The sequence below is a fragment of the Sceloporus occidentalis genome, unplaced genomic scaffold, assembly GCF_023333645.1.
Source record: "Sceloporus occidentalis isolate IW3139 unplaced genomic scaffold, rSceOcc1.0.p SCAF_11, whole genome shotgun sequence".
Classification (NCBI taxonomy): domain Eukaryota; kingdom Metazoa; phylum Chordata; class Lepidosauria; order Squamata; family Phrynosomatidae; genus Sceloporus; species Sceloporus occidentalis.
The window spans coordinates 14,805,829-14,874,724 of NW_028316991.1; the positions used below are offsets into that span (position 1 = coordinate 14,805,829).

The window sequence follows — 68,896 nt, forward strand, 5'->3', positions numbered from 1 at the left end:
ACACACACCAACACATGCTCTGTCACACCAACACTCAGACACACACACACCAACACAGGCTCTGTCACACCAACACTCAGACACACACACCAGGACAGGCTCTGCGACACAGACACCCACACACATCAGGACAGGCTCTGCCACACCCACATCCAAACACACACACACCAGGACAGGCTCTGCCACACAGACACCCACACACATCAGGACAGGCTTTGCCACATCCAAACACACACACACACACACACACCAGGACAGGCTCTGCCACACAGACACCCACACACACCAGGACAGGCTCTGCCACACTGACAACTGAACACACACATCAGGACAGGCTCTTCCACACCCACATCCAAACACACACCCTAGGACAGGCTCTGCCACACTGACAACTGAACACACACACCAGGACAGGCTCTGCCACACCAACACCTATACACACACACCCGAGGACAGGCTCTGCTACACTGATAACCAAAAACACACAAACAGCAGGACACAATCTACGTCACAGACGTCTGCATCAGGATGGATTTTTCACACTGCATTGTCGTTTATACCCCCCTTAGTGTTTTTGCCCCTGCTGCCCATATATATTAATATTAGCCCCAGTTGCCGATAGCAGGTATAGATCAACACATTAACACACAAACCCAGCTTTGCATGGATAGATCAACTGAAATTCACTTGTGATCTCAGCACTGAAGGTATATATCAAATAAACAGAATCAGACATACAAATCCTGTATTTGCAGGTATACAATAGTATATGAAACGTAGCATTGCAGGTATAGATCAAATAAATACATGGAAACAGCATTGCAGGTATTAATCAACTGAATAAGACATACAAACACTGTATTTGCAGGTATACATAAATAATGTATGGAAATATATAGATATGGATCTACAGAATAACGCAAAAACCCAGCTTTGCAGGTAAAGATCAATTGGAATTCACATAAAAACACAGCATTAAAGGTATATTTAAAACCCCCTTAATTACAGGCATAGATCACAGGTTGCACACCCCAAAGCCAGCCCTGCCGTCCACACTGCCCACACAGCAATCACACTCCTATCATACCCAGGCAACCAGTAAATGCTGGTACCTAGGCATGATGGGACTGTGCTTGCTGTTAGCAATCACACTCCTATCATGCCAGGTCAGCCAGTACATGCTGGTACAGGGTGGCTGTAAGTGATGTGTAGACCCCATACTGCTGGCAGCATCAATACACAAGGGGGGCAGCTAGCTAGGTTTTAGCATGTACTGGCTGACTTGGCATGATAGGAGTGTGATTGCTAACAGCAATCACAGTCCCATCATGCCTAGGTTCCAGAACTTACACATCCAACCAGTAAATGCTGAAACCTAGGCATGTTGGGACTGTGATTGCTGTTAGCAATCACACTCCTATCATGCCAAGTCAGCCAGTACATGCTGGTACAGGATGGCTGTAAGTGATGTGCAGACCCCATACTGCTGGTAGCATCCATAGACAAGGGGGGCAGCTAGCTAGGTTTCAGCATGTACTGGCTGACTTGGCATGATAGGAGTTTGATTTCTAACAGCAATCAAAGTCCCATCATGCCTAGGTTCCAGCACTTACACATCCAACCAGTAAATGCTGAAACCTAGGCATGCTGGGACTGTGATTGCTGTTAGCAATCACACTCCTATCATGCCAAGTCAGCCAGTACATGCTGGTACAGGATGGCTGTAAGTGATGTGCAGACCCCATACTGCTGGTAGCATCCATAGACAAGGGGGGCAGCTAGCTAGGTTTCAGCATGTACTGGCTGACTTGGCATGATAGGAGTTTGATTTCTAACAGCAATCAAAGTCCCATCATGCCTAGGTTCCAGCACTTACACATCCAACCAGTAAATGCTGAAACCTAGGCATGTTGGGACTGTGATTGCTGTTAGCAATCACACTCCTATCATGCCAAGTCAGCCAGTACATGCTGGTACAGGATGGCTGTAAGTGATGTGCAGACCCCATACTGCTGGCAGCATCCATAGACAAGGGGGGCAGCTAGCTAGGTTTCAGCATGTACTGGCTGACTTGGCATGATAGGAGTTTGATTGCTAACAGCAATCAAAGTCCCATCATGCCTAGGTTCCAGCACTTACACATCCATGCTATCACACACACACTCATTCATTCATATACTCATTCATTCACAGATTCATTCCCTCAATCACACATTCTGATTCAAACTCCCTCCCCACCCCTTACCTGCAGTGCAGCTCCTCGATGCCGCTCACAGACTTCAGCAGAGGGCGCGGCCTCCCTCTGCCTTCTCTGGTAAAGCACAGAGGAAGCGGGACTGGAGCAGAGTCATGTGATGTCACGTGAACTCTGCTAGGTTCCGCTTCCTCTATGCATTACAGAAGACCCTCCCACAGGTAAGTAGCAGCCTTGGCTGCCGATCTTACTTGGGCCGCACCCTCTCTCTCCTCCACGTTAAATAAAAGAAATAAAAAAAAAAAAAAAAAAAGAAAGACGGGATCCAAATTCGGCAGGGGGGCAACAGGGGGGGCAAGGATTAACCTAGGGGGGGCAATTGCCCCCCCTTGCCCCCCTGTAGCGACGCCACTGCACTAAAGGGTTTGAACAACTGGCAGGCATAAAATTATACAATTCATGTAACATCTAGTGAAAGGCTAGCTGCTTTTGTTGGAATACAGGCAAAGTGGATACACAGTATGTATTCCTAATATACATCTATTGTATACATTAGTACATTTTAAAAGGGCATCAGGGACTGTGGTTTCCCTGGTCAGAATGGGCCTTGGGGCTTCTGGGTATTTCATCTCACCTGAACAAAAAGACTCATCCTACTTGTTTGAAGAAGCAATAAATGACCAGTATTCTGCTTGACTTAACCTCTATGGAATAGAAGTCATTTCATTATGAAAAGCATAGTCAAGTACTAAGGCCGTGAATAGGAAGCACTTAGTAGCATTGATTGGAAAGTACTCCGAGACATAATAGCTTTGAAAAAAAAAAACTCAGATACAGTAGCACAGAAACATAGAAATTGATGAATTAGTACCATTCAGCCCATCTGGTCTGACCATTTTCAATATTCAGAAATGTAAACATAAATTAAATTAGTGCTAGTTTGCTAGAGGGTAACAGTATCAACTCCATGACTTTGTAATGCATTTAGATGAAATCTTGCCATGCTTAATATGTATTATGCAGGAACAACATGCCTTGGCCCTTTATAATGCATGGTGAAGTTGAGGAGTATGTACTGCAAACCAAGCTTTATATATAAATCTCATAGCAATATTAAATGAAGAAAGTTGGTAAAGATGATCCCTTTATTGGCTAACTGACGTACAATGGATTGCAAGCCGTCAAGACTATCTGGGTCTTCTCTTCAGGCTTATTCTAGGTATAATATGCATGAAGAAGAGACCTAAATAGTCTCAAAAGCTTGCAATCCATTATACGTCGGTTAGCCAATAAAGGGATCGTCTTTACCAAGTTTGTGTTCTCGCTTTCTTTGGCTAACACTGTAGAAATCTATAGCTTTATCAATATTAAATAGAAGGTACTCATTTAAAATAGCATGGAATAAAGAATGGCCTGAGATACAGTGGAGAATGTAAATCACACAGATATAGTAGCGTTGAGATCTCTTCACTAAATTGAGAGTTGTGGTTTCAACTCCTCGACATAGCTACACATAATGAAGGGGCAACCCAAGTGACCTTCTGCTTCAGTGAGATTTTTTCAGTCCCCTCACTCATTGAACTATTCATTATGCGGGGCCGGCTCAGCCCTTCTTGCTTGAGAAACTTGCCTGTGTTGGCCCTTTTTAACGAACAGTGACGTGTGGGTTGCTGAAACCAAAACTCTCCTGACAAATCTCCCTTTGTGGCATTTTATAATAAGCTTCCATTGCAGCACTTAGTAGAGAAGCCTTTACCACATGGCATAATGTTGGTTAATAGGGCTGTGTACATCAGCATTTGATTAGCATGAGATGGAACTCCAATCGGCTTTAAACATGCCATTTCTATATGTTATAATGGGCTAGCATTTGTTTGATGAGTTCCTTTGTAAAGGTCATGTCTCGTTGTAAGCATTGCTGTCTGTCTGCACCTAGGATAAATTATACAATCAGGTGCTCTGAAGGATGTTTCCAAACAGGATATACTGGTTATACTTGGCACCTAAACATATAATTGAAGTCTTGGATATCAAATGAAAAATTCAACTGTCTTCCATTGTATGTCTAACGTTCATTACCCTCTTCATTTACCATATAAATTAGTGAAAATACTATCTGAGAGGGAAAATGTGCTACTTGAATTGCACATCAATTGTCTAAATGATAAGACTGCGCTAGATACAGTGCAGAAATTGGTACCATATGGTGGCTGTGGTGTACCATTCACATATTGCTCGGTCCACCCGAGTGGACTTCTTTACATTACATGTAAACCTCTGGCCCTTCCCATAATGCAAGTGGTCATCGTGTAAGTATTGCATTGTAAATAATGTGGCCGGATACTATTGTAACCCAAAGTGCTGAACAACAAGCAATGCTCAAACCACAAGAATGGGTAAAACAAGTATTGAAAAAAGCAAAATAAGTAACACCTTAAAGCTCAGTTCCACCATGCAGACTCCATCCAAGTGCTGAGCCGTGAGCCAGATCGCAGAAATCCTACTGTAATAACACTTCCAGAAGATTGTCACTTACATGGTTGTCCACCAGCAGGGGTGGCCTCCATGATCCACGGTCCCATGCCGCGCCAAAATATGTTCCCTATATAAGACCTCAAACAGCGCTAAACCTTGCCCTCTGATGGTCATACCTGTGCCTCCCATAGTGTATTTGATTTATTTTCCTGTATTTGAACTCGGCATTGATCCTGAATATGATGAACTCTGGCTACCTGACCTTGGCATTGATCTGGCTTATCCTGAACTCCAGCTACCTGACTACCTGGTAATGAGAGCTTCTGCCGTCTCAGGGGAGTGCACTCACCTAACCAAAGGATAAACCCCAGTATGTACCTATAAACGTCATTACTCCAGGGTGCTGGGGAAAGCATTTAATCATCATTCTGAGATATGTGTTAAGCTGCAACTCGGAGAACAATTATAAGCGTAACACTGTGTATTTGTCTTAACGTTATTGCATAGAAAGGATCTGTCTATTGTATCTGTCTAAATAGCGGTATTTTAAGGTAGAGTCTGTCTCATGCCAGGTATGGAAATATGCCTCTGATTCACCGTCCAGAGAATAAGGATTGCGATGTAGTCACACTATTTTCCAAGCCAAGCAGGTATAGAGGGGGCGGCAGCCCTTTTGCTGAACTGGGACATGATGTTGTATGCGGCACTTAGCAGTAAGGATGGGGGCAAGCAGGGGGCATCTAGTGGGTTAGGGCAGCACAGAAGATAAATACGTCACTGGTTGTAGGTGAAACGTCTATACAGAGTTCTATTAGCGTTCAGCACCTTAGAGATTCTTCAAATGGAATCAATCTAATGGTCATCAAAGCTCCTTAATGCTTCTGTGGCAAGCAGCAGATGTGTTCAGCTGAACACCTCTCATGCAAGCTAAGGACCTTGCAGCAGGGAGAGCGAGCAATTGCAACTTTTTTATATATTGGCCCAGTTATAAGTGTCATCTACATCGTAAGGCTAAAAATAATAAGTGCAGCCAAAGCAGTGTTTCTGAGACAAAGCTTGTACACTTCGCTGGCATTTTGAAAAATAACATAAACAAAATAATATACCATATATCAAATAATAGATCATAAATCAAAATTTCCTAATTAATTACTGCAAATTGGTTTATAAGATTGATGTCATGATGCCTGGGAAAGGATTCTAAATGGCCCATTATTATGCACATTTATTTAGAATATGCCATTTGAGGAACATTATGATAAACAAGGTCGTATGTAAGAAGACAAAATGCATTTTATAATGACTTAGAAAGAAATGTGTTTCTGTGATTTTATATGGCTTGTGGAATTGCGATTAAAGCCCATCCGTAAATCAGACAAGATCCTTAAACACAGGAGCTGACGCAAATAAAAATGTAAAACGTACTTGTGTCTCTGGTTCTGCTCTCTGTCCTTGTGCGATGTTAACCTTTGAGGGATGTGTATGGGATGCAGTCCTCATGGTAGAACTATGAGGAATTCTGTGCTTCTGCTTTTCTTCTTCTCCCTGGCAGTCTGTATGTTTTTATGGGCTCAGAAATGGCAATGTTGTATCTTACAAGTGGTAGGATTGTAATGCTTCTGAAAATACCTTTTATATCCATGTTATGATGTCATAACTTTATGTCCCTAGTAATGCAGTAAGCTGCAGAGAGCAAAATAAGTAAAACCTGTACCAACAGTCCCTGCTCTATATTGTACCATCTAACATATAGCTTAAAGAGGTTGCTGGTTACATTTGCACTCTGGTATTACAGGTCAAATAATAGTTATACCACCTCCATGCCTGGCCTGGCCATCTAGCACACTGGACAAATGCCCGGAGGGCCGCTGGGCATTAAGGCCCCATATTTACCTGCGCCTCCAGGGCCACATGGTGCATGAGTATAAAAATGTAACGTACTACTGTGTGTATGCCGGTGGTCGCTGGCCTTATAGTTCCAGAGCTACTTAGTCATCCCTAGTCCATCCATGACCAACTGTGACCCCATTGTTCTATCACTCTATGTATAAATGAATACTAGCTGGCGAATGAACTCAAATAACAATGTTATTACTAAGCTGTAGTAATTCCTCTCCTTGACCTTTAGAACATCATTAGTGTGCTTCACTTCCCAGCAGCTAAGAAGAATAGATTGTGTGCAAATATGGGCAAAATTTAACATTATTATTCAGGGAACTACAATTAAATTTAATTTTATTAGGCCTCTAGTCACTAAAGTAAAATTTTCACTTCCAAGCAAGTAATTGTTTCTGAAAATTCCAATTATAATCCAATTATAAAATCAGGTATTCATTAACCGAATAGTTGCAGATATTTTGTATTTTTTTTTTTTTTATTACATTTTCCTATAGGTCTTTACTCTGTGAAACTCATCGAGCCAATAGGAAAAAAATAAAAAAAAATATTGAACCCAATTCAATATGTGACCACAGGACACATATAGGATGTCACATATATATATATATATATATATATATATTCTCTTTTTCGGACCATTCTCTGTAAACCCTAGAGATGGTTGTACGTGAAAATCCCAGTAGATCAGCAGTTTCTGACCAGCCTGTCTGGCACCAACAACCATGCCCCGTTCAAAGTAACTTAAATCCCCTTTCTTCCCCATTCAGACACTCAGTTTGAACTTCAGCAAGTTGTCTTGACCACGTCGACATGCCTAAATGCATTGAGTTGCTGCCATTTGATTGTGATTGGCTAATTAGCTATTTGTGTTAACAAGCAATTGACCAGGTGTACCTAATAAAGTGGCCAGTGAGTGTATATTTACATATGAAACTAAATGTTAAGGTCTAATAACTTGACTGAAAGCAACTGAAATAAGAACAGGATAAGGCAGGGGCCTCGGACATGTTGAATCCTGCCTTTTCCTGACTGAATGGTTCCATGGGCATTGCCTGAGACTTCAGACCATTACAGCAAATCTGAGAAAATCAGAGCGGCATCCGTGTGGCTAACTAGTATGATAAAAAATAGGCCAGAAATAGTCCATAAAGACTTTAAACTATCTGAGACATCCAATGCCTGCTGCTGGAAGTTGTGATTCATCTGATGTTTGGTTTTGGCAACCAGTGGTCCATCCAGATAATGTTGCGGTTGTGTGGCTGAAGCCCAACAAAAACTGGATGTTGCAGGGTAAACCATTGCTAGAGCCTGTGGTACACTATATGACCAAAAGTATGTGGACACCAGACCATCACACCTATATAAGCTTTTTGGACATCCCATTCCAAACCCAGTTGGCATTAATATGGAGTTGCTTCCCTCCTTTGCAGCTATAACGGCTTCCACTATTCTGTGAAGGATTTCCACAAGATTTTGGAGAGTTTCTGTGGGAATTTGTGCCCATTCAGCCAAAAGTGTATTTGTGAGGTCAGGCACTGATGTTGGATGAGAAGACCTGGCTCACAATTAGAAGGTCAAGGCTCTGTTCAGTAGTTCCTCTGACTTTCTTCACACGAGGCTCCTCAAATGTGTTTATTAGTTCTTTCATATTTACTTTGAGTTTTCTTTTAATAACTGACCAAAAAGTGACATATTTTTTTAGATCCAACAGTTGCAAATCATTGCTGCAAACCTATAAACTTCCTGATGACTGCTGAACAATAACTGCTTTCAATGCCCATTGTTACAAAAGAACAGAATGTTTCTTCTGTTGATGGCATGAAAGAAGAAAAAAAAATATTGTGCCAAAGTGTTTAACATGCAAGTAAACTGGAAGATAAAGTTATTTTTCCACTGCCCCTAAATCTCAAGAACTTGAGTAGCAATGCCATTATGAGCAGTGGCAGTCGGCACCCCCTTACATCTGTTGAAGTATATCTCTGTTGATACACTTGCTTTTTTAGAAAATCCAGCAAATTTAAATAAATACGGCTTCTATGAGATCACTTTTACCATCTAGAATTTTGATGGGACTGCTTAATTTGTGCCTGCAGTCATATGATACAAAAAGAGGGCACTGATAGGTTGACATTATGTGTTGCCCTGGTAACAAAGAACAAGAAATCCAGCCTGATTAAGGCCTGCTAAATTAATTTGTAGTGAAGAGATGTGGGAAAAACACATTGTTAAAAGGGACAAAATGGGTAAATAGCATAGTTGACATTTAAATCTCTGTACTGTGTTTCCTACGTATCTGGTCAATATTGAACTAAAGGTTTATTTGATATGAATTAATTCTACCATGACGATTCCTTCTGTTTGCTGTTGCAGTAATCTTACGGCTACAGAAGCGGCACTTTGCTCCTTTCATCTCAGTGCTTAACCTGAAGTTATCAATTCCAATAACTAGTTTGTGCAACAGAAGCAGTATTACTCCCGATGGCACATGACAAGTGCTTACGAATCCAAACCAACCGAATAACGTAGAGATGAGTTATCTCAAAAAGTATTTTGTGACTTGATTACAAATTAGTGGATTTGCTAATCCGGGAATTTGCAGAAGAGTTTAATATTTCTAGGTTGAGTTCTGTTTCCTAACTTTTGGGGTGCACTCACTAAACTGGGGGTTTGGAGAAGAGATGCATATGATAGCTGAGGTCCCTAAATGTGTGGTGTCCCCGTGAAGGAGATTTTGGTCTCCTTGCACTTGATATATTTATCGCCGGTCAGCTCTAATGCAATGCTTTGTTGGCAGGGGCCTTTTAATGGGAGAACGTTCCTGCCATTGATGGGGTGGGAAGCTGCAGCTGCCCATTTTTTGGAACAATGCATATTGAAATATTTACAAAGTACTTTGATAGGCATTGTTCGTTTAGTGGGCTGCATGGGATGGCAGAGTGTCAACCCCCCCGATATCACAATGCTATATAAAGGGGTAAGTTCAGACCTAGATGCAGGAGAAGCTAGCTCGGGACTGTCTTTTATAAAACATAGTGATAATAGGTAAGCTGAAATGGTCAATTTTCCTGCACACTACCAGGTTAGAGAAGATGAGATCTCGGAGATCCCCATCGCTTTACATTTTTTTTCTAAGTTGGCCTAATAAAAAAGTATCAACATTGACTACAGACTCCATTTCTGTTGGAATAATATGACTTATATCCATTTTCTTATCCATATTAATGAACGCACCCTTATTCGCATTGGCGTGGATAGGCAGAAGTAAGTATTCAATAACTTGGTAACAACTGGAGTGTTGAACATTTTAACTCTAAGTTCCTTATGCATTATAAAGTATCATTATTATTACTTATTGATTTCTAAAGGGACCGTCATATTCCACAGTGCTGAAAGTCTTACAAATGGTCACACTTCACATATTTCATAGATCGGATGTAAATAACTATGAATTCGTATCGTTGTATGCATTAGTGTAGGTCTGACCAAAGTAATACAGCAATGCCAGTGTTTCAGTAGTCGCTGAAGCTATGAGTAATACATTGATTCTTTGTACGTTTGGAAACATTCGGACTGTCCGTGCAGAAGGCTTCGGGATGTATCATTGAAATGTTAGTCATATGCTTGACTGATTACCTTGTGATAGAGACGAGGGTGGGTGGTTTCCTACAAACCTAAAATAGATAATAACCTAATTCTTTACAGTGTTTCATGATGGAAGGTGGCGGACATCAAGGACAGTAAATGGTGTTGCTAAAAGGCGTTCTGTAAAAACTATAGAGAGTAAAATGTTTGCATGCTGTTCATCGTGATAAAAACACACCTTTCAACTTACCCCTAATCGCACCTTAAATAGCAGTTTTTTCAGTAACTGGGTACATTGCTACATACAACGCCTCAGCTTTGGAGGCCCCAGTAACATATTACATCCCTACACTTAGCACATGTAGCAAGTATATCCCATTGTACGAGGAATATAGTTTAGTTTGAATCAACAGAATAATATTTGGATGAAAGACTTTGCCGCCCCAAGCCCTTTTTTAAAGGGAGACTCGCCGCAGGACTGCTGAAAGGTAAGTACAAGGGGGGGGGGAGAGGAAGGGTAGATAAGGGGGGGGGGCGGCATTTTAAGATTCGCCCCAGGCGGCATTTTGCCTTGGGCCGGCCCTGATCTTGTTGGCTTATCCTGTGGCATGTCAGGGGTCCTCTTATGTGGCCACTGTCTTTCTGACCCATTATTAATTCACCCCATTGGCTTTCAGCCACTGAAGCCTTTCACTTCTATTCAAAGAATTATACAAAAAGAGCAAGATATCATCACAAAACTTATGAACACTATATGTTCTTGGCGCTCTACATCTCCATTCCCATCGTTCCCTCTTCAGGGCGGACATTTACTACACTGGGAACCCTAGGAGCTCTGCAGCATATGTCTCCCGAACCGGACTCACAGACCTCACTCTCCTGCTTTAGGAGCAGCTGGTTGTTGCACCTAAACGCATGACAGGCTTCCTCCCTTTACTTTTTTAGCTACCCTTTTGCTCTTGCTCTTAAAGTCCTGATTTGACTCTGAGATCTGTGGCGTGCCCACCTATTCAGGACTTATGGGTCTATTGACTTGAGCTATGGGTAACTCACACCTTGACACATCTTGTAACAAATCACCAAGCATCTTAAATATTCACAAACACTCGATCTGTACCCTTGTTTACTGGGGTAAGGGTCTTCACAAAGCAGCATTGGCTTGGGGGTCATCTGGCCATGACTGTTCTCACACTAAATAATGTTTAATCGCTATAATAGTAACGTTCATTGCTGTATTGTAATGAGAAAGATAACACATATTTGTGAAAAAGTTTAAGCAAAGTTGTGATCTGGCGGCTATACAAGTTTGAAGTTCTAGGGATTGATGAGTGGATGAGTGCGACCTGCTGGACAGGGGAATCAATCTGAACAACTGAAAATATCGAGAAGGATTTCTACTTAGGAACAAGGGAAATCATCCTCAGTGCCAAGACTGAATACAATTACAGAGCAAAGTAAAATGCCAGAGAAATCAATAGGAACACTATTTTTTCTAATTGCTAACATCTCACAAGGCACTGATATAAATGTAGGATTAATGAACGAATACTGCTGGTGCATTTCCAGACATCATTTGGTTGAAACATCTCAAGATGCATGCATAAAGTTAAATAAAATTAAAATGTTAAAGATACATGCTCCCGGGGAGTAAAAATACCTAAGGCAGAAGTCCTCTCTGTAGTCTGATGCTCAGGGCTACTGATTGGCTGCTTGAAGCAACCAATCATTGGCAGAAAAGAACTCCGATTGAAATCGGTGGAATACTTTCCGTGCATGTCTCGTCTGACCTCTGTTGGGGGTATTGAGTGTTACCTTAATACATGCATTTTGTATTAAATAGCCCACCGATATAATTTTGAACAGACATGCAAAAGGTATGAGACTTGCCTTTTCGAATTCAGCTGCTATTTTAGAGAAAGCAAGCAATTAGGGCGGTGGAGAGACACGGATAGCACATGTACATATAACATATACGTATAACCCTGTGCTATGTTTAACGCGATGTAGCAGTGATATGTAAATGAAGGAGGCCATGTAACAGTGTGACCTTGTGTCCCTAAGTAGAATTGATATTAAATCACAGAGCCCTGTAGAAGACCCATTTTTGTCTATGGGCCGCTGTGTATGTAAACTTGAATTTATAATATGTCTTGATTTTGTAGCATTCTGGACATTGTATTTCTTTTCTGGGCTACTGCAAGTCACTCTACTCGGCCGTGCACCTCCACCAACTATTTTGTAAAATTATTATTGCTTTACTATCATTACTTTATTATTAAGGGCTTCTTTCTTTGTTGCTGTCGTGAAAGGGCGATGCCACACGTACAGCCGCTGAAGTCTCAAGACTTTGTAACTCTGAGCAGCTGGACTTAGGGTTGGTGGTCCAGCTGTGAGATGGTGGTCTTGGCTTTATGGGGGGCGCATGGAGCAAAATCTGGGCTTCACAATACCCAGATGCCAGTTCGACGGATGATCAGGAACTGCATACTGGTGTCTTGGCATGTAAACCAGCTCTACAGAGCCGAGACATCTGCTCGGTGGGGTCACGAGACGTAATGCCATGTAACCGTGCGCTAGCGTCACAGCTCCTGGAATTCATGGCTCCTGTGTGTGTGTGGAGGGAATTTGTCATGCCCAAAGGTAATGGGGCCACATGCGCCCCCAATGTATTTGCCCTTTGGGACTAGGTTGTGTACATGATTGGAATACACGTGGGTTACAAATATATTTCAGTGCACAGCCGTTTTAACTTCATCTTTCATCTTATTGACGATACGAGATCCCAGCGTTTAACACACAATCAAAATGCCTTTAAGCCGCTGTATTGAAATCTTGGTTGACAAGCTTTAATATTAAATTGCGTGAAAGGGAATACAGTTCTAGTTCTTTCAAAGTACAGCTTCGGCAAACAAGAATATTTATTCAGTCAATATGGCAAAATTCCCATAGACTTTCAGGCTGTGTGCGAACTTAATCAGGAGTAACAGGGAAACATAGCGCTCGACAGCAGATAAAAGCTGGTAATCCCATGTAGTCTGCCTGCCGTGAAAGCTCAGACCTTGCCCTTGTGTACAGGAGAGGGCTAGGGCCTTCTGAAGCTTCAATCCCTTCGCTGTTATTAACCTTTACCACTCCTGCTGGAACGCCATTTCACTTATCCACCACCCACATTACATCTAAGCCTCTGATGTTCTGGGTTAAGGCTTAGACCTCTTCCCATCTCTTCTTCTCGGTCGGCCCTTCGTTTTAGAAGCAGTGTATCAGCGCAAAAAGCTCTGTATGTGTGCAGTTAAAAAATAAAAAGTGCGCCTCCAGGTCCATTTTAAGGAGTTGTTGCCGACGGCAAATCCTTTGAATAAAGAAGAGATAGTTGTGCCTGAGAACGTGATATCAAATGTATGACCTAACAGATGAGGAAACTCTATGAAGTCACATGCGTAACACAATGCATTGCTTAATGCCAACAGCTCATAATACATTTAGATTCAGTAAGCCTGTGATATCTTCTGGAGGACCGGTGCTCATACAGCAAGATATCACATGTGTGATAATTATGTATTACACCAATCAGTATGTAATAATAAAGTTAGAGGGCATGTAGACAAATAAACCTGTTTCTCTATGCATTCATTTAGTTATTTTGAAGGGCTCGTTACAGAATATTTTTTTATTAGCTGCAGAATTAAAAAGAAAAGTTTATAATCTGTATTTATGATTATTTCCGGAGTGCACAAGTCCATTAAAAACCTTACGCAATGGACTTTATTTACGAGGAGTAACCTAGATCCCAAAGTCTGGTGGGGGTGGGGCGGTGGTATCATCCTAAATTGTGCTAAAAAATCAGCTTTTTGTCGTCTCTGCTGAAAATATGCTAATTATACATCTGAGGTGGGACTACACCTGTCCCTCGATTGCTTCCAATCTGTCGCAGGGCGTCAGAGCCAGACACGGTGGCTTTTTTTTTGTCTTGCAACATCAGCAGATAAATTCCAAAAAGGCAGAACGTGGAAGACAGCAGATCCCACGGCTGTCACTCAGAGCCGATTCTCTGGTGGTCTGAGTACATCGCTAAATGTTTCCATTCTCCTTCGCGCGGTGCAAGCAGAACCAAATATATATATATCATACCGCAATGAAAACAAGACACAATGCGTACTGAACCCATTGCTTGCTTCTGAGCGACTCTCAAATCTGTATGTAGGACAGGAATCCAATATGTTTGCATCGTATAAAACAATGAACGCGGCCTCGGTGCTGCTGAAATTAAAAAGAAATAATCGATAAAATAACATATAGTTATTATAAGCGAAGTTCATTGCCGGCCCAGCATACACTACAAATGTCAGCGTTCGTTTGTATTTCATTTCCTCGTTGGCGTTAGGATGTGTCTTTACTTTTTTCTTTCCTCTTTCTCTGGGATCCTTAAAACTTGGAGCCAATGTTCTCGATAGAGGAAGGTGGGGAGATAGGGCAGCAGAGATGGAGAGGAAGGTGGGGGATAGGGCAGCAGAGATGGAGAGGAAGGTGGGGGATAGGGCAGTAGAGATGAAGAGGAAGGTGGGGGATAGGGCAGCAGAGATGGAGAGGAAGGTGGGGAGACAGGGCAGCAGAGATGAAGAGGAAGGTGGGGAGACAGGGCAGCAGAGATGAAGAGGAAGGTAGGGAGACAGGGCAGCAGAGATGAAGGTGGGGAGACAGGGCAGCAGAGATGAAGAGGAAGGTGGAGGGCAGTTGACTTTGGACGCTCACACTACAATAAAGACAGAATAGTGTAATATCGTCTGAACGCAGCCATTTCACTAGCGCCCTTATTACGCACTCGATGGTTGTAGTCACGGAGAAAGGATGGAACCGTCAGGGCTGAGCCGTGGATGTTGTTAGGGAGGTTTCTCCAATTCCAACTCCCCCTCAAGTAAAGCAGGGGATCCCCGCAGGAAAAGCAAAACGCATCAGAAGTCCACAGGCATTAATATTGCGCAACTTTAATTCCACCCTGCGTTCCGCCCTTCGCAGCTCGGAACCCGCGCGATTCCCAACGGATCTCAACCGCCTCCACAAACGGTCCTCTGGGACATGATTAGCCGGTAATAAACCTGTGCGCATGCATACAACTCTGATTCTTATCAACAACGTTTTAAGGGTCAGCCTACCCGTGGAGGCGGTAACTCTGTGCCAGGGCTGCAACCTTTTCAGAAAAAAGCAATATCAGCCGGGTTACGGTCATCAGTATTTTTTTTATTATTATTTGATTATTAATTCCTACTCCCTTAAAGGCCCCTACACTGCGGGGATTATTCACGAAAAGGAGAGCTGGAAGGAGAGCTGTGCTGTCAGCTCCTCATTACACTATTCAGTATGAAGGGCTGACGCTGGCAGGGATGACGCCGTTTAATAGATGAGGGGAGGAGGAAATCTCACTGATTTAACTATACATCTTACAGGGCCGGCAATCGCTTCCTGCAGCAGAAGCTCGTTGGGGTTGGAAACTGTGACTTTTCTGGGAAACTCTCTTTTCAGTGAATAGACCCGATACTTGTTTCCAGCATGCGGGACGCGGCTGAGACACCTGTAAGGCATATACCGTTTGTTTGCCGCTTCTAGTTTGAATGCAGGGACTGTACATGCAAATTTGGGAGTGCTGGCTGCTATGAACAATACAGGTTTGCACCAAAACAGCCACTGTGTATAGTAAATTGACACAGATGCCTAGAAGTGGGCGAATACTACAACTGGCCTGAACAAGCCAGGACTGGCGGCAGCAATGCCCACATACTGGATAAAATGCACAATGCCGTGCGTTACACCTCGCCTGCCCAGAATGCCCAAATACTGTTATTTTGACCTATAGGCCGGTCGCCTGGCAACTGTAACATGTGACGGTTGATAAGAACCGCTTGGCCGTCTCGTCTGCCCATTTCCCTGAGATGGAGTCCTTAATCGGTTGGTCAGCTATTAGTCTCAATATAGCTTGCATTGATTTTTAAGCTCTCTCCCTGTATTAGGCTCTACCACTTCAACTAGGAGCCTGTTCCATTTATTCACGACTCTCTCGGTAAAGTAAAGCTTCCTTACATCACGTGGAAAGCTCTGACCCTCTGGTTTTAGATTATGGCCTCCTGTACTTTAAATCCCTTGAATAGCTATAAATAACCCTGGTGTGTCTGACAGCCCCATGCCGGGGTGTTGCCATCACACCTGCCCCAACCTGCCCCCGCCAGCGTGCTGTCAGCCCAGGCTCGGCGTTACCGCCTTTTCTTGTTGACAGCTTTGGGTCTTGCAAAAGACCTCCTTCTCGCTCGTGGCCCCTCCCATATCGTGGCTCATGGTACTCGCCGCTCCTACTGAACAGGAGGTTATGACAGGCTATACCATTTGCTCCGTGGGGGGGGGTTGGTGGTAAGGGTAATGTGACAGCTGAGGTACAGGCTGGCATTGGGGTGTAGCTGGCACACGGTGGCTCTGTGCGGAGGCTGCAGACAGGGCACGGCCGCCCGGGGGGAGGGGCGCCATGCTGACAGGGGCGGGGACAGGCAGCTTGCAAAACTTTTCAGCAAGTTCCCTGAGAGAGTTTGGCTGAGAAGGGAATGCGGACTGGGCTAACGCCATGGACTACCTGACCAGTATCACCGGTAGGGGTGGCCGGGTGCTACGGGGTACCGCCAACCGCCTGTGGTTCGGCCTGCGTGAGGTGCACTTCCACGACTATTTGAAGGAAGGTACCGGGAGGGAAACACCACCGGACAGCCCCGAGGACCCCCACTTTCAGCCCTCAGGTGGGTGAGATGGGCTTGTAAACTCCATCACTAGCATAAGTGCGTGACACCCCGGAATGCAGAGTTAAAAAGGCGATATAGTCAGACAGCCTCCGGTATTTCAGCTTTTGGGCACCGCAACTCCCACAATACATGGCCAGCCAAGAGTGTGACAGACCCTGGCTCCTCACGGGGATCGTGGGAGATGGAGTGCTGCCTGGCTGAAACCCATGTGCATTAGTGATCATGGCTGGCCAAGCGTCGTGGGAGTTGTAGTCCCCAGCAGATAGGATGTCAGAGGCAGCACTGCCTCCCTGCTGCCTGAGCTTTAATTTAACCCTGTGTTGGGAAGAACGGCCGCGTTGGATGGCTGCGCACATAGTGTAGCCCCCACCGTATGGACTGTCGGAGGTTGTTTGTGCTATAGTTTGACTCTCTGCTCTGCCTGAACTGTAACTCTTTCGTAGGATGTCTGGGGTTGTGCTGGTGATCTGGAAAGAACGTTAATAATATGTTAATAATTCCAAGATTCTAAAAGTATCTTATTTAATGCATAAAACCGTATCTCTGCCGCTGTACGGTCACCGGATTTTGTGCTGCCTCAAATACACTATCCCAGTGATCAGAAAATGACAGCTCTCATGATGCTCAGCCAGCCGCAGGGACATGCCTTTACATTTAGCATGCTGGCCGATGAGGTGCTACGGATGATGCGGTCTCGCGACGTGTCGTGTATACGGCCTGGGAGTTGGCTGTCAATGATGGGATTAGTAGATTAGATGTGGCTTTCTGAGTCGTGTAACCTTATGATCAAATTTCACTTCATGTCAGGAAGTTCTTGATTTTGTTTTAAATACAAACAGATCTATTAGGAACCCAAAACAACGCGATGGAACACACTGCCTGGCAATAGTGTTTGGGGTCAGCGTCGCACAAACACACTGAACGGTGAGATCCACTTCCTTAAACTGCTTTCCTGGGTGCCGGATCCGGTTTAGAGTCATATCTGCTCGATGGGGTAACAAAAAGCATACCGAGCTGGGTTCTGCTAAACGCAAAAATCCAGCTTCGCCGTGTTTACAAAAACTGCGCTTGGATCCACTGGATCTCCTTGATCTCATAGCTTTAGGACAGTATGGTTGAATTATACATTATGCAGGGCCAGCACAGCGAATAGTGACCCAACGGTGCTGAAGCCACGACTCTCCGGCCGGCTCTCCGTTTAGCGAATAAATGCCTGTGCTGTTTCCCTGCAGACTTAAACTACTATGTATTGAAACGCACGTCATAATCAATGAATATCTGGAGGCCTCTGCGTATCCAATGGGTGCACAAATCGGTCCTCGGGGGCCACAAACAGGCCAGGCTTGTTTATTCCGGCTGCGCTGTCATCCCTTTTCAGCTTGAGGTGCAAAACGCGTTACGCGGTTTCTTGTTTTGTGCGGCTGGCGTGATACTCATATTTTTTTTTCTCTCCCATTTTTTTTTTTTTTTTTTGCAGGATTTTGGATATATATTTTTCTACATCATATTTTTATATATACGGGATCAAGCATCCGAATAAAAATTATTTTTTTATATTATATGTTTATTTGATTACTTCTGTCTTCATGGAGTGCCGGTGTTGTATGTGTGTGTATGTATATATATATGTGTGTATAATATATATATATATATATATATATATATATATATATATATATATATATATATATATATATATATATATATATTGTGTGTGTAGGAACTACTTGGATTTGGGTAAACTCGGTCGCAGTGACCTTGACACACCTCGTCCTTTTCTTACCTGTAAGTGTGAATACGGTTATCGCAACGCGGACAGACCTCGAGTTCAGCGTGTGGCAAGTCCGTGGCACAGGTGGCTCGTAGCAAAGAGACAACGCAGCTCAGTTTATCTCAACCGGGGGGGGGGGAATCCATGAATATTCCATATGATGTCACTGTAATTATCCCCAAATCCTGTCACATTTTACATATAAAAAACTTTTTTTTTTCTTGGATTGGGATGCTTGGGGAGGGGGTGCGGATTACATCAGCAAACAATACCATCTGCGTGTTTTTCTTGCGTGCTTGTTACCGATGCCTTTTAGCCGAGTTTGCTGACCTATCGGCAGTCAGGGCTCATATAGAGTGTCCTTCATGATCCTCGGAGGCTGTGTATGTGGCTTGTCCCCTAGTGGACCGTCGCCGTATATTGTGCATAAAGAGCTGCGTGCAACCCCTGATAAGTTTAACCATTTATGCTTTGAACATTTTTTACCCCATTTCCATTCCCATCCAGTCTTATCTTTTATAGAAGAATATAGCTGAGGAGGAGGATCTGCTGCGGTATATGGAGTAACCAGATGGCTCTGTGTGATCAGGAAGCGATATCATCACAATGAGGTGTCTGTCTCCTAAAAAGTGTGTTTTTAATATAATGTTTATAAAATGCGTCGCCGCAGATTGCCTGCCAGCCGATGCCATAAATTGTAACCGTTACAATAACGCCTTCGCAATAACATTATTTTAATGTTCAATTCCGTTCTGTCTAAAAAAAAAAAAAGTTTTCCTGTCCGCTCTAATAAGACAAAGCTTGTGCTGTCGATACAAATGTAAAAGCGACTGAAATGACTTTGGTCGGCAGGAAATGTGACAACATCCTCGTTGTGAGGAAATAAAGGGGTTTGCAAGGCTAAAGAGCGACGATGCTGCAAGCGAGCTGACGTTTATTAAAGCAAGGGTTAGAGCCGTAGCTAGTTCCTTTTTTGCACCTGATGCAAGAACAGAAAATTGTTAATTAATATTACAACTGCAGAATTATTATTATTTTTTTTTTTAAATAGTAAAACTAATTTTTATTATTCACGTTTTGCACTGGACTGGACCTCCGCAAGTGTTTTGCATGAGCTTAATGGGGCAGTGCGTTTGTATAGTAAACTTTGGCAGTCTAGATGTTGTGTACGATATCCCAATTATGCATGTGCAGGTGATAACATATCCTTCATCAGGGTTAGCCAGACATAGATACAGTGAAGGAAAAATTTATTTGATCCCCCTGGTGATTTTGTACGTTTGCCCACTGACAAAGACATGGTCAGTGTATAATTTTAATGGTAGGCTTATTTAAACAGTGAGAGACAGAATAACAATCCCAGTGCAGCTCATAGTAAGCATAAGAACACACAGCAGTGGGCTTAAATCCCTTCACTATATATTGGGCCAGACACTGATGGTTGTACTGCATAACTCCCATCGATATACACAGATCAGCCATAACATGATGACCATTTGCCTAATGTTTTGCAGGCCCCCCTTTTGCCGCCAAAACAGCCCTGACCCCCTCATGTATAGGAAAACATGATTCATCAGACCAGGCCATCTTCTTCAATTGCTCAGTGGTCCAGTTCTTATGCCCACGTGCCCAATGTAGTCGCTTTTGGCCATAGACAGGGGTCAGCAGGGGAGGATGAAATGTTCTCTTGCCTAATATAGCCCGCCCACTGACGGGTGTCATGATAACAAGATACCAGTGTTATTCACGTCACCTGTCAGTGGTCATAATAGGATGGGCAGGAAGATATCTACCCACTTATGTGTGATGCCTTTTCAGGTTGACACGTGGATAGCTCAGGGTCCCACGTTAAGGAAGGAGAATATTCAGTATGCCTGTGAGGGCCAAACATGGTATATTTGCCTTCTTTAGTCTATTTATTCTAGTTTAAAGGATTGACAGATGCCAGATGCACAGGATCCCTGTTACCATATGGCCGTAAAACCATTTTAAACATAAAAAGATTTTTGAATCATTGAGGTTTTTTTTTTTTAGCAGTGTTTGAAAATAGCCTCCGTCTTCATTACTTTCAGCAAACTGAGCGCATGCGCAGGCTCTCCGCAGCGGGGATTAACCCTAATAGGACTAGTATGCGTTAATGCCACGCTAGTATAATAAACAAGCTAATATGTTCTCAGTTGAAAAAGGGTGACCTGAAGATGTTCTTATACGAGATGCTCATTCTGGGATGGGACTTGAGGTCTGAGAGGTCTATAGGCTGCCTCCCAGCGTAAAGCAGCCAAAATATCACGAACTTTGCTACAATTTGTAATATTTGCAAATCTCTTTGTTTGTCAATAGCCTCTAGTGTCTAAACCTGCAACGGTTGTTTTAAAATATTGTTATCAAATATTTATTTTGGGTTGGTTACTACTGTATTTGCTTGATTATAAGACAACCCCCCAAATCTGAATATTAACCCCTTAAGGACCAGGCTCATTTTTCGTTTTGTACCCTGTGGGACCGCAGCTGTTTTGACACTTTTGTGGTGCTTGTGTTCAGCTGTAATTTTCTCCTCACCCATTTAGTGAACCCACATAAGTTATATATTGTTTTTTTCAGGACAAGATGGGCTTTCTTTGGATACCATTATTTTGATCGTATCATCTTATTTACTATAAAAAAAATAAAAAAAAACATGGTGAAAAATTGAAAAAAAACACATTTTATGACTTTTATTTGAAAAATCTTTTACTCACCTAAAAAAGCAAGTAAAAAAACTAGCTAAATAGATTCTACTACTTGTCCTGAGTTTAGAGATACCCAATGTTTTTATGTTTTTTTGCTGTTTTTTGTAAGTTATAGGGCAATAAGTACAAGCAGCGTTTTATGATTTCCAAATCTTTTTTAACAAATCTGGTCATTCTGCCTCCATCTCCTCTTTGGAACATCTTTGAAGCCGGTTAACTCAATTTAACCCATTTAAACCATATATTTTTGAAAACTAGACACCCCAGGGTATTCCAAATGCTGTTATTTTAACCCTTTCCATGCACCAATTATAGAACTACACTTTGTCAAACTTTGTAATAGTATTTTTTTTTTTATTTTTTTTCACACAAATTGTACTTTAGTTATAGATATACAGGTGCTGGTATATGTCACTGTCAAACAACCCCCCAATATGTGTTCAGGAACATCTCCTGAGTACAGCGATACCCCACATGCATGGGTTTGTCAGATTGTTTGGCTGGTAAAAGGCTACTTTTGGGGCATGCGTAATCCAGGTGGTCATTTGGTCATTCTGCCTCCATCTCCTCTTTGGAATATCTTTGAAGCCAGTTAACTCAATTTAACCCATTCAAACCATATATTTTTGAAAACTAGACACCCCAGGGTATTCCAAATGCTGTTATTTTAACCCTTTCCATGCACCAATTATAGAACTACACTTTGTCAAACTTTGTAATAGTATTTTTTTTTTTTTTTTTTTCACACAAATTGTACTTTAGTTATAGATATACAGGTTCTGGTATATGCCACTGTCAAACAACCCCCCAATATGTGTTCAGGAACATCTCCTGAGTGCAGTGATACCCGACATGCATGGGTTTGTCGGGTTGTTTGAGATTTAAAATGCCACATTTGGGAAGTGCGCTTTTTTTTCTCCGTTTTGGTCAGTCTGTACCTATGCCCTATCTTTGAGCTTGGCCACTCCAATTTACCCCATCAGCCATTTTTTTATATATTAGACACCCCTTGGGTATTTGAAGTGCTTTTATTTTAACTCTTTGTTGAGATTTTTGAGAAATTTTAGCACTTGCTCAAAATAATAAACTTTATTTTTTTATTTTATTTTATCTTTTTAATACTTTTTTATATTTTTTTTTACACATTTTGCAATGTACTGGATGGTTCATCTAGTGACATCACTGCATAATTATTTTTAAATGTTAGCACATTTTTTTTATTTTTTTTCCATTTTTTTTTTTTATTTATTTTTTTTTTAATATTTTACTAATCACATAGTGATTAGAAAGCTGGGCTCCATTGACTTGCATGGTTGAATGCAGTACCTGTATTCAACCTGCAAGTGGAGCCAGAGTTCTCTAGAGGGTCTGGAGACCGTCTAGCTAACTCTATCATCTTTATTGTTTATTTTCCCGGACCGCCGCCATCTTGCTTGATGGCGAAGATCACCGGCAGCGGCGGCTGTGACCGCTCTCCGGAGCGGTCACAGCCCACCCAGAGGTAAGTGTTTGGTGTCGCTGGATGCCTCCTGATCGAGGCATTCCAGCGACACCATTTAAGTTTAGGAGGCGATCGTCGATCGCCTCCTAAACGCTTTTAAAACGGGCGTCCGCCGCCATACAATGTATGGCGGCTGTTGACGCCCCGGGGAGGGGCCAGACATGGCCCCCGATGCCGATCTCGGCCTTGCTGAATGCCTCGACATCGAGGCATTACAGTAACGCCGTTTAAGCGAAGAAAGTGATCGTTGATCACTTTCTAAGCTTATTTTATTTTATGACGGTTCAGGACCGTCAAAGGTCATTTAGCGACCTTCATGTCATGACGGTCCTGAACCGGCAAAGGTCGCGAAGGGGTTAATTTAGGAAAAAAAGAAAAAGCCTGAATATAAGACGACCCTATAGGAAAAAAGTTTTACCAGTAAATGTTAATTCATCTAAACTATTTTTTTTTTTAATAAAAGCTATGATTGAGAAAAATATTTTGTTTTATTTCCTTCTATTTTCCAACCTGCCCCCCAGTTATGCACATCTGCCCCAGAAATGCCTTATACCCCCTATATGCCACTGTGCCCCATGATACGCCTTTTAACCCTATATGCCACTGTGCCCCATGATATGCCTTTTGACCCCCTATGTGCCACTCTGCCTCCAGAAATGCCTTATACCCCTATATGCCACTCTGGCATTTAGAGGGTTAAAAGTCATATTATGGGGAAGAGTGGCACATAGGGGGGTTTAAGGCATTCAGGAGGCAGAGTGGCGTATAGAGGGTTAAAAAGGCATTTCTGGAGGCAGAGTGGCATTAAGGGGGTTAAAAGGCATTTCACAGAGCACTCTGCCTCCAGAAATGCCTTATGCCCCCCATTTAACACTCCCTCCCCCTCCCTCCTCCAAACTTACCGGTGCTTCTGACTTCCCTGTCATGTAGCCAGGGCAGCGTGTAGATCCCACGCACTTACGGTGCAGCCGGAAGGAGGCGTGGCTAGCAGCGGGGGTTGTCTGCGTCCATCGCGCAGACTTTCCCCGGTGCGGGGAACTCTGATCTCTGACAGCCGGGGAAGGTCTGCGGGATGGACACGGACAACCCCCGCTGCTAGCCACGCCTCCTTCCGGCTGCAGCGGAAGTTGTCTACGCGAATCGGGTAGACATCTACACGCTGCCCCAGCTACACACCGGGGACTCAGAAGTACCAGTAAGTGGGGCGGGGGGGGGGGGGGAGACAGGAGGATCCAGGTCCCCTGCAGCTGCGGGGGATCTGGATCTTAGTTGTCTCATAGTCAGACCTATATGAGGTCTGATTATAAGACGACCCCGATTTGCTCTGGAAAAAACCTTGTCTTATAATCGAGCAAATACGGTAATTGGCCGGGGTGTCCCTTTAACACTTTGTGTCGCGTAGAAGCAGACGTCTGTTTTCATTGAGTTTCTCCTTTCTGTTCGAGCTTAAAATGTTTTTCTCGCACAATGCTTTCATACTCCGAGGTCTTTTCAGTGAATGACTTTTGGCCCCGTCACCCGAGTGTGTGGGGGGGGGAATCTAATTTAAATCATTATTGCTTTAAATCAAGGTATATATTAAATGACCCTTTTTCATGCTGTTTTTTATGACACGGAATTCTACATGGAGTATGCTGACGTGTTGGCACAGTATTTGTGTTGTGTACACAGTTGTGTATAGTTCACTAATGATGGGAAAGAGGATACTTTGTGATGGTTCTATATCGTGGGTACTGCAGAATGAGCAAGGAAAAGGCGTGCGGTCTGCTTTACATGTATGGTCAGCGTGTACGCGTCGTTGGCTTAACAGTGTTTTTACATACATCGCGTCCCCGTGCCGCGCAACGCTGCATTATACCCAGCTGACGATCAGTTCAGCGCACAAAAAGAACACTTTCTGAAGTTGCGTCCCGGATTTTTTCTGACTGCATAAGCAGATTAACCGACTGCAATCGCTGCTGACTGCAACTCCTTCTCTCAAAATTGTAGCTTTGCTGTTCTTTTTATTACTAACCACCGCCAGGCAGTCATTACAGGCCAAGAAAAATACTGCGTAATTACTCATTGCTCTGAAAACGATATTATGAATGTTCCCTTCTGTTCATCTTCATGGATGTGTCCCTTCCTAAGACTGAGCGTCCGGCTCGTCAATCACCGTGCGGTCGGTTACACGGACGAAAGGGCTCTTCACAATTAAGGTTTCTCAAAGATTCACTTTTAAGGTTTTAAGTCACTTTTATCACAAAATTTGGAAGCGATTAGAGATAGAATTGTTCCCTGAACGACCCTTATAATATTTTCCCTGTAATGGAAAAATAGATTTAAACACTGGGCGTAGGGTAGTCTCAAAATCAGCACAATTTTATATATTTTAGGTATATTTATTTTTTTGCCTTACAAAATGTGCTTAAAAACCAAAAAATAATCTGTGTGGGTGCCTTCATTGAGTAAGAGGGACATTATAGGCGAACAGAGACATAGTAAAAACATGAAAATAGCTGAAAAAGTCAATCATGAAAGAGCACTAGATGTGATGTGAAGTTAGTGTAAAGCGCTAGTGCCGATCTACTTCTATACATCCAAGTGCTACACTTTGCAAAGACAAAAGTAACGGTGTGTTATTGTGTGCAGTGTGTACAAAAATTGTATTATTTGTGCGTATATAATTGTTTCTGGGTTATGTTTCTTTTGTGTTTATGTAATTATTTTTACATCTATAGCTGTGAGCTTCCCTAAGTAGGCTACTCAAAGCTTTCCTGCATCTAGGGGCGTGGCTTTGGGCAGGGGCGGGGCGAGCCCCAGCAAGCCTTTAGCCGGAGGGAAGTGGGTGGGGAGGAGGGGAAAGTGGGTGGGGCGTAGGCGGAACCTGCTCAAACTTGCCAAGTTCCTGTGTTTATAAGGCAATGAGCGTAAATCCCCCAAACTACGTCTTTCACCGGTACTTCTGTCCTTCAGCCAGTCTGTGATGTGACGATAGATTCATAACTTCATGTCCTCTACCTTTTACTGTCAACGACTGATTGAGCACGAGGGCAAATCTGTTTAAACTGTTTACCGTCATTGGGTCTTAATGCATTTAGTAGACATAGTAGTCTGCATATAGGAAGTCTTATGATTCACTGAATTGTTGCAAATTAACCATATTTATGATATATTTATATATTTTTTTTTTTATTTTTTTTTTTCTAAGCGTGAGTTTCTTAATCTTCATGCTTATTTCCCCTGAGTGTATCTTCTGATCATCTTGAAATCCTCCATCAGGAATAATCCAGATAATATTAAAAATGCACAACTTTAAGAAATCTTTCAGAAAATATTCTGGAAGTGGTTTTGTGACTTCTTATGCTTTCTTCCTTTATAATGGGAAATACAAAAAAAAAAAGTATATGTCATGAAGAGAGATTTTGTTGTCTTATTTTTCAATGATATATATAAAAAAAAAAAAATGTGTGTGAAATTTCCCCTTTTGCAATGCAAAAATATACCGTATTTGCTCGATTATAAAACGAGGTTTTTTTCAGAGCAAATGCTCTGAAAAATACCCCTCGTCTTCTAATCGGGGTCGTCTTCTAATCAGACCTCAAATAGAGGTCTGATTAGGAGACTAAGATCCAGATCCCCCGCACCGCTGCAGGGGACCTGGATCCTCCTGTCTCACCCCCCCCCCCATCATACACACACTTACCGGTGCTTCCTGCTGTGTTGCCGGGGCAGCGGGTTGACGTCTACGCGATCCGCGTAGACAACGTCCGCTGCAGCCGGAAGGAGTTGTGGCTAGCAGCGGGGGTTGTCTGCGTCCGTCGCGTAGACCTTCCCCGACTGTCAGAGATCAGAGTTCCCCGCACCGGTGCCGCACCGGTGCGGGGAACTCTGATCTCTGACAGCCGGGGAAAGTATACGTGACGGACGCATACAAACCCCCGCTGCCAACTCCACCTCCTTCCGGCTGCAGCGGAAGGCGACGTCAACCTGCTGCCCCGGCTGGAAGCACCGGTAAGAGAGGGCTGAGAGGGGAGAGAGGGGAGAGGGGGGGGGGGGAGAGGGTGTGTGTGTGTGTGTTAGTTAAATGGGGGTATAGGGTGTGTGTGTTAATTGGGGGCATAGGGCATTTCTGGAGTGGCGTTAAGGGGGCATTTAATAGAGCACTCTGCCTCCTGAAATGCCTTATACCTCCCTATATGCCACTCTGCCCCATAATATGCATTTTAACCCCCTAAATGCCAGAATGGGATAAAGGGGTATAAGGCATTTCTGGAGGCAGAGTGGCACATAGGGGGTCAAAAGGCATACCATGGGGCACAGTGGCATATAGAGGGTTAAAAGGCATATCATGGGCCACAGTGCCATATTGGAGTGGCAAGCCTGGGGGCAGATGTGCGTAACTGGGGGACAGGCTGGAAAATACAAGAAATAAAAACAAAAAAAATATTTTTCTCAATCATAGCTTTTATTAAAAAAAATTGTTTACATGAATTAACATTTACTGGTAAAACTTTTTTCCTTTGGGGTCGTCTTATATTCAGGCTTTTTCTTTTTTTCCTAAGTTAATATTCAGATTTTGGGGGGTCGTCTTATAATCAGGGTCGTCTTATAATCGAGCAAATACGGTACTATAAATTCACAGAATGGCCAGGGATCTAGCCGGTGGTAAAATGGAAAGACAACAAAGAGTTAAACTGCTGTGATATTTTTGATGCTTCAGAGGATAGTATTGGTTTATAAGTTTAAAATCTAAAATTTTGTGCAACATTTAATAATAACATGCAGTCTCCGTAAAACAGTAACTGCAAACGGATTATTATAGGAGCAAACGGTCATAGTTTCCTAATATGAAATCCTCATGTTTTCATAATGGTTGGATGACGGGATTGGCGTTATCGGTGGGCTTCTAGGAGCCGTTCTCGCATTGTAGGGGGGGGGGGCGACGTTCTACAACCTGTTGCTGAATGGATGCGAGGGAAGAAAGGATTGCAGTATAGTGGGGGATGCTCCCTGTCAGGACAATAAACTATGTCTGTCTCAGCAATTCCTTTAAATAAATACAATTACTTTTTTAAGGGTAAAGTAACATGTAAAGTAACATCTGCCGTGGGAAGCCATGGACATGCGCACAGAACGTAAGGTGCATGCGGCGTGAGACTCGCCGGAGCGAGAGAGCGCTAGGTGGCAACTACAGAAACGGCTCGCGGCGCTAACGGCTCGCGGCGCTAACGGCTCGCGGCGCTAACGGCTCGCAGCGCTAACGGCACTCGGCTTTCAGTAGATTTTCACCAAAAGCTCACCTTTTTTGAGAATTGCAATTTTAGGCAGGATTCATTCATTTGCCGTATCCCATTAAGTGACTTAAATAATTGCATATTAAAGCACATGCTTTAAATTGGTTTGCATTACGTTAATTTTTAGTAACAAAAACGTACAACTTGCTCATATATTTTTAAATTTTTTAATATATATATATATATATAACACACACACTCTCTCTACCATTCAAAGGTTGGAGGAAATTAGAAATTTCCTTGTTTTCCATGAAAACAGCTAAGTGACCCCAAACCTTTGAACGGTATTGTGTGTGTGTGTATATGTGTGTGTGTGTATATTTATTAGTGTGTGTGTTTTGTCTTCTAATTACCCGGCTTCCCTATTTACCCTCCTTGCAAAACAATCACTAAAAATTGGTGTTAAAGTACCGTAACGGGGGACTCCGTCCTACGATTCCCACCAACATACTCCTAATCCCTTGGTTACGGGTCAGAGAGGAACGGGGTTAATTAACGTGCGGGCCATCCATGAAAAGGGTTTAATGATTTACTGTTAATGCTTGGTATGCCGTGTAAGTGCCGGAGCCCCTGCGTGTTGTTTTTGTTCCGCGTCGTTCTACCTGGTAGACGTGTTGTAGTGCGGGCGCCGTCTGTGAGGGAAGGACAGACTTTGCTCGCACGCAGGTAACTCCTTTCTGTTTATCTGCCTGGAATGATCCTCCTCATTAAATATCATTTAGCTTAAAGCATATTTAATAGCATTGCCCTGAGACTGTGTTTCTATAAAGACAATTTTTTATTTTGCTAACCGGCATCAAATGCGATCGTTCTGAATGATTTGGTGGTGATGGGAAGCCCGGCCGCTGCTGCTGTATCCCAGTTGTCATAGTAGTTTTTATACCGGCAAAAAAAAAAAAAAGCCTTAAACACTCGCAGTTGGGCTGAATCTCCGGTTACAGAGAGAGACGGAGCTGGAGCTCCGGGGGAATAGATGTCTCCCCGCTGCCTGTGACATTTGTGAAGGAGGAACATGAATGTAACGCGTACCTTCTCTCCATACCCTTCAGATACCGGACAGAAGAAGAGCCTGGAGAAGAAAGATGTGCGGAGAATGTCCTTTCAGAAGCCCAGAGGCAGCATGGAGTACACGGTGAGCTTTGTTCCCAACACTTTGTGTCTGTGTTCTGCGTCTGATTCCGTCCTCGTAGCGTCCCCTGCCCGGCGTGCGATCCCGCTCTCGTATTCTTTGTTTCTTTCACCTGGAAAGCTTACTATCGGGTTTTATTACAAAACTACATCGACCAAAATTGCATGTTTTACATACTTATTAAGCATGTGCTTAGATGCCACCTTGACCTTGAGATATAACCCATGCGGTGCTCCTCTTGGTCGCTGATGCGAGGCTTAGACATTACAGCCCTCTTCTCCCAGCGCTATGTGAAAATGGAGCCTTTGTTACTGGTATGTTCTTCAAATGACCCTCAAACCTTGCTGCAGTCGGCTGCTTGTTCTGGTTACCAAGGGAAACGGGATGCGATTCTGTATGTCTTGTGAAAGATGCTGTTTTTGATGCAATGTGATTGAGATTGATTCTGACACGCTCGCTCTGTAACTCCTGCCGGGAATCACAAACGTTCCCTTTCTGTTGACCCTTGATTTTATTTCTGTCCTCTCGCTGGGAATATGTCTCGCTGCGTTTCTCCTCCTCTCATAACTTTCTTTCCGTCGGTATGTTTGTTTCCTTCGGATGGCTTTGCTGTCCCGTACATCATACGGTGAAATGGGTTGTGCTTTCAGTGCCTTCTATTTGCCAAGATCCCCATCAATACGTTCAGATGCACCTCGTGCGCAAATCGGGTTCTAAACATAAACAGAGTATTATGTGACGTTATTTAACGGCCATTCAATGCGCACGGCGGGCCGACGGAAAATGGATTATTAAACACTTGTTTTAAACAAATATGAACGGTTTAAGGTTCTAGGATTAATGTTTTGCGTTATTGTTTCCTGGTGCCCTGAGAACACGGACGTTGATATTTTTAGCTCCTATTAGCCAAGATACGGGGATGATAGTCTTGCGTTTGGTATTTTTAGGATCGTAGCCCTAGAACGCTGCCTATATTCAGGGTCTGCTCGCATGAACACAGGTGGCTCCTCCATAAGCACAGATGGAACCGGCAAAATGATTAACGCTGATTGATCCACGCGGCTCGTGTGAGAGGATTCCGAGAGCCAAAAGTTTTCGGGGGGCCAGCGGGATCGCGATCCGCCTAAACTTTTACCCAATACCTAGCATGCTTTCACAGTGTAGCAGTTCTATATATCTATTATATAATAATTAAATATATATATATATATATATATATATATATATATATATATATCAAATATAATGTAGTTCCCGTGCCTACTATTCCAGTGCCGTTAAGAAAAATGACATTGTGGATTTTAAACTGTATTGATAAGTTATATTAGCAAAGCCAGAACAGTACTGTATTATTCAATCTTAATATAACTTATTCCCTCATATGGTCTTTTTTGCATTTTTAGATATGTTGTAATATATAATAATGTTTTTAACTTTACTGAGAGGGTGGTAGATAAGTGGAAGAGCTCCCCATTCGAAGTGGTAGAGGCTAATACAGTGGGGGTATTTAGACATGCACTGTATAAACATACAGCTATCCTGAATCTAAGACCAGACCAAGGACTGATGAAGGTTTAAATCTCTACAGCAGTACCCATGGCCAGACTAGATGGTCAGAATGAGTCTGTAAGGTATGCAAAATAATAACAGGACAGTACCTGTCCACAGGGTGTGTGTGTATATAGATATATATTCATGAATATTCATTGTGAAGGGAATTCTGTAACTGTGTTTATTTGGCTAATATGTCCCCCCCCCCCCCTACATTAAACATACAGTATATTCTGATTATTTCTCCATATTGAATTATCTGTTTTGATTGTTTCAGGTGGAGTCGAGAGATTCATTAAACAGCATCGCCCTGAAGTTTGACACAACTCCCAATGAGCTGGTGCAGCTAAATAAACTCTTCTCAAGAGCTGTCGTTCCTGGTCAGGTATAGACTTTTTAAAGGATGTTTTCAAGACCAGTCGGCCTGGGGCCTCGTACATCCCAAGGGATCCCTGAGATACTCTCTTAATACTGATTACTTGCATCTTCATCTAGTTGGGTAGACAGACCTTTACGACAGTCCCCATTATTTGGAGGTTCTAAAGGAAGAAGGTTCTCTTCCTACTCGGTCAGAAATCCTTGTTATCAACCCTCCATATACCAATAAATCTTAAATTGTAAATAGCTTGAGAAAGAGATGCTTATACATGCATAACTTTATCTTGCCTGGGTACTCGGGAATTCTAGTGTCCTTATTTTGGGATAGACTTGTGTGAGAAGTTCACCTTCGATATTATTCAAGGAGCATGAAGAATAGACTGGGGTCCTTCACCTCCTTAGCTAGGCTTGGGTCTACCGCAGGCTGTGCTAGGATTTGGGGTCGTACTGACCACCCCTACCCGAGCCTGCGTTACAGAGAGTCTAAACCTCCTCCAGAAAGCAAAATTGCTTTTTATTTTATTCTTTACAAAACCCTGTTTTTTTGTAACCTTATGTTACAGTCAGGAAAGAATAATTAGGGTGTATTAAGTATAAAAAACAAAAAAAAACCTGATGTACATGCTATGGCCTAATATCCCAAATGACTTTGTTGATTTATTTACTTTATTCTCTTTAAGGTTTTGTATGTACCCGACCCCGACTACATCTCTAGCGTGGAGAGCTCCCCATCTCTTAGTCCCATAAGTCCTTTGTCACCAACCTCTTCAGAAATTGAATTTGAGAAGTGTACAGTAAGTATGATAGTCCAGGATAGACTGTGTACTTTAATGCATAGAATATATAGTTGGCAGCTGCTAACTAAAACATTCTGCCCACTTTTTATGCTGCCGAACCAGATCCTATTTTAATTCTATATTTTTGAAGTAATGTTACTGATAAACTGATAATTATATAATACTCACAACAGATGACACACAATTTCACCCGAGTAACTTTTTTGGTTCTCTAAAGCCCAGATCCCGTATTCATTTTTTTTCCCCCTCTGAAATATTCTTTCTTTTACTTATTCGAATCCTTTCTGAAATTCAAGCGGGAGAAACGGAACCTGTTTGAATATGCAGGTTAATTATTAAATGTAGATACGTAAATACTAAGCATTTTCTTTGTAAAGCTCTGTAGCTACATTTTTTTCCCTAGGATCAATTAAGAAAACTTTTTTTTTTTGTTTTTTTTTTTCTTTGTCCTGCCTTAGAACTTGATCAGCCTTTTGCGTGGATTTAGGGGTTTATATACTTTGTATAATTTTCCTCTAAGACGTACTAATAAAAGCACGCAAGGAACTTTGATCCCACTTAGAAGTAATAATAGAAAAAAGTTTGCTCTTCTTTTAAAGTAACACTTGTTCTGATGAGTGCCAAGTGCGGTGTAATATGCTGTCAACATCTATGTGTAAGAATATGTACATTGGAAACAATATAATATCCCAGTAACCGCGACAATCATAAGCATATAAATAAAATATAATAACAACATAGAGCCGGCATATTTAGCGGACTGTTTTAATGTGAGAGATAAAGGTAAGTATGTATTAATCCTAATACATATACAATACAATACCCTAATTTGATAATGAATGCTTTATAGGTGCAGACTTCTGGTTTTCTATTATTTTTTTTTTACCCCAACACCCCGTGTGCTGCTGTCATCGGATCGGTCGCCAGCGATCCTGTCATTCGGAGTAGGTCACGTAGAAGAATATTATAGGGTCATCGCATATGGATTACGTATAGAGATGCGCTGAAACTCGCCTCCCAGTATGATGCATTTTTCTATGTCTATAATGAGCCTTAACGTATAAATATGCCTGTTTTTTTATAGGAAAAAAAGTTTTCTTTTTGTGCTTTATCAATAAAACACGAATACATACCAGACATGTTTTTGTTGGTTATCTGCTCTAATTCCGTCGATTGATTATTGCTGTTTAAGGACCCTGATCATACTCGCCAAAGAGGGTCCACGTCCTCCCCCGCGCATTCTGCGGTCCGTCCATCCCGAGTCGTGTCGTCCACATCTGAAGAAGAAGAGGCATTTACCGAGAAGTTTCTTAAAATCAACTGCAAGTACATAACAGATGGGAAGGTAATTCATGACCGTGTGATACTTTGCTGTCCAGGTTCCCGGAGGACTGGTATATACTGTTCAGTTTCATATTCCTTATGCGCGACTAGAGGAAGAATAGCATTTTTATATCACTTGATAGAAATACTTTAATATAGCATACGAGTTGTATATGTTAGTGCAGGGCTCGACAAATCCCAGGCGCCAGGTCGCCATGGCGACAGAGAATTTTGTCCTGGCGCCTAGGTTTTGTCAGCCTCTTACATCCAGAAAAAATTGTGGATGTAAGAGGCTGAGTCAACACGCGGGGGGCGCTGCTGCTGCAGGAGTCTGGGCAGACGGCACAGCCACTCAGAGCCCGCCCCCGAGCCTGAGACCCCTCCCACGGAGTGATCCTGTAGGCTGAAAACGCGGTTGCAGGAAAACCAGCAATCGTGTTATCAGCTGCCACAGGCAGCTTCAGGGAAGGGGGTTGTGTGTTGATTGGGTCCCCACACAAGTGTGGGCACCTGACCCAACACCCCCCTGCTGCCTGATCGCTCCATGAGAGCCACAGTGCAGCGTTAACCCCTTCAATGCCGTGGCATTTAGGGGTTAATTCCCGTTTTGTACGGGGCTCTGCTGCTGGTGGTCTGGGCAGACCAGCAACAGCAAAAACGAGCCCCCACAAGCCCTGTGATGACTCCCTTAGGCATGGAAGCCTACAGCAGTCATCAGAGACTCCCCCCTGCAATGGCTGGTCTATAGACCAGCTATTGCGTCCCAGCTGCCAGAGGCAGCTTCAGGGACAGGGGAGAGGGTTCTTCGGTCTCCCCATGAGTGTGGAGAGCAGCCCCAACACCCCCCTGCTGCCTGATCGCTCCATGAGAGCGACAGTGCAGCGTTAACCCCTTCAATGTCACAATTGTGCATGACGCTGGGGTTAACATTTGGGGACTAAATATCAGTCAATGCTGTGCTCCAATGGAACATCAGCATCGAAAGATTTAAAAAAAAATAAAATTTAATAAAAAAAAACAAAACCAGCACTGACCTGAAAGTCCAGGGTGCTTCCAGGTCGAACGCTGTGAGTTTAGTAAGTGGGCTGATGATGATCAGATCACTCCTAACCAACTGTTATTTTAAAAAATTCCTGGCTCCTAACTTTTTTACCTGGCGCCTAGATTCACAACAAATTTGTCAAGCCCTGTGTTAGTGGCCCTTGTGGGGGGCATTTGGCGCAATTGATAAGTAGCGATGCCCCCGCCTGTGAGGTGTTTGATGTGATTTAAGGTGTGAACCTGTTGCTTCAGACGTTGTAATTGTAGCGAGTGTTTCCGATCTCTGTACAGGCCTTACCTGCCGTGTGCACTCAACACAGATTTCGGCACTTTGATAAAAAACAGTTTAAAACAAATGGATGTGCGGCGGCTGCAGGGGGATCCGAATGGTGTTCGGATCGTGTTTAAGTTTAAATTTGTAATTTTTCATGCATAAACCTTAAGGCCGATACCTGTTATGTTTGCAAGAGCTACAAATAAACAGACTTCAATCACAGAGACGCAATTATCTGCATGCCAAAAAAAGTAAGCAACGCAATCACGGGCCTGCCAGGTAAATTAGCGCAATTAACCCTCTTGGGGATATTTTATTACTTTTTATTTTCCTGTCATAATTGACTGGGGCATTTTCAGCATTTTACTCTGTTTTATTTTAAGTGCAATTCATATAAATAGCAAAATTTTACTTTTTCAAGGCATCTTAAGCGGTAACATCATATGATAAAGATATGCTGTTGGTGTGTGTGTGTGTGTGTGTATATATATATATATATATATATATATATATATATATATATGTATGTATGTGTCTGATTGTAAGCTTGAAAGCAGGGCCCTATTTCCTAATGTATTGTTTCTATCGGTTCTATTTTTTTCAGATCCTTGAAAAAATAAATATATATTTTCATGAAACGCTGCATAAATTGTTGGCACCATATAAATATAATATATATTAACACATACGTATATACATACTTAAAAAGTAATTATTCCTCGCCTGACTCTGTAGATATGATATATAGATAGATATAGATATATAATATACTTTTGCATAAATGCATTCTCCTAGCTTGCCTTGACTTATAACAAATGTCATATTTAAAAACAATTTGCAGAACTAGAAATGGATAACCTTGTCTGTCAGAATGTGTTTAAGGAGACCAGTTGTCCCATGGAGGCCGCCGGTTTGGTTAATTTGTTTGTTTTTTTTCCTGTAGGGAACAGTCAGCGGGGTTCTGCTGGTCACCCCAAATAATATAATGTTTGACCCTCATAAGACTGATCCATTGGTGCAAGAGAATGGCTGCGAGGAGTATGGCATCATGTGCCCAATGGAAGAGGTGACGTCTGCTGCCATGTACAAAGACATCGTGAACAGCAAACTCAAGGATTCAATCCCTGTGTAAGACCCTTCCCAACATGTATAAACGCGTACGAATAATGTATATTTTATTTGAAAAGGAAAGGGCTGCATGTCCATATGTAATGTTGTTTTTATTACGAGCGATGCCGCAAACCTTTTTTTGTTTTATTTTTTTAGCTTCGGGGCTGGCTATTCAACAGAGGATTTTTTCCTTAGGTTTTTCTTTTGTATAACTTGATTTATTTGCAGAGCAGAGATTTGTTGTCCCTCCAGGAATCCCATTGCGTAACCTCATACGGAATACTCACGCCGATTTCATCCAGCCAAATATGTATTTATCGCTTATACCGCAGTAAACAAAAACGCGTATACCGTCGGTGAGTCCTTCCACCTTTCGACTATGCATCAGTCTCTGTTTAATGATGCAGTTAATCCCCGAAGAAAGAAAGATCAGGTTAAAAAAAAAAAAAAGGTCCGACAGCCAGCACTTAAAATATCCTTATTAATCGGTTATTTTCTGTTAACGCAGCCAAAAATATATCGCTTTTTCTGTCGAGATCCCGATCTGTTCACGCTTGCTTGTGTCACGCAGGGCGTGTTCACGTTGCACACGTTACAAGTTCATGTAATTAAACCTTTCATCTCAAATGTGTTGCCTTAATAGAGATCTGGAACAGCTGTCCTGTATGAGAGAATTGTGCCACTTTAAGAAAGCCTCCCAAGAAAACGAAACGAATCCAAAGATGTGGGATACGGGGAATGACAGCGCCAGCACGGCCCCCCGCAGCACGGAGGAGTCTCTCTCCGAGGACGTGTTTACAGAATCCGAGCTTTCTCCCATCCGAGAAGAACTTCTGTCTTCTGACGAACTCAGACAAGATAAATCGTCGGGGGCCTCGTCGGAGTCCGTGCAGACAATAAACCAAAGCATTTCGGAATGCTGTCCGGCTCACCTTTCAGACTCTTCTGAGGCTTTACATGGCGTCAAAGACGGTCTTGGAGCCTCTGGAAACGATAGTGGGATTGTTTCTAACGCCAATGACCTGGAACAGAGCGAAACTTCTTTAATCCTTGACAAGGTCTCCGATGGGGAGTCTACTGAATCCAGCGCAACGGTGACGCAAAGCAACAAAGATGAGGACGATGTCCGAGCCAGCCGTAAAGAGGAACAGGGTTCTTACGGCATGGAGCGGGACCTCGATCAGGAAAGTGCGAGTGGCCAGGCGCCCGAGGCCAACGCGGATGAGCCTTCTGTGAAATGCACGGGGGATACGGAGATGGAAGAGCTGCGGAAGCTGTGGAAAAACCTCACAATGCAACAAGCCAAGCAGCAAAGGGATGACATGCAGCAGGCCACCCAGAAAGAGACCCAGCATAAGATACCCGCCCCGGAGACTCACTCTGAAGGTAATCGCAAGCCTAACGGAGTCCGGAATATTAATAATCTGACTTGCCGTTTCCGGCTTTAGCGTTTAAAACGTGGCTTACAAAAAAATATTAACGTATACAAGCAAATGTATGGTATTTTTTTAGAAGATGTATGCTTCTTTTGGGTTCATTCGCTAAAAAGGGTATACAGTAGAGTTGCGGTTTCTTCTCGCTGATATCATTGTATGTTTTGAACGGCCAGCCCCGTGGGTTCTGCTCCAAGGTCAGCTTGGATGGTTTTGTATAATGCATATCTAAATCGGCACGTTCTTGAAAGTCGCCTCACGGGTTGAGCTGTGCATTAACCTGCCAGCAGCCAGGGATGGCCCTTCAAAATGCATCGTGAACTCACATTAGTAAGTTAACCCTTTGGCTCCAGTATTTGTGCATTGGAGGCTGTAAGCAGCTTCAATGTCTGAGTGTGTACCATGGTTATATATCCCCAACTAACTATGCGTTTCTTTGGAACGTGTGATGTCACAAAATAATCTGCCTTTCAAAAAAATTGGGTTGGGTAGTACGGCACCCGTATTGCCGTCATGTTTAAGAAGTACTTTGCTAACGAGGTATTGTTGCCACTTAAATCCCTGACCCCAAGTCTTACACCGATTTGCAAGATAGTAGACGTTTCTGTTCTTGCGTATGACTTTTGAAATCCACCGTTGGTATTTGTGTATTCTGCATATCAGACGTGTTCCGTCGCGTGTTTACTTTGCTACTGTGCCAACACGCGGTCAAGAGTATAACCTCGTGGAACCGCAAACATGTCAATGATCCGTGTTCCTCGAGGTTCACGTGCAGGGAAGCAGAGGACGTGTCTTTCAACATCTTACTTCTTCACAAAGCGGTCATAGGAAATGAAGCAACGAGTACGGGCCGACCAGACGGGCCGAACGGCTCTTATCTGCCGTCACATTCTATGTTTCTATGTGAAACGCCCTGACCTGTAAGATGAAGTTGTAAACTTCACTATTATCGGTATAATAATAACAATAGCATCAAAATGTTCAAGGCTCTTGTTTCTAAGGACCAGCCCCAATGGTCTTCTCCTAATATTGCGTGTTTATCAATTAACACGGTGTTAGGCCTCCCGCGGGAGAGGAATTTCTCCTGCATCCCGTCTCTTCATCTAACGCATGTTTATTAGATGTTTAGAAGTTTGACTTTCCTCGTTAGGTTTTGTGCCGTTATCCGAGGTGTTGGGCGCGGACACGATGCGGCCTTTCATGTTTAAGAGCGTTCCATGCCGTGTTTATCAGTGTCGTTCCTAATTTGTATCTGTGATTTTTCTCTCTTTACCGCACCCCCCCCCCCCCCCCCAGGAGTTTATTCAGCTGTTGCCAAAGAAAAGAGAAGACATCGATCCCACCGATATTTATGTTTAAGGGTCGGGAAGCCAATGAGGAAAACCTTTGTGTCCCAAGCAAGCGCGTCCATGCAGCAGTATGCCCAGAGAGACAAGCTGGAGTACTGGTTCGCTGTTCCTCATGAAAGGTACGTCGGAAGCCCCCCGCAAGCATACCTGCGCCAGCGAGGGGGTGTCTTCTAATCCACATGACCCTATAGCCGATTCCACAAGGGCATCAGGCTGGCTAGCGAGGGGATTGTCTCCAGGATAGCTTTATGCCGGTCCCATGGATGTTTAAAATACCTCACTGTATTAGCCTATACCATTTCTGCTGGGAGGCTGTTCCGTTTATTTACCGCCCTCTCAATCCAGTAAAACTTACATTGCTTCTACCTCGGTTTCGCCATCTGATCGCATGCTCTTATGATCTTGATGAACCCCTGATTCTTTGCCCTGAAACTACATTGTAGATTGAATCTCTCTATGGCTTTTCATTATAATTTAATTAAATATGTTCTGTCAACCTTGTAAAATTAGTACTCTGATCCCGATTCTCTAGATGTAGTGAAGCTGCTCCTTTGTGTTTCTATCGTAACCTTGCTCCGTTTCTTCTTGTAACTTAACCCCTTTTCTGCTGCTTTGAAAGTAATTTGTGCGGCAGTGTTGGCTGACGATTAGATTATTACAGGAGTACGAAAGTCGCTTCGCTTTTTCATGCCCAAATTCATCCCTTCCAGGAGGCACACTATATGGACAAAAGTATTGGGACACCTGACCATTACACCAACAGAAACTTCTAAATACATAGACATTAATATGTAGTCGGTCCCCCCTTTGCAGCCATAACAGCTTCCACTCTTCTGGGAACGATCTCCACGAGATTTTTGGGTGTGTCTGTGGGAATTTTGGGCCATTCATCCAGCAGAGCATTAGTGAGGTCAGACACTGATGTGGGATGAGAAGGCCGGCTCGCAATCTCCGTTCCAGTGCATCCCAAAGATGTTCGATGGGGTTGAGGTCAGGGCTCTGTGCGGCCCAAACAAAACTCATCCAACCATGTCTTGGCTAGGTGCTGGATTTTATACACTTAAATAATTAAGAAGTGTGTCCCAATACTTTTGTCCGTATAGTGTTTTTGTCCAGACTTGGGCTATGTACACGGTGGGGTCCCTAATTTTAATAAAGCCCTTGATCTGCTTCTAAAAATAACTGGGCTTTTAGGTGATTATCACTTACATTTTGTTAACTTGACCATAATATCCCTTTAAAATATCGACACTATAAGTATATATTACTGTATTTACTTGATAATAAGTGGGTCACAAAGTCTTTATATGGTTACAGTGATACAACCGTGAAATAAAATGCCAATAGAATTGATTTCATGCGGTCTTCGCTTTTTATGTTTCAGGACAGATCACCTGTATTCCTTTTTCATTCAGTGGAGTCCGGATATTTATGCCGAAGAAATTGGGGAATCGTCGAGAGAGCCGGGGTTTGTAGTAGTCAAGAAGAACGAGGAGGAGGAAGGTTTGGAGTGTTCTGCCAACGACTCGGCCACAAGATTATGGGAGGTAGTTAATGCACACGTTTGGTTGCTTTATTGTGAACGTGGTGGCCCAGGACCAGGTAATTTAATATCCTCGAAATACAACATACACCTTCACAGCGTGACCTGTGGGCATAATCTGTCTATCCTCTAAAATGAGAATGTTAGGGATTCATAAAAATTTCATGGACTTTTCCCCGTGAATTAAGTTGGCTTTTTTGTGGCTAGCTGTACATCCTGGGAGTATCCGTCACATGTGTCTCATGTCTACATACGTGTAATAATGGGTTACAATAATCTATTTCCCGTGTAATGTTTTGTTTATCGTTCTGCGTACTTTTTCTTCTATAAAGGTAAAAGCAGGTGAGCGTGTCCGTGTGTCTTATGTGTGATTTATCTCCATGGCATTTGGTATGAGATGCCTGGAGCTGATTTGCATGTGCATAGATACACACGTGTGCGGGCATTCTTGCACACGCTGAAACCTATTCTGCTTCTTGCAATCCATAAATATAATAAAGCTAAATGTAATAATATTCTATAATCATATTGTATGCAGCTCTGGAGACTCACCAGCTATAGCTTGAGTGAGTGTTGGGGAGGCTAACGAAGGGCCGGACTGGTGAGGTTTAGGCGCCCTGGCACTTTAAGGCTAGTGGCCACCTGATGCGGCAAAACAGGCATTTGCTCGGTGTGCCCGCCTGGGCCTTGTCTAACGAATGCACCCCCATCAATGCCGCCAACACCGGGCAAGGAGATAAAATATAGAATGCGTTTTAATAAGCAAAGAAAAAACTTTACTTTTAAAACAGATTTAGGTACAATTGTGGCAGAAAAGCGTAGATAAAAAAAAAGGAAATGTAACACTTTTATAACCAAATAGTGAGTTAGAGAAAAAAATATCTAGTGCTTTATTCTTTATTTCTTTATTCATGTAACATGTACTCCCCTTAGATATAGATAGATAGATACAGATATATATATATTCATTAACCACAAGGGATGTTTGGTTGTCATGTGACGTTTTTGTCTTAGTGGAACAGGCCCTTTATTTTTGGTTAAAATGTTGTTGTTTTTTTACATTTTAATATTTAAACTTAACATAATGTTTCGAGATATTGAATACTGGCGCCCCCTCCCCTTCTCCCTCTATGGTAGATTAACCCCTTGCTGTAACCCCACGCTGCAATATTTTCCTTGATTCATAGCCTATGGATAAAGTAATATATTCTGCTGTATTTGTAGGCTGTGATTTATAGATAAACCCGTGTAACCGAGTAATTTGATTTAACCGGTGGGGTGGTTTGATTTCTGTCCTAATGCATCCGAACAATGAGTTCCTTTCAGCTTGCTGTGAGTATACTTTCCATGCGCGTGGATGTGTGTGGGGTATTTGTGTTTAAGTAAATATCTCCTTAGCGCTGCTTAACTTATTAACCCCTTTATTTGCTTTATGATTTGCAAACGTTGCAATAGACTTTTTATCCACAAGTGACCCTCTCTACATGTTATATAGAAACACAGAAACTGGAACTATTCTGCCCTAGACTGATCCCTCCCAGTACTAGCCTCTACCACCTCTGCTGGGAGGCCGGTCCAGTTATCTGCCTTGCATTGCCTCTAAGCCTGTGACCCTCCTAACCTTTTTCTTTTCTGTGATCAGTTATCGATGGTTTAGTTTTCATGTGATGTTTACGTGGACGCGGTGACAGTTAATACATTCGGCGTTAGGCACTGCGCTGTCCCTTTAAATATCAGCCTCTTTTTACTGAGTCATGTACACTTCAACCAAACTGTACTCCGCAAGCCCCGCCCACCAGTGCAGGGACGATTCTCACTAGCCAGTGATCTGTCAATCATGCGAATATCACTCCCGGGTTACTGTGTCACCAAGGAGCACCCTGTATCGGGAACCGTGATGGCAGACGGGGCACGGTCGGCGCGGCTCTCGTGTGAATAATTAACGAAGGCCATTTAATAAGGGAAATGTCTCGGTTCTGGTATGGGAAGAAGGGGCGGAAACACCAGCCGGGAGGCCACAAGTATTCTCTGGTAATTAGAATGTGGTGGTGTCGGGTCTGCGCTCGGCTCTGGTAGTGGAGGGAGGAAAAGTTTGTGGGGGATCTGTATAAGCGGACGGGTGCCTGTAGGGGACATTCAGGACGGGCTTTTATGTGTTTGAGCCTTTGCCGCATTCGGTATTTTCTGCAGCATGAGGCAGCTTTACACCCTCTGCTTGTTTAAAGGGACGCTTTCATGTGCAGGAGGGCTGTGCGGTCCCTTTAAAATATTGAGCTTTCCCTTTTCTGAATGAATGGGGGGATTCTGCAGACCCCCGCTCTTTTTACACGCAGGAGATATGTTGATCTGAATCTGTCTCCATGCACATGATATACTTACCACCGGTCAGCTCCAACGCTGGCTCCGCGGAAGCTGTGGCCCCCGCAGCCCCTTTGGCCCCTGCACTGAAAGAGCTTCCATTGATTGCAAAAAGAGCACTTTCCTGCCTCTGGTTAAGCAGCCAATTACTGGCAAGAATCGGACCACAGAAAAGGAGTGCGGCTGCAGGACTGCAGCTTCTACCTCAATTAAGGGCTGTCTTTTTGTTGTGTTGATGGAGGGTATATTAGGGTATTTACAGAGCACTTTATTATGCGTTCTTCTTTAGAGGGGTGTAAACGGTACCTTTAACCCTGTGTTAAGACAGGGCAGTGCGTGGAGCGTCGTGTTTACATTTGTGAATGAAAATTTGTTATGAAATTCCCGCCGTTAAATAAACGTAGATTAATGAATAACCTCAATGTGTAATAACACAGAGGCGGCCTATCCACCCCCAGACCCCCCCTGCGTGTCGCCGCCGCCGTAGCACGCCGTCCAAAGAGAATCAGGAGCCGGATAAATATACAGGATTAGGCCGCGTACCCCGAGGGGGAATGCAGGGCGCTCTCTGGCTAGAAATGTCCTTGCCGTTTGCGTCATGTCAGGGTTACTGCATGGCACTGTCCTGGCAGCGCTGCTAATATTCAGTATGTAGAATATATTAAATAAGCATTATATGTACTTTTCAAAAGTTTAAGGTCACTTAGAAATGTGCCTGTTTTTTTTTTTTTTTCTTTGGGGGGGGGGGGAGCTTATTTTGTCGATTTAGAATAACATGAAATGGCTAAGAAATCCAGTGCAGACGGGGTTAATGTTGTAAAAGAATATTGCAGCGGCTGATTTTTAATGGAATATCTTCATAGGCGTACAGAGGCCCTTTATCACTCCCATCACTCCTGTGTTCCAAAGGCACGTTGTGTTCGCGGATCCAAGTTTAACTTTAAAAGGCTAATTGATTGTCAGAAAACCCTTTTGCAATGATGTTACAGCCGGAAATGTCCTTGTTTTCCATAAAAAGTGACCCCAAGCTTTTGAAGTGTAGTGAGATATATATTTATATCAAGGAAACATGGAGCTTAGTGTTTTTTTTCCTATTGTCTGGCTGCATTTATTTTATTATTTTTCACATTATGTTCATTGGGCAGGGCCGCATGATTCTAGATCTCTGCGTGGCAATAGGGGCCAGCGGATCTTACAATTGATCAGATGGTAGCATTCTGGCGCTTTCATTTCATCCCAACGCTGCTGGTTGCCATGGTAGCCACAAGCCGTTATAGGCAGCGTAGGCTGTGGAATCAAATAATCATTTTACTTTTTTAAAATTTTATATGTATATATACATTTTATATACTGGTTTATGACGGATCTGCACTTTGCTCTTCGGCGTGAAGCCGAAACGTAAAGTTAATGCCAACCGCGCGGCTTTGCCTTCCTACGCGGCTGCCGCTGAAAAGTTTTTGGACCAAATTTTGTAAAGAAAAAAAAAAAGAAATGTATTTTTTTTTTTTTTTTCCGGCTCCTAAGAAAAAATTGATCCTTATGTAATTGTGTGTAAATATTGAAATAACTAACATTTATGTATATGGGTCTATTATGGGTATCTTAACGTCAGAAAGCTGGGCCACAGGCTGCCTCCAATCTTTCCTTCCTAAAAGTTAGCTTTTTTTTTTTTTAAAGTAGTGGCATCGATTGGCGAGCCGAAACCCCGCGCTCCGGCTGCTTTCAGTAACTGAATGTATTTGTGATGTGAGCGCTAGATCTTACGCCGTTATGTTCTGTGCGGATGCATCTCTTTCATTTAGTTAGCGTGCTTTATCTCGCTTAGAAACCAGTTTCTGTAGGAAAAACGCATTTTCTTAGCTAAAGAGTCCCCCGACCTGTTTTCCCGGCTTGTGTGCCAGTGGCTACTAGGTTCATCCCTATCCCTGCACCGCTGGGGGTAGGAGACCCCTTTTACATCACTGTCATTATCTTTGGCAATAACTTTTAAGAACAGCCAGTGTGTATATTCAAGATCTAATATTCCCTTTTATTGCATCGGTTTAATGATTTGTCATCCATAACATGAACATAAAGAGAGAGTCCATTCGAGGACGTGCTGTTTGTAGGGAATGATGGCGGTATATAAATGAATTATATAGGATAAGAGGTATAAATAAGTATGTTTGTTACCATGTCCTATTATTATTTATTATTTGGGTGGTGAGGGAACGGCGTCTGAGCCGACCCAGCGCTCTGCAATTTATTTAAAACACCTTTTTAAAAATGTCTGTAATAGAATCTCCAATACCTAAGTTTTTTTGGGCCTTTTTACCCGTGATTCTCCTTTTCATTTCACGTGTACCCACACAAATCACACACGTTATAGACAGAGCTTTCTTTTTATACCACTTTTAGATGGATAATCAAAGATTTAATATGCATAATATATTAAAACTTTTTTGTAGTATTTTCCTATTGTGCCCAAACCAGTTCATTTGACCAAAATACTGCATGATATTGTCTTAAAAACCCAACATGTGTAGCTTTTTATGTTTTTTTGGTTTTTTTTGTGGAAGTTACATGGCACAAAATTCAACATCCCCGTTCCAGGGGGTGGCGGGTTGTCGAATCCCGAGCATGACAGCAGAGATCATTTTTTCTGGTTGCCAGCTGAATGAACTATAAATCGGCCGCCTGTTGGCACACTTTTTGTTGACTTATTTTATTTATTACATGCCGCAATCTTTTTTTTTTTTTTGTTTACCTTTTTCTGAGGCTGCTGATCAGTCTCTGACCAATCAGCAGCTCTCACTGCCTGTAGGTGGAGCGACGAGGTGTCCAAAGGAGAACAAGTGTGCGCCCCTGAGCTCTGAAACCGTCTGCGCGCCCCTGAGCCCTGAGCCATGTGTTTAGCGGGGCGTTCTGGTTAAGGCTGTTATGTAAATAGGGTGTTACGAGATAAGTGCCCCAGTGTGATTTGTTTCATTGATTCCAGGAAAACAGTATGAGGTATTTAGTGCTGGTTTTTGGAGACTTTCTTAGGCATTGCGTTCTGTTACTTTTCGCACGGATGGACAGGGCTTTCCGTGGTGGCAGATCGGGGAATGGCTGCTTCAGTCTCACGTTACGTCCAGCTGCTGCTTATAATCTGCAAGTGTCACAGCGGCTTTACTTTTGGCACCCAGTGAAAGGTTATCCCAGAAATCCTAAAACTCTCTGTTCTTCTCTTTTCACGCTGATTCCGACTATACCTGCATCGCACGGGGATCGGGGAGCAGGGTGCTGCAGCCCTGCATGTCTGATGGTAGCAGGTTATCGGAGTCGGTGCTACTGGTTACCAGTGTATTTACTACTAGATCTGAGAGTCCAGGAGAGGCCAATCGCATATAATTAATATATATATAATATATGAGAGAGGAGCTCTCCCCGCCGATATAAAATCTGTGTGTACTATTACACCCTAGTAGTCGTTTGAACATTTTATTAAAGACGTAATATTACGTACAAAGATCTTGAAACGGGTTACCGTGTTTCCTAAATCTTGAGTGATTGAGAAGCTGGGATTTACTATGATGCGAAGATATGCGTTTCCTCGATCATATATATAATAGAGCCGCGAGCTGTTGCTTCCCTGGCTTTCCTATTGCGGCGTGTGTGCGTGGATACTATTAAGATGTTCGCGCGTTAGTAAAAGAATCTAAAAGTGTGGTGTTGCTTTTCCTTGCCATATGTGTAACAATTTATTTGTTTTTCTTTTTGTTTGACATGAGACACATTTGACTAAATCCGAGTTTGTTGAAAAACAAATAATATCACAAAAAAAACATGGCAGCAAAATATAATATCCGCTCCAACTGGCCTCTGTTTGTACAGCCCGCGGCTCACCCGGTAAATAATGCTTCATTAATCATTAATTTGACAATTATTCATACTTTTTAAAATAATGCGCAGTAAATACCAATACACCAAGCACACCCGTTATTAGACATTAACACGATTATTTGGACAATCTCTCAACTATCGCTGTATTGAATATTTTAAATAAACAGTATATGTTCCGTTTAAAAGTTTGGGGTCACTTAGAAGTTTCCTTGTTTTTGAAAGAAAAGCAAATTTTGTCTGTTAAAATCCAGAAATCCAGCACAGACAGGGTTAATGTTGTAAATGACTGTTGTAGCTGATTTTAATGGAAGGTCTTCATAGGCGTACAGAGGCCCTTTATCACTCCTATCACTCCCAATCGCTCCTGTGTTCCAATGGCCCTTTTTTCACTCCCATCGCTCCTGTGTTCCAATGGCCCTTTTTTTTTTCTTACTCCCATCACTCCTGTGTTCCAATGGCCCGTTGTGTTCGCTAATCCAAATATAAGTTTCAAATGCTAATTGATTGTTATAAATCCTTTTTATAATTATGTTACAGCTAGAAGTATAAATCCATGAAAATGTAAAAGTGACCTTAAACTTTTAAACGGTAGTGTGTACATGTATGTGTGTGTATAATGTATATATATGATATACACGCGCATATATATCACTGAAACATGAAGTGGTGACGGTACGAAAAATATGTACAGCTTGATGGTCCGACTTATCCGGGGGAAAAGTTCATCCGCTTTCCTTCTGTTTATTGAACTGCTGGAAACTCCAACGCCTGCCGAGTATCTCCAGCCCAGCGCAGGACGGATAACGTTTAGCGTTCGCAGAGCTTGTCGATTGGGTTGTTCTGCTCGTTTTATATTTTCTTTCTTTTGCTTTCTTTTCTCTAGTCTCAACTCGCAAGCGGTAGGTGAATTTACCAGCTTTCTGGCTTGTCCGGTGTCTGTAGATGAGTGTTTAATAATACTTCTACTACCAGCTTTAATTAAGAAGAAGAAAAACAAAAAACAGGGAGCTCTGAACAGCATTGCATTAAAGAGTAAAAACGGGAAAAAAATATACATAAATATTATATGTTTATTGCTACTTTGGGTTCATTCTCAAATAATCACATCATTTCACAATTTTTATCTTTAAAGGGCGTGGTTGGTATTTTGCGCAGTCCTGTTATCGCGTTGATCCAGATTCCCGTAGGATTTTTAGTTTCCTAATTCTAGACTTTTCCGAAGCTTCTCTCGTTCTCTGGGTTTTGCATTTAATACGGATGCCCCGGGAGCGCTGGAGAATCACCGCATGCCCTTTATTACAAAGTTTCACATTTTGCCACAAGCTCTTACCTCGTTCTCGGCTCTTCCGATCTTGTTTTTTGGAGCATTTCATTTATTTTATTTAGTTAGTCTTTTTTTTTTACTCTGCGAGATGGTTTCTTTCTTATTCTCTTTATGTCTTCTTTGTGACTCAGAAATGTTTGCTTAATTTGTTAGCACTTTGCATACTTACGTGTCAATTTTGTCATTCCATATCCTTCCCTAACATACGTGTAGTTCTGCTCATTTCATTTTTTTTTTTTTTTAGTTAAAATACATATTTATAATTTTTTTTTTTTCTGCATAGAAAGTTTTTCTCTCTGCCTATGTGTCCATTAACACTTTCCAGTTCACTCATCTGCTTTGTCGTACTTTTCTCCCGTTTTTCTCGCATATCTTTGCTGAAGAAATCGTTCATTTCACATCCAGCCGTGTTCATGGCGAGCAGACTCTCCGTTGACCTCTTCAGCCGCGTCGCTGTTTCTTTGTATCTTCTGCTTGTTTTTTTTTTTCCTCTCTGTCTTCTAACTTCTGCTGTCGGTAGAATTATTGTCTTCCTCTTTCCGCATTCAGGTAGTATCTGTGGCCGAGTATCACCGCAGGATCGATGCTTTAAATACTGAGGAGCTGCGTACTCTCTGCAGACGTCTCAAGGTGCCCTCTTGCGTAGCTACCCCGTTTCCGAGAACTAATTGACAAAAAAAAAAAATACACGTTTTTGTTTTTGTAGCGTAGTGATTTTTGTAGAGTCTTCCAACGTGCGCACGCGGTCGCTGGGTCAGACCCCTGCTTCTGCACTTAGGCAGCTGCCGCCTATTCCTGCCCATCAGGTAGCCTTTGGCAAAGCATAGCCGCTTTAAATATATATATATATATTTTTTTTTTATTTTTTTTTTTTGGTGGTCAGTATCTCAGATTAAAATTCATAATCTTTCTCTCATATGAACCTTTTGTGGACGGTTTGTTTGATGTGGGTTTGATAGGCGGATGTTAAAATCTGACAAATCGTCCACAATATAGATGTGATTTTGCTGTTTTTTGGGGTTCTCTGTCGCTGTGTGTTTTTAGACTACTGTTTTTTGTTTGTGAAGCTGGCTGATGAAAGCAAGAGAATGTATTATCCCCCTTTTATTGTTATTATAATTACTATTATCTTTGGGGGGGGGTTATGCCAATCACGGCTGGGGCTTGCTTTCACGGTTGTGCGACTTCTGCTGACTTTGTGCTTTTGCTGTGATTCCTGACCGCTGATTCTCCGTAATTTGCCGAGGAAGCCGTCTGAACGGGCAGCTTCGTTTTCCATTACTAATTTCGGAGATTTAGCAAACTTTAAATATCTGGAGTTCTTATTAATTGATCTGATATGCAGACTTATTTACGTAAACTGATATTTATTATATTTAATAAAAAGGTGGCGTAGCTGTCACTGTTTAATTATTCAAATCATCGTCCCAGAAACCTAAACCGAGCTGGATTTAAAGGACCTTTTCAGCTCTATATTCACGTTAAATGCTCTATGTTCAGATTAAATGCTTGTTACAGAGCATTTTGCATCGACTCCAAAGCATGTTACTGCCTGCAAGACGATGTATATATGTGTAGAAAATGGAGGCAAATTAAAAAGAATTGGAGTTCATGCAAAATTAACTCTGTTATACCATTAAAAAAAAATTAAAATTGAGGACTGGACTTTCTGCCCGTCCTTGCAGTACTTTACACTTTAACGCGGCGTCCGATAGCCGAGTGTCACCTTGGAGCAGAATTCTTGCTGTGTTATCTGAGCCCAATGTACTAGAAAAACCCCCCTCCTCATCACACTGCCTGCGGGAAACCATCCAGGGCTCGCTGTTAATTACCCAGCCGGAAATGCTGATTAGCGGAAGTCTACGGGGAAATGCGTCAGCGTTGCCGCAAAGCATCGGATCGGCGTGGTGTTTGCACCCCAAACACCCCGTGACCGGTAACGATGGCACCCCCCAGCTCCGCAGATACAGAACGTTTACTGGAGCAAAATCCAATAAACCCCAGTTCTTGCCGGCGTCGGCCCACATTCCTGTACACGGCGCTGGACTTAAATAATATTCCAGTAACAAAGTACTTTAGTAGGCATTGTTTGTTGGCGGGGCTGTATGGGATAGACTGTCCCTTTAAACTCCCCCTCTCTCCGCGAAGGTCGCTTGTAGCAGCAGTAATGGCTTCTATCGGTGGTGTTTGTAATGTACCTGTTGTAAAGCAGGAATAATATTAACCCCTTGAGCTCCTGAAGGGTCAGCAGACTGTTCCTCTTACACATATATACGTAGTTGTTAGAGTAGGAGTGTTTGCAGGCTGCCTGCATAATTTATCTTTCTTTATTATGAGTTAATCCCTTCTGGATGCTCCCATCCTTTGGCACATGGTGGCCTTAATGCTAGTAATTTAGGTAATTGCCAGACTACCGCCTTTGGGTCCAAACCAGACATGTGAGTGTTAACCAAACTCGTCATGGAGAACATTTCATAGGACATACAGCACATACACATGCACATAATAGTGCAACGTATGCCGCTACATTGAAATAAGTGCAGTCTTTAACTCTTGTAGGAGTTAACGGCTCTCTTGGATCCAGAAGGGTCGCCTTTTGTACACAGAGCCGTTAAAGGTTATTTTCACTTGCAATCAGAAGTAGAATTGGTAAAGTTTGACTTTGTCAATAATCTGCCGCCTCCTTCCAGCTGAGCTGCTGGGCATCTGCTAAAACATTCAGATTTATCCTTATTCCGAGGCTGCGGATTCTTCGTTCTTTCGGATTCGGAAACCGATATATTTAGTAAGCTGCTCTTGATAACCAGTGGGATTTTCGTAGCCTTTAGTGATATGACTTTCAAACTCGAGCATGTTATTTAAGGAATCTTTACTTTCTGCACGCGTGAAATTCATGAGATGCATTTCGGAGACTCTTATAAACCTGTCCATTCACATTCATATTGCATTGGTATGTAGGAGACGTTCAGCCCTAGGAATATGTATATATATTGAAGTGCTGACCCCAATCCTATACGTTGGTTTTATAGAGATGGCTCTGAAATGCATTGGTTTGCTTTTAGAATTTAGTTAAGCATGTGGCGGTCTCTCATACCGCGGTGTTTTAATATATCCTCTAAAGATCACAACCAGGGAAGACGTGAACCCAAAGCAGGCCGCAAGCATTAGGACCGAACTGGAACCGGAAACCTTTCGGCCGCACCTCAGTGATCCCAGTCAACTCCTGCAGGTTGATCAGATTGAAAAGGTTTGTGATATCTGTATGTTGTTTGGTTTTCATTCTTCGGTAGTTGGTAGAGGGTTACATGCTAAATAATAGTACCTTCCGATTTAACATCCCTTTGAGAATAGGGGAATGTCTATTGAGTTATGTCCCTTCTCGCCGCAGTAGATTCTCTCTCCTCATATTTAGTTCTTTATCAGTGAAAGTAAAATAATAAAAAAGGTCCTAATACCCCTTCTCAGTAAAAATAAAAGTAAACCATTTCCTAAACAGCAACCCACTAAAAAAAAAAATATCTAAAAATAAGATTTAATTCAATTAAATGCTCTGCATACCTGGTAAGTGCTTCTCTTTCCTCCCTTTATGATCTTCTTTTTCTGTCAGCTGAATTTTGGAAACTTTTTTTGTACATGCTATATTTATAGTTAATTGCTATCAAGCGGTCACAGTCTTGTAAACCCCCATTCTCCTAGCCACAATCGCTAATTAACCCTCTTTGGCTGTCTGAAATGTCACTCAAAAGAGGCAGCGCCGTACCCCAGTTCTCTCGTGCTCTGTGTGATATTGGATGTCAAGTGATCCGGATTGTTTGTTTCTTTGGTATTCCACAGCTGACCAAGCACCTTCCTCCTCGAACTATCGGTTATCCATGGACTCTTGTCTACAGCACAGCCAAGCATGGAATGAGTTTGAAAACCCTGTATAGAACAATGCTGGGACTGGACACCCCGGTGCTCCTGGTGATTAAAGACAGCGATTCACAGGTGCTTAGTTTTTTTTTGTTTTTCTTTATATATGCATATAAAATAGGCTTGGATTTTGTGCCCCTGTCCCGTCCAAAGTTTCAGTTGCCACAGTTACAAGTAATCCCATGTACGTCTCCTCTCTGCTCCCCTCTATTGCCTGGTTACCCCCTCAATCGCCCTCCATGTCAATGCTGCATGGTGTTCCCTCTTGCCCTAAGTTTTTTTTCCCACCCACATATGGTCATATAAGAAAAAAAGTGAGAAGAAGGGATAGAAAGAAATAAAATGGAAGGCATAAAAAAAAGAAAGAAAGGGATAGAAAAAGAAATAAAGGTAAGGGTATAAATATGTGTTTTTGAGAGGGAGTGTACTGTACTTAGGAGTTCTTTAGGAATATTCTGTTCAGATTCTTTGAGGGTCCCTTCCCAATCCGTGCCAATGAGAGAAGATGAAGTAGAAGCTCCGTACAATGCGTCTTCATCTAGATACAAGTCATGTCCCGAATCATCCGGATCACGTGAAGTCGCCCCGCGTACAATGAACATAAAATAACAGAGAACTGCCAAGAAGCAGCGCGTTTTATGGATGTAAGCGTCGGCAGACTGACTTTTTGCGTAAATCAGGAGATTCTTCTGTTCTCTATCTGTTAAGCTTTGTTTGTTTGTATGTATTCTGGTTGTTCTGATCCCAGAACTTTTCTTGCAGGTATTTGGTGCTTTGGCATCTGAACCATTTAAAGTGAGTGACTGTTTTTATGGCACCGGAGAGACCTTTTTATTCACGTTCTGCCCGGAGTTTGAGGTAAGTTGGCCTGCACTCCGTCAGAATGGGATTTATTTTAGTACTTGGTTTTAGTTGTTCTACTTCTCAGTTTTGGACTTCAGGTTATCAGCAGGGTGACTTTTAAAAAGCTTTGAATAAAGTGCACCTGCCATGAAAAAAATTACACGCTGGAAGTGTTTCAAACAGCTTCCCGCCAAAGAAGAGACCTCTGAGATCTCGAAAGTTTGCGTAACACTGCGTCTTTTATTTTCTGTTGGCCCAGTAAAGGTATCGCCTTCGACTAAAGACTCTTCTCATGAGCCAGTACGGCTGTGCCTGTTTTCCTTGTATTTTCACGTATGTGTTGTCTGATGATTTTTTGCTCTGTCTTGGAGTTGCTTATATATTCAAATCTTACTTATCTTGTAAATGCATTATTAGTTATGTATGTTCTTTTCATTCCAGGTCTTTAAATGGACTGGCGACAATATGTTCTTTATTAAAGGGGATATGGACGCATTAGCTTTTGGTGGGGGAGGGTAAGTAGCCATTCCAAATTGGTTCGTTTTAGGAGAATAATTTAATTCAGAGAGAAACATATAACTTGGTAACAGAGAAGAACAATTTATCCATCTTCCTCACAAATGTAAACCAAAACAAGCACTAACAGTACTAGATCCAGCTGACAAATTATATATACAACATGCATTTTTCACAAGGTTTTGTGGGGGGGTTTGTTAGTAGAAGACATATGACATTTTATTTTAGATAAGTGGGTACAACCTTCCAGCAGAAGAGGTAGAGGTTAACACATTATTTCTATGTAGTTCATGTAGCGGTGTAGGAGCCGTTTTAGCCAATGTTGTTTGAAGGTCAAATAGCTTTAAAGGGACAATTCAATGTCCCAGGCAGCCTCACAAAAGAAGAATGCATATGGAGGTACTTTGTGAGTACTTTAATATACATTCTTTAAATGTAAAAAAAAAAAAAAAAAAAAAAAAAAAACGTTGGTAGAAGCTGCAGTTCCAGAGCTGCTGCAGAACGCCTCCTCTTTGGTCTGAGGATTCCTGCTGCTGTTTGAGTCCTTGAGATCAGTGGGATTGCCTTCCATGCATGCCTACTGGGGGGTCTCATTAAGCCACACTACCGCACTCACTGAGCCAGCACTGGAGTAGATAAGTCAGGAGAGGTGAGAGGGAGCGGCACATAGAGATGCGGACACCATGTAAACTTAAACGGACCGTTTGGCTATCATATACAGTAAAGTGCATACGACGGCTGGGCTGTCCCATCTTTTAAGTGAAAGATAAGGAACATCAATGTTTAGCGCATTAGTCTTTTGGTGCGCCTGGGTCTAAATGAGATTTGCCGTCGTATGTTGAATGTATTATTTGTTGACTTCTGTATTCCAGAGGAGAATTTGCACTTTGGCTGGATGGAGATCTTTATCACGGGAGAAGTCACGCTTGCAAAACATTTGGAAATTCTATTCTTTCAAAGAAAGAGGATTTCATTGTTCAAGACATTGAAATTTGGGCATTTGAATGAAGATGTAAATATAACCGGGGGAAATGTATTTAAAGGAGTATTTCCTCATCCCCGGACAGGTCTGAAATGCTCCACTGCAGCTTATTAATATTATTATTATTACCTTTATATTATATTTGTATTTTTGTTAATACTTTACCATAGTTATTTTTTATTTCTAGGAGACAATACTGAGTGACGCGCTAACTTGACTAATCTAATGAATGTTATATATTGTCACTTTCTCGGTCATCTGCTCATATAAACACTTAGAGATACACATATCTTCGTTAAAGACAATAAGCGTTTCTTCACCCGGGAGGCTGCAAGCTTTGGAGAAAATTCTACTCTTTTTGAAGAATACTTACCAAAAGAGGGAACATTCCAAAAAAAAATGTGAATCGGAATATATAAGGGACTGCATCGATTAGGTGGCATTATCTTTTGTTGAATTAAGCTCAAGATGAAACATGCCGAGAAAAAATAATCTATTAAAAAAAAAAAAAAACTAAAAAAAAGTCTTAGTTTTGTACTAAGTAAGATATATGTTGTACATTATTACCTAATCGCAAACCATGATTGATGTGAATAATAAGTAGATGATATTGTAACCTGTATTTGTGGACTATTCAGACTGTCATGTGACCTCCGAAAATAAGAAAATAAGTCTGTAGGTTATATCCGTATCTGTTTTTGTAGGGAAATAAGCCTTTTGTGCAATAATTGCTCCGCAAAATTACCTTGAATTACAGAGCTTGTATCTATGTTAAGCGAGTAAATTGCGGTAATAAATGTGACAGTTATCTCTGTGTTGAAGATTCAGCCGTTCAACAAGTATGTATATTATTTTTGTAAATTAATGTTGAAAAGTAAAGATGTTCTTATAGAAAAGTATTGACTGACGGGTTGCTTATAGCACTTTAAATTATTTTCAGAACCGGAGTAAAAAAAATTTATAAAAAAAGCCAGAAATGGCTTTTATAGACTTAGCTGTATAGCACATGAATATCTTTGAAAAAAAAATACAAAAAAAAGTAAATATATATATATATATATAAATAAATATACTGCTTTGGTAACAAAGGGAAGGCATTCTATACCATGCTAATGCTTAATGTGAATAGGACATAAAATAAACCTATTCGGTGTACATAGCGCTCCGCTCCTGTTAGTATAGGTCTGTAGATTCAATGTTTACGAATGAATGTGTAAATACATTAGAAACGGCATTCCTTCCCTTTGGTATTCCACAGCGCTATTATTGTCTTTGTGGATTTAAGACTATTACTAATCCTGTAATGGATTCTAAGTACTATAAGGTCATAGTGATATAATTATAAATATATGTATAAATATATATAGAAAATAAAATACATGTACAATATTATTGTAGTCCTGGATTCTGTTAATATTGGTTGCTGTTCAAGAATTGTTGAAATAGAAAGAAACTTCTGCTATGCGTGGTATAAATACCCCCGATGTTTATGGGAGCCGTGATCGGGGACATGTTAAAATCAAGGGCAAAATGTCGCATTGGGGACACTGCTGCGTAAATGACAACAGAAGAACTAGACTTCAGAGTAATTATTTATGAGGATTTAAAGGAAAACTGAAAAAGCAGGCGCTGTGCTGGGGTTGTATAGCTGGAGGCATTAAGAGGCAGGTGGTTCTTGTATAGTTACATAGGCTGAAAAAAAGACATGCGTCCATCAAGTTCTGACACTATACAGATCTCTGGTCAGGCCTTGGCTAGAGTATCGTGCATAGTTCTGGAGACCCCATCTCCAGAAGCATATTGCCATATTAGCGGTGTATCTAAAGTATTTAAAAACACCCACAAAAAGGTTTGCGGGAATATAATTCTCCTCCCACCTTCCTGCACCCCAGGTCTTGCTTACTTGTTCCCTGGTGATGTAATGGGATACACAATGACACTCGCCAGGGTCCAGCTAGCTAGCAGGGTGCTCAGGCTTGCCGCTCTGCAGCGTTGGCACAGCCAGCCTGTGCCTCCTGTGTCCACAAACAGCTAGACTGCGCCATCTTTGTTCCCTTGTCAGTGCTCCCAAACTGCTTCCATTGTGACTTTGTGAGGATAATTGATCAGTTATCTGTCCACTAGCAGCGCTTTCTTAGTGTGTGTGTGTGTGTGTGTGTGTTTAAGTTTGTCATTAAATGGTTTCATTATCTATAGACTAGATGGGCCCGCTGTAGTAAAAACTCTGCACTGGGTCTACAACACCTTAAAGTGCCTCCTGTCCCTTGAAGTAAATTAATTCTTCATGAAACCTTTGGCTTTAAAGCCCAGATTTTCAGATTTATGAGATACGTATTCATATTCTATCTAAATGCATTGCATCTGATTTTCAAGGCTAATTAGCCACATTTCCCATCAAAACTATTAACTGTCTTAAAATTACGATTAAAATATATATAAAAAAAATATAAACTGCTGTTGTTTGATTATTGGTGCTCAGATCTGTTATCTATACTAAAATAATGTTTGGGTCGGCAGCTCTATCTTCGTTTTTAGTTTTCATCTTTATAATGAAGACGGCTACATGGCTATTAGCTGAAAAATGAAAGCAACTTGTATGTCATTCTACCCACCAGAATACTTGTCACTTGTCTGTGTTTGTGTATGTATGTATGTATGTATATATATATGTATATATATATATGTATATGTATATGTGGGTGTTTATGTATAGGGTACTGTGCAAAAGATTGAGGTAGGTGAGGAAAAAATGCTGTAAGGTAAGAATGGTTTCACAAGACAGATATTTTAATAGTTTTTTAATTTAATAAAATGAGATCTTTTCAAAGGGATAAACAGAAATGACAGTACATAAACATTAGATCATTATAACAAAGTTGGGCTGGCAAGGTGTTAGGCCGTTAGTTTTTTTTTTTTTATCCTTATTTTGAGATTTTTTTTTCTGTCCTCCCTTTGTGTTTTCTACCGGTGGCATTCTACGAACAAATGGATAATATTAGCCAGTCTAAGAGTTCTTTGGTGCTTTATAAATCTGGCTCACTTCAGTATATTAACGTGGCCACTGCACCTGGCCAAAAACCCATGCAGAGAACAAATTGACCAGATACGTGGTGTCTGCATCTGACGTAATGTTGTAGAGGTCTCAAAGTGCATCGCACGATGCCTTGAGCTAAAGAACTTCAAGAGCAGAAGAGAAACAAAGTCATTGACATCTACCAGTCTGGAAAGGGATAGAAAATAATTTTAAAGGCTCTGGAACTCTAGCAAACCACGACGAGAGCCATTATCTATTAACTGAGAAAACTTAGAATAGTGGTGAACCTTCCCAGAAGGCGCCTGCCTACCAAAATTGAGGACTTATCCAGTCACAGAAGGACCCAGACTAAAATGAAAAGAATTGCAGGCTTTCTTTAAGGTCCACAATTCCACAATAACTAAGAGGCTGTGCAAAAATGGCACCCATGGGATGCAAGGTGAAAACCACTGCTGGCCAAAAAGAACACAAATGCTCATCTTATTTGTCCAAAAATCATCTTGATGGCCACCAAGACTTTTGGGATGATAATCTGTGGACTGATGAGTCACAAGACATGAGTCCCGTTAGATCTAGTGTAAAGCTAACACAGCATTCCACAATAAGAACTTCATACCACGGTGGTAGTAGAGTGATGGTCTGGGGCTAGTTTGCTGCTTCAGGACCTGGGCTACTTGTTATAATTGAAGGACCCACAAATTTGGGTCTCTACCTGAAAATTCCGAAGGAGAATATCTGGCCGTCAGTTTGTGACCTAAAGGTCAAGCGCAGTTGGGCTATGCAGCAGGAAAATGATCTGAAGCACACAAGTAACTCCACGTCTGGCTCAAAAGGAACAAAATGAAGGTTTTAGAGTGGCCTGGTCAGAGTTCTGACTTGAACCCGATTAAGATGCTGCGAGATGACCTCACAAAAAGCAGTTCATGCTCAAAAACCTTCCAATGTGGCTAAATCGAAACAATTCTGCCAAGAAGAGGGACCAAAACTCTTCCACAGCGATGTGAAAGACTCATTGGCAGTTATCACATTGTGGATGTTTCCGCCAAGGGCCGACCGGTTATTAGGTTTAGGGGGCGATTACTTTTTCACACGAGTGATATTGTTTTTAATTAAGTATTTAGGTTGAATAAATGGAATTGTCATATAAAAGCTGCGTTTTATGTTTATTCACATTGTCTTTGTCATATTAAAATCAGTTGGGCGATCTGAAACATTAAAATGTGACAAATAAGCAAAAATAGAAGAAATCGCGAAGGGGGAAATAATTTTATACAGTGCTGTGAAAAAGTAAGCATGTGAGAGGCGTCCTTGCACTAAAGATTAAGTACTGTTACGTTTGCCAAGATGATTTCTGGATTGGCTAAGTATACAAACTGACCGTCGGTAGCTCAAGGAAACATTCTGTCCCTGACTCTACTTTTACGTGCTGCTCAAATACTGCAGCCTGTGTAATGAATCAGGGCTCAGAGAACCAAATACAAGTGACATTTAGTGCAAACCATATATTTTGGTGGAAGCCAGATCACTAAAAATAACTATTTAACTTAATCGAAATACATATACTTGTCAGGTCCACAGAACTTGCCTTTGAATACATCCAAAGAGGTTAAGACATTAGTGTTTTGTTTGTAAAACATCCATAAAAGTCAAAAAGTGTCAGAAAAATGACATGCTGACATCACAACTAGTTCCAGTGTATTCACAAAAATAAGAGTTTTCTCAAGTCCAAACTGTACAAACATAAAAAAATATTCTAAGTTATTCTTGTCACAGTAGAGTAATTATTACATGATCATCTCTTCCTTGCCATAGCATCTCTCCTGGAAAATCCAGCATGTTGTGTTTTCTGGCCCTAATCAAGATTCCAACCACTTTATCAGAAATTCGGACATATCTGTCAAAAAGTTCTCCGAAAGTCACCCGAACTTTTCCATCCTTCCCGCGTTTAGCCATTGTCCCAATGATAAAGCATAGATCCCTCATCTCACGGTGAATATGTTCCTCTGCCCTCTTGGCACGCTCCGCTGTCTTTGTTCCATCTTTTGGGCGTCCATAACCATCATCGCCCTTCTGAAGTCGGGTGGACATTGCAAATTCATGGTCAAACTCATCACTGAATGGATTTAGTTTTTGACTCAGCGTGTGTTGACCTGACCATTTTTCCCATTTTCCTTTTATGTTATTTACAGGGCTATATTTCTTGTAGGCTTTATTGATGCTGTGAAGTTCAGCTACTGCTTTATTACTTCTAAAAAGCAAAAAGGAATACAAATGTTAGCTGCTTCCAACAAGGGCCACCAGGTGGCAGTATTATTACAAATTACATCTTCCATAGAACAAAGCATTTAGGATATATATATATATATATATATATATATATATATATATATATATAATTAGTCCTGATATAAGCTAAGATAATTAAGTGAGGTATATAATTATTATATACAATTTTCATACATTCTACAGTTGGGTAGCTATATCTGTTAGGTCTTCATCAATCTGTTCTCGGTAATATAAAATATTATTTTTCCATTTAAAATCTAGCTAATCTAAAATATATGGGGACAAAAATAATTTTAAATTACATTTATCAGAGTGACCGTATAGAAACAAGTTGTTGGCTTGATAAGTAATAATGAAATTGTATGGGAATTGGCAGTTCTCAGAATAATGGTAAAAATTTCTATGCTCTTCTGGCTTTCGGGGCATTTTCTTCTCCATTTAGAGAAAATATCTTTAAAATGTATGACCTGCATGATTTATAACAACAACAACTCTTTTTTTTTTTTTTACCAGGGATTGCAATTTAGGTTCTTTTTCTTATGGTTATGAATGGGAGATGTGGAACAATATTCACTTCTAGCTTTCATAATAAGAGGTTAAAAAACTAGGCCATGGCATAATTCTGTTCAATATTTTACCTCTTCAGTGAGGATTTAGTGGTTATATAGGATATATATTGTAAGCAATGGAAGAACTTACAGTGAACAAGAGGATCGCTTGATTCTTGCAGCATCTTCATTCTGTTCCATACTGTGGTCTTTATTCTTTCCTGTTACCAACTTTTCATTTCCCATCATTTTTACTTGTTCAGTCTCCTCGATTTCTAGGCCCCCGTTTTGGCATATAGGTTCTTCAAAAGGGCTTGGTAGTTCAGAAGCATCTTCTCCATCTTTTTCCATCTGTTTCCATTCTTTTGTGAGCTGCGAGACAAGGTTTGAACACTTCCTTCTCCTTGTTGGAGAAACTGAGCCCTGTAATATTTTGTCGACCATCACATTATATGTATTTTGTATTTGGGAACTAGGATCTTTTTCATATCTTTCAGTCAAGGCGCCAATATCCATTCCTTTTTCTTGGGCTTTGGTTAAAAAGGTTTTGGTCACCGCTTTCGTTTTGATTTGTGTTTCTCCATCATCTGCATTGGTAGAGCCATTAAAGTCCTCTATCTTGGTTTTAGACAGTATCAGAGGCTTGCCTTTGAGCTCTGATTTTAATGGTTTTAGACTTTCCTGCAGGTCTTCCGTAGCTTCTGGAACCCATCCTGAAGGTTCTTGGGCTTGTTTCGTTGAATGCTCTGATGCCCACTGTTGCCAGCCTTTGGTTAAGCTTGAAACTAGACTTGCTGTTTTAATTTTTCTAATGGCTCTTTGTGCTGGTTTCATTGCTTTCAGGTCTTCGGGCACCATTGCGTTACCTCAAAGTTTTGGAGTTTCAATCAACCAAGAAAGCAAAGCCTGATCCTGTGCTGCCGAGTGCAGTTCTAACAGCTGAATGAAGGGTCACTGGGCTTTAAATAGACTTCATGGTTTATGGATTTGGAAAATATGCCAAGTATTTAAACCTAAGATGCACACACTGTGACACCGGTTACTTTTTTCAGATCATAGGGTCGTATTTCGTTACAGCAGTTGATGGAAAATACAGATGATAAACAAGGTAGACCTAATGCATGAGGCCATGTTCTGCCATGTAACTCATTGCATTGTTTGTGAGTATAGAGCCACTGACTCTAGAAAGAATATTCTTAGGTTCTGTTTTGACGTTTGTTTATATTTGTAACGGGTTCACCAAGAGAGCTGTGGTAACTCCCAGAGATCACCCACATGTATCCTCCTACCTTGAATTGAGTACAGCAGGAATGAATAGTTTATTATAGTAAAACATAGACTCATATAGCCACAGAACTTCATTAACATAAATTAACATTGATAAACAGGTACATGTAGACAACCCAACCTTTAATCCCCTTTAGCTACTGAATCTCCCCCTGGCAGCCATCCTGTTAATGGGATTAGTTTACACAATGGAGTTCCTGCCTGTGCAAGCCAAGCTATTTGGCAGCCAGGCTGGAGCCATCTCTAAGTACCTTGGGGCCCTGTATGTCATTCTGTATGTCATTCTGTCACAATATTATTTGATTAATAAAATTGTTCCCTTTTTTAAGGCCCAACATTTTAATTGCAGAGAGCAAGAGACCCTACAGAAGCAAATATATGGTTATTCTGAAGCATAGTAGGGTCTGTACAAAAATCCTGAGGTACAGTTTTTAAGCGTAGATCAGGACACCTCCCATGTGGGTAGAAGGGTCTTTGCTCACTTGGCATATTGCATATTATGCTTAATTTGTTCTGAAGAACCGATAGAGTCAGTGGCAGCACACTTGCTCCACTGGTCCACCAACACTAAACTGCCCCATGCAAGGTTTAATCCATGGCATTATCTGGAGCCAATGTACTGGTGATTGAGATTAAGGAATAACCAGAAGCCAGGGGCGTAACTAAAACCCACAGCGCCACCTTTACCCTAAACACCTTGTGAGTGCCTTTGCACCCAAGCAGCTCATCAGTGCCATCATAAACCCCAAACAGCCTGCCTGTACCATCTTTGCCTCAGCTAATCGGTGGAAAACAGAAGTTTAGAGTTGTGAGAGAAGAAAAGAAATTATGGAAACAAAGTAAGTTCGGTGCAGAGGTATAGGGACAGAGCATTTATTTGTAATGTACGGTCCCTGATTTACTCCGCAAATGCTCAGCAGTATGAGAGTACCTTTGCAGGTAGAGGAAACATTTGTTCCCAATGCCGCTTGAGCGCCAGTCTAACAACAGGGGCCTGGTGCAAAACACTGTCCTTTTCAAAGACAGCGACAGAGAAAAGTTGACTGCTTTCCAAAGAGCCTTATAAACAGGCACTGTATTCAATGGGTCATTATCATCACGGGTGAATGTAAAAATATATTAGGTTCATGATGTACGTGAAACAAGTGACATGGATTGCACAAGTACCAACATAACGTTGTAAGAAAAGATATATTTACTCATGAAGTTAATTTGCGTGTAAGTGATTAGACACAGTTAAGTGAAGTCATTTTCTGAATATAATAGGGAGCTGTCTGATGGTGTCAGTGTCTTACAGACTGAGTCACCCATTTCTCTTTGCTCATACCCATGTGTGAAAGAACTCACTGTCTGTAGCATGAAATTAATTATAGTTCTGAGAGGCCCGCTTAAATGCTGATTACACATTAAATGGGAATGGATATCGTCGTAATTACCCGAATATCCATAAATTAAATACTTACTTTGAGTTTAGAGTTCGTTGTGGTAATATTGATTATTGGGTCAGATTTGTGTAAACCTAAGCTTTAGTTTGCTCAGGTTTAACCTGTTTTATATGTAAATTAAAAACATTTCATAAAAAAATATTTCAGTGCAAATTTTTAATATTTCTAACAAATTGGCATACACAAGAGAGGGAGAGCCACTACTTCTGGCTTCAATTCAAACGCTGACCTGGTCATTGACACTCGTTTCTGGAGCCTCTGGGCAAAATTTAAGTCATCTTATTAAGATGCAAGAGCACCAATGAGAGTGGCAGCTGCGGATATCTTCCAGTTAGGATGTCGGGGAAGGAGCTGACATAAAAGCTATTTATATTTGTATCTAAAATGTTACACAAACCCTCCGTGTCCCACCTGAAGATGCATTCCTTCACAGTCACTGCTATTTAATATACCTTCCTTTTAATCCAGAGCTGATTTATAAGACAGTTGCTAGAAGGCTTTTCACTGTTTGACTTTTGAAGCGAAGACTTCTTAGAGCTTATCTTCGCCCACCGATGACCTTGCCTCATGATGGCAGGGTGAGAAATAACAGAAATGAAATGTTAGCACTGAGGCTGCTTCCCTCGCAGCTTCCTCGTAACTAACCTCACCTGGCCATCCTAATCGCCTCCTTATTCTGCTCCTATAACCCCCTTAAAGATGTTCCCGCCCCCAGCCCTGTACCCTTATCTCCCTTGTAGTCCATCTCCCTCCAGAACGCAGCTCTGACAGCCTAAGGACCAACCTTCCATTGTCCATGGACTGTATTCTGATACAGTCTGTATCCATCTTGTAAATCTGCGGGCAAGGGATCTTAATGGCGCTTGCTCCTAGTCAGTCTCCTGCTATTCCTGATCTAAGGAAGCCCTTAGATCAGGGTGACCCAAAACTTTTCAATGTTTCAATGGTAGTGTCTATATACAGTTGTGTGAAAAAGAAAGTACACCCTCTTTGAATTCTATAGTTTTACGTATCTGGACATAATCACAATTATCTGTTCCTTAGAAGGTCTAAAATTAGGTACATACAACCTCAGATGAACAACACATGACATATTACACTGTGTCATGATTTATTCAACAAAAATAAAGCTAAAACGGAGAAGCCATGTGTGAAAAACTACTGCTGCGATATGAATTAAGATGCTAAGTAGCACACAGATGCTGCTAATCAAATGCCCTTGATTAATTGGTCATTAGCAAGTGTGATCACCTCTAAAAAAGCTGAAGTTTGCTGGTCTGGAGCATGCAGGTGTGTGCTAACACAATGCCAAGGAGAAAAGACATCAGCAATGATATTAGAGAACAATTATTGCTGCCCATCAATCTGGGAAGGGTTATAAGGCAGTTTATAAACAATTTAAAGGCTATCATTCTACAATGAGAAAGATTATTCAAAAGATGAAAACATTCCAGACAGTTGCCAAGAGAGGACATCCCAGCAAATGCCCCCCAAGGTCAATGCTCAGAGAAATCGCCAAAAAAACAAGAGTTACATCTCAGACTCTATAGGCCTTAGTTAAAATGCAAAATTCTAAAGTTCATGACATTACAATTAGAAAAAGACTGAAAAAGTATGATTTGATTGGAAGGGTTGCCAAGAGAAAACCTCTTCTCTCTAAAAAGAACATGGCAGCACGGCTTAGATTTGCAAAGTTGCATTCGAACAAACCAAGAGACTCAAGAGACAGAAGAGACCAAAGCGGAGATGCACAGCTCCACATTTTGCGAAAATCAAACGCAGCATATCAGCACAAACCACTCATATGATGATCATGTAACGAGTTGAGCTTGTTTTGCAGTCACAAGACATGGAAACCTTGCAGTCATTGAGTTGACCATGAACTCCTCTTTATACCAAAGTATTCTAGAGTCAAATAAGAGGCCATCAGTGAGCAAGCTTGGCCGAAATTGAGACATGTAACAGGACAATATTTCTAAGCACACCAGCAAATCTACAACAGAATGGATGAAATAGAAAAGACCCTGTTAAAGTGCAGACCTCAACTTGATTTAAGATGGTGTGGAGGGACCTTAAAAGTGCTGTGCATAAACAAACCTCAATGAACTGAAGCAACATTCTACCAAATCATTGAATTCTAAGAGGGTGTACTTTCTTTTTCAAACGACTGTATGTATGTATATATAAAGTATCTCACAAAAGTGATTACACCCCTCACATTTTTGTAAATATTATATCTTTTCATGTGACAACACTGAAGAAATGACACTCTGCTACAATGTAAAGTAGTGAGTGTACAGCCTCTATAACAGGGTAAATTTGCTGTCCCCTCAAAATAACTCAACACACAGCCATTAATGTCTAACACCAACAAAAGAGAGTACACCCCTAAGTGGAAATGCCCAAATTGGGCCAAAAGTGTCACTATTTTGTGTGCCAACCATTATTTTCTAGCACTGCCTTAACCCTCTTGGGCATGGAGTTCACCAGAGCTTCACAGGTTGCCACTGGAGTCCTCTCCTCCTCCATGACGACATCACGGAGCTGGTGGATGTTAGACACCTTGTGCTCCCCCACCTTGCATTTGAGGATACCCCACAGATGCTCAATAGGGTTTTGGTCTGGAGACATGCTTGGCCGGTCCATGACCTTTACCCTCAGCTTCTTTGGCAAGGCAGTGGTCGTGTTGGAGGTGTGTTTGGGGTCGTTATGTTGGAATCCTGCCCTGCAGCCAAGTCTCCGAAGGGAGGGGATCATGCTCTGCTTCAGTATGTCACAGTACATGTTATACACATTTTTGGAGCAAAAGATTCCCAAAATGTTCTGATTTGTTGATTATAAACAACGTGTTACAGGTATTGTGAATAATGGCATTCGGCTTCAAGAATAGTTTGAAATCTGAACAGTCTTGCATTCTTTGCCTGGATCTGCAAAATCAAAAGAAAAACACTGTTCCAGCAGTTAGAAACAGAGTTTAACAAAGTTGCTAGAGTAATTATGTTGACTACAAACAACCTCATTAAAAATGCTTGTCATACTGCAAAAAGTTTAGTTTTTTGGGATTCAGTGCAAACATAGAAACAGAACTTGATGGTAGATACGATTCAGCCAATTTAGTCTGTCTGTAATTCCAGGTGTAGGGATTCAGTCCTTAATCAGTCCTTGGTCTCATTTTAGATACAGGATGGCCATACGCTCACCCCATGCTTGTTTAAATTCTCCCTCACTGTATTAACCTCTACCACTTCTGCTGCAATGCTGTTTTATTTATCTACCACCATCAGCAGGGGCGGGCTGGGCCGGGGGGCAGGGGGGCAATTGCCCCCCAGGCCGCCCTAAATCCGGGCCGGTGGGCCGGACGGACGACCGGCAGAAAGGCATTCAATGCGGCTGCGGCCGCAAAGTTAAAAACTAAGCGGCCGCGAGCAGGATTGAATGCGGCCGTCATGCGTACCTGGCGGGGGAGGGAGGGGGGGGGCGGTCCGCCCCGGCTGCCGCTCATCTGAGGGCTGCCACCATGCCGGCACGCCTCCAGAAACGGTGCGCGCGGCAACTGTGGCTGTGCGCCGGGACTTGATGTCAAATCCCGGCGCACAACACTGAAGCCACGCCCACCGTCTTCCGCTCTCAGTGCACAGGACAGGAAGAAGTAGAAGAAGAAGAGGAGGAAGAGGAAAAGTGAGAGTGAAAGAAGAAAAGGTAGGAGAGAGTGGATTAGTAAGTGTGTGAGAGTGATGGGTGTTATGCTGAATGTAAGTGTGTGAGAGTGATGGGTGTTATGCTGAATGTAAGTGTGTGAGAGTGATGGGTGTTATGCTGAATGTAAGTGTGTGAGAGTGATGGGTGTTATGCTAAATGTAAGTGTGTGAGAGTGATGGGTGTTATGCTGAATGTAAGTGTGTGAGAGTGATGGGTGTTATGCTAAATGTACGTGTGTGAGAGTGATGGGTGTTATGCTGAATGTAAGTGTGTGAGAGTGATGGGTGTTATGCTGAATGTAAGTGTGTGAGAGTGATGGGTGTTATGCTGAATGTTTGTGAATGAGGGTTTCAGATAGCATGGATGTGTAAGTGTTGGGGGATAGCGTGGCATAGGGAGTCCGTAATCACACTCCTTTTATGCCCAGATTCCAGCATGTTGTGGCTGCCTAGGCATGATAGGAGTGTGATTGGTGTTATAAATTATTTTTTGGTCCACTTTTATTGGACAGAATAATTCAATGACAGTATTATATATATATATATATATATATATATATATATATATATATATATAATTGCAAACAGCAATCACACTCCTATCATGCTAAGTCAGCCAGCACATGCTAGAGCCTGGGCATGATAGGATTGTGATTGTTGTTATATATATGTGTGTGTGTATATATATATATATATATATATATATATATATGTGTTAATATTATTGTTGATTTTTTTGTCTAATTTTGGTGTTACTTTTAATAAAGTATTTAAAAGGTTTTTTTTGTTTTTTTTTTCAGTTTTGGCCAAGTGAATGCTGAATTTTCAGTTTCAGTCCAGAATTTTCATTTCGGTGCATCCCTACTATATACTATGCCAGTCACTAAAGTGGTAGGCCTACACCACATCAATGTTTGGCTTAGTATATAGTGATAGGGGTTGTCAGTGTCTGGCTCAATGTATAGGCACACATTGACGGTGGTACCGCGTAATCCCTAAGCATATAATGATAACAAATATGCTGTACCCCTGTCAATGTTTGCCTAACCATAGAAACTATGCAGTTTTAAAGTGTGTGTGTGTGGGGGGGGTTGCCACATACAGGGTCTGCCACAGGTGCCAAATACTCTAGGTACCCCCCTGCATCATGCGGCTCTCAGACCCAACGGCCATGCCTCAGCTCCTCTTCCCACGTCTTAAAAGTGGTGGGATGAAGAGCTGAGGCATGCGGTGTGTGCACGCCGGCCACTTTAATTTCATTAGGCGCTGGTGGAGTGACTGCCGCACGACGGCCACTTTCAATGTCGCTCGCAGCCGCTTTGATGGTGCAATGGGCCAGTTGACTAGACTTGCCCCCCAGGCCTTAGGCTGCCAGCCCTCCCCTGACCATCAGTAAAAAACGTTCCTACATTACAGCTAAGCCTCTCACCCACTAGTTTTAGATTATGACCTCTTATTCTAACATTTCTCCTTCTCTGGAAAATAGTTCTCTACACTCCTTTCCTTTGTTAAATCCCTTTATGTATTTAATCCCATTCCATTTTCCTTTCCTCTAATTTCCCTTTTTTTTGGTATATATCATAACAATTCATCTGCAGATTAACAGTCAGGGGTGTGTGATCAGTTTACCTTCATTGACGGGCTAACCTTGATGTCTCTTTAAAAGAATTGAGCGTTCTTTTCTGTGGTTAATTGAAAGCACACATTTTTTAACTAATATCTATATTTTCCCTTTTTTTTCTATCCAAGTGCTTTCTGCTACCTGTGAAAAATAAAAACCATTTAATTTAATTTTATCCCTGTTTATTGCAATGAAAATGACTCCCCCTGAAGATACTTTCTGTCCTCTCAGTCACAACTAATCTGATGACAGATTTAACCACCAGACACGGATGTGAACATATTTTTCAGATGAGAAAGAAATGCCGTCAGGAAACCCTGTCATCGTTTCCCAAGCCCTAGGTTACTAATTTGGCATCTGATTCAATCCACATAAAGTGTGGTCCCAGGCGTAAAGTCCAAAGGCCTGCAATGGTGTCTCCACAGTATCTGACATAACATAATGCATCGGTAATGGTGCAGTGACAGTATCTCTGAGGTGCAAAGTTACCCTTTCACACTGAAGGTGAAGCCAGTCGAAATATGAAATCATACCGGTATGGGGAAAGTATGCTTGAAATAAGCGTTAAGGCAACTTAAACCAGCTCTAGTTTCTTCTAAATCTGGACATGCCTAACTTAAAGGGACGTAACTTCAGCTATCAAATGCCTGGAGAATCCGGGTAAAGCGTCACTTCTCCAGGTCAACTAGAAGAAACTGCAGGTCACGGGAGTGCACCCTCCACTCCCCGCCTACTTCCTGCCCACTACCTATCCACTCCCCGCCCACTTCCTGCCCACTACCCATCTACTCCCCGCCCACTTCCACTCCAACCACAGCATTTTCTTTTCTTTTTATATATATATTTATATATATATATATGAAGTGCTTTACTATGCAGTCATTATTATGATGGCTCCCTGGGTCACTAGGGTGTCCTTTTAAACAATCTTTCAGACATTACATGCTCATTCATGTGTGTTTTGGATGATTGTAAAGTACAATTCATACTGCAATCCTACAACACGGCTGCGCACATCGCATATTACACATTTCTTTCAGCGGTTAG

The 68,896-nt window shown here is 41.9% G+C and overlaps 2 protein-coding genes across 2 annotated transcripts; one reads left to right on the plus strand and one right to left on the minus strand.

Annotated features, from left to right (window-relative positions):
• The first annotated feature begins 16,754 nt into the window (after window positions 1-16,754).
• Window positions 16,755-53,956, plus strand: LOC149305621 (oxidation resistance protein 1-like). The gene is made up of 14 exons (XM_089477602.1): window positions 16,755-16,923; window positions 29,253-29,335; window positions 31,161-31,268; window positions 31,942-32,055; window positions 33,251-33,403; window positions 35,640-35,824; window positions 36,450-37,192; window positions 38,536-38,707; window positions 39,973-40,135; window positions 50,799-50,924; window positions 51,512-51,664; window positions 52,352-52,447; window positions 52,874-52,947; window positions 53,821-53,956. Exons 1-14 carry the CDS (start codon window positions 16,755-16,757, stop codon window positions 53,954-53,956), a joined length of 2,475 nt encoding a protein of 824 aa, XP_089333728.1.
• A 4,775-nt stretch (window positions 53,957-58,731) lies between these two features.
• Window positions 58,732-60,656, minus strand: LOC149305622 (actin-binding Rho-activating protein-like). The gene is made up of 2 exons (XM_089477476.1): window positions 59,950-60,656; window positions 58,732-59,182 (listed from the first exon to the last, which is right to left on the minus strand). The coding sequence occupies exons 1-2, from the start codon at window positions 60,654-60,656 to the stop codon at window positions 58,732-58,734; spliced, it is 1,158 nt and encodes a 385-aa protein (XP_089333602.1).
• Between the last annotated feature and the right edge of the window lie 8,240 nt (window positions 60,657-68,896).

What these genes read in the sequence shown, in the direction of transcription:
- LOC149305621 (XM_089477602.1), top strand. Translation starts at nt 16,755, where the DNA reads ATGGACTACCTGACCAGTATCACCGGTAGGGGTGGCCGGGTGCTACGG. An exon ending in GAGCTGTCGTTCCTGGTCAG is followed by an intron (nt 31,269 to 31,941) that starts GTATAGACTTTT and finishes ATTCTCTTTAAG; the next exon opens with GTTTTGTATGTACCCGACCC. An exon ending in TTGAATTTGAGAAGTGTACA is followed by an intron (nt 32,056 to 33,250) that starts GTAAGTATGATA and finishes TTGCTGTTTAAG; the next exon opens with GACCCTGATCATACTCGCCA.
- LOC149305622 (XM_089477476.1), bottom strand. Translation starts at nt 60,656, where the DNA reads ATGGTGCCCGAAGACCTGAAAGCAATGAAACCAGCACAAAGAGCCATT. An exon ending in AAGCGATCCTCTTGTTCACT is followed by an intron (nt 59,183 to 59,949) that starts GTAAGTTCTTCC and finishes TGAACTTCACAG; the next exon opens with CATCAATAAAGCCTACAAGA.